Here is a 69393-nt window from a genome sequence, read left to right on the forward strand (position 1 = left end):
ACTTCAAGCCCGTAAGGGAAAACTTTATCCAGCTGAGTTATTTAAACAAGAATTATCATTTTCGTTGAGTCTTGGATAAAAAGAAGAGTCTGCGTTGGCGGTAAGATGAATCAATAAACCTAACCTTTAAAGATGCAAATCCATGTAAAGTTTAGGATGATTGATTTGAAATTTGACATCTTAACATTATAACATGCAGTGCAATAGATAAGCATGCACCTCGCGCAGCACGAAATTATGCGCTCTGTGGGGTAAGTTTCTGTTAGGCACGCAAGTAGGCTGGACTTTATAACTGAACAAATTCACCTGTTAACTTTTGATGTCACTTCTTCTCTCAATGCAAATCGACTGGAGCTCCGCGGTTGGAAAAAAAAATGGATTTACCACCTGACATACTTAAAAGACAAGAAAAAACAATTTTTATCATTGCACCACCTAAAATCGACATTTAGTTGGCTTTCCCAAAGATTCGACATAAAAGGTCATAGGCGCTTCTGTTATTAATTAATAAGTTAAGAACATGAAGCACAATCATAGTATACAAGTCGTTGAATCTCACTGTTCATGGATCATGCCTTATAGGTATCAACGTTTGCAATTGAGTGGGTACATTTGCACACGCTCATACATTGTGCTGACGCAGCGCTATTTTTCAAAACGACAAGCCCCCGCTAAGATTTGGGCTTAAAACCTAATCACTTCTTGTGACCTCAAGTGTCCGGTTGACCGTCAACTATGCGTACTAAGTGTTTGAACACGCTTACTAAGTATATACAACAGTTTCTTTCAGGTAACCCTTTCTTTTCGACTAGCTGCTTCTTTCCAAAGCGATGGTAACAAGAATTGATTAATAGGAGGGCCTGTTCAGTTCTTCCAATTGAACACCTCGAGTATTTTTGTCGTTATTTCTCGTCATTACATTATGAAAAGATAAGTTGATAATAGACAAACCCATCAGAAATTCAAACATCCTCAGTGATGTCTGAACGGCAAACCAAGGCCAGCTTTTAACGTAAACGATATCTGCAAAAACGCCATACTCCCCGATAGCAGTGTATAGCGACAGCGAGAACTTTATCATTCCACAAAAAGATGCCCAACACATTAGAAAAAATAATTGATTTAGGCGTTTGGAATCCAGCGCTGAATTGCAGCAGCAAGCATTCTCACCCAACGATGATTTTAAATTGCGCCACATTCTGATTCCGGCAACTGAATACCCAACTGACACCGCTAGTCCCCAGGCCGCAAATGTAACATGACAAGTAAAGATCATCACTTTCGCTTCAGGATGGAACCAAACCACTAAGTCAGACACCAGTAAGTAAAAGATGTTTACCAGAGTTATTGAAAGCAGGCACGGTAAGTTTTTAAGGCGGGCGGGACCCAGTGAGGTCATAGTAGTTTCCAAAAAGATCAGAAGCATGATGCTAAAACTTGATGTGATACAAGCTGTGGATATTCCCCAAGAAATAATGCAGAAGAGGAGCTGCAAGTCTGTTGTGTCGCTACTGGAGGCATAAGGATCCCAAAAGAGGATCAAAGATCGAAGAAATCCCGCAACAAGCAAAGCGAGGTTCATCACTACGCGATGAACTCTTTGTCGGGTAAAAATCGTTTTGTGTGAGGCTATGAGGCAAACTGCCGAGTAAAATGCGACTGCTACAAAAAGCATTGCAAAGCCATAAACGTGAAGCTCCCAAAGCCATTTTAGTTTCTTGAGAGCTTTGATCCAGTTCGGTGAAGGTTCAACCCAAGGTCGCTGGAAAGGATCACTCGGTGAAAAATTCGAATAAATGTGAATGGTATTATTCTTTGTGAGAGAATTGATCCTATCAGAATGAATGGTAGAGTTCATTTCTCTGTCCTTGATTTAGATTGAAGATTGTAATGTTTAACTAGGAAGATTTCAAAGTGTTTTTTGTAGAACTCATCACATAAACATGGCAATATCACCACGCGAAACCCATCAAAAATGCAAATAGCGTGGGTAGATACTTCTGTTTATTTGAACATTTCATAAAGATGGGTATTCATTGTGGGGAATTCGTGAAGAAAAGTGCAACAATTAATTTATTTATTGGATCACGACACAGCTCTGTGTGCAGGTTTTTTCTTGTTGTTTTGAAAAATGCGAGGACTTTGAAAGCCACAACTTTGGGAGGATTTTCCTTAAAATTTGCACAATGATCACGGCAATATTCAGCTGAAAATAAGTAAAAATTACGATGCATGCATTCTGTTGATGGCAGACCACCATCACCAAGAGCGTTTTGAAAAAAAAACTGAGGACTCCATAATGTCTCTATCATTTACATCCCACCAAATGAAGAAAAGCTTTCACTATCGATTCTTGCTCATGTCAAATCTGAAGGAGGTGCACTCTGTGAACCACTTGTCCTGGTTACTATTTTTGGGAGAACATGTGGGTGGTTAGCTTCCTGAGCAACCATATCAACTTGAATTCGTGAAGGATTTAATGGATTTAAGGTGAGATTTTGGGTGGCTTGATTGAATTCTCTATGATGATGACGATATCGAACTGGTAAATATGGTGAACAAACCACATCAAAATTACTGAGGTTCGTTGTAACTCAGACTTTTAATGGAAGTCCGATTGCATAAATTTTTTGTCGTCCAAACAAAAATGTCAGATAAGAAAGGAAGTTGAAGGTAATGCCTATTTAGAAGCGAAAATCTCCCAATAAGTCAGCACCTGTCGCGCGATCTACTGTGTCAAATTCGTAACTTAATTCCACTTCATAGACCTATCGAATATGAAAATCCGTAGAGCATTTCAAAATATCGAAATCTTCTTGGTCTGTCAAAAGATATCCCATTGAAGCTTAAGGAGCTCAAGATAGGATGCTGTTCCCCTGGAAAGCTTGAATTGAAACCTCCAAACTTCGTAAAAAGCCGCATGAGGTAAAGAGGCCTTAGGAGCGTCACGAAATATGAGCACATGATTTATTTGACCTTCCGATAAATTAAAGAATTCCGCCCTCATTCGAATCATAGGGTAAAAATTCGGTATTGTGTTTTTTAGTATTACTTTTTACTGTCTTCAAGTAACTTGACCCCTTGTAAATACAATTTTGAGACCATGAGAGGCCCATTGAATTTGTTAAAATTCGAAATCGAATGTCGAAGGAGCTGGTGTTAGGCGTGTTTGTTTTCGGTTTTTTTCCTTTAGCACATTTTTTTGTATGTAGTAACACACCGAAACTCTTTAAATGATAGCGTCAAGAGAATAAATGCTGATTTACGATGAGATGCAATAATTGTTTTTGGGCTCTGCACCAGTTCAAGGTAGAAAGCTGTTAAAAAATCACTGGTACATCACAACATTAAGATTTTGATATGCCTTTGGTTTGGGTCCTCGGCACTACGGAAAACGCTCTGTAAGCTTTTCGTAATCTCGTATCACTTGTATATGAAGTATAGTCGTCTTTCTCACGACTAAAATCAGATTTAAATTGCAACGGTTTGGCTGTATACTGCGAGTCTAATTTCGTACCCAGATCCTACCGTTTAACTGTAACCAAAACTTACAACCGCTTGGCCGTCGAATGTCTGGGTACGAGACGACTGCGAGTCCTCTTCAGGCAACATGGTTGACTAAATACGCGTCACCTTATATAAACCGTTCTGCTCAGCTGTGATTGACGCATTTCGACGGAATGTTCCCTTAGCAGTTCGTTGTGGTCCGGCTCTTCAGCTCTTAAGTTTTTATGATTGTCAGTACCATGCTTCTGGGATTTCTATTCCATTGTTCTTCTTGGTGTTCTTAGGGTGCATTCTTATTTATATAATAAGCTCAGTTATGCACGCATTCTGATTGGTTCTCACTTATGATCTATTAGAGGACAGAAGTATAGATGACGTCATTATTAAAACTTTTTTTTCCGTATATTTTAATTCTTTATTATATAAAACAAATAGATTCCAAGTTGCCGTGCGTCTGTTCAGTAATAGATCACAGAGGACGTCAAAATATGGTAAGAACATCAGCTGCGCCTCGTGTGCCACTTTTTTGTTCTTACCACATTTTGACGTCATCTTTGATCTGTTACTGAACAGACGCACGGCAACTTGGAATCTATTTGTTAAGTGGATTGCCTCTTTCACCCTACTTGTCTTAAAAAAAGGACTCACGATCAATAAACTTAACTTCGCTCTAAAGCGAGCGGTGTTCTGTGTTGTAGGCGTGCTCTGAAACGGCGGAAGTCCGTGCATCAGCGAGTCGGATACCCCTGTCATGCTCCCTGATCCTCTCCTGCGTCTTTCTGTCATCTCTAAGGAGAGGAAGCATTGGCCATTTGTTGTTGCCTCTATTGATTATCCTTCGTCTTTCCTGCAGAGGGTAACTGAACCCCATATACTTCAAATCTACCGCAGTTTTGTTCCATGTCAAAGCACTTCCCTTAAAACTTTGCCGCTACTTTCGCTACTTTTTTCTTGTCTCGGTTTTGTTTGTTTTTTTATTTTTTGCAATGAACTGTCAATAACATAGCATCAAAGCGGAAAAAAAGCCATTCATCAATGATGAAATGTAAAAGTGGAAATGAAATATTTGTTTAGTAAGTCTACAGTCTTGTTAAGGTAATCACTGGAAATAAAATAAAATTTTATCACTTTTTTTTACGATTATCATTTGAGTGATTTTCTCATAAAATATCTCCGCGTTGGTCAATAATGAAATCAAGTTGAAAATAATGCTTATAAATTTCAAGAAACAGGTCACAAGCAACTTTACCCTGATGATTTGAATAACAATGGAGCTCTTTCATAGATGGATATCTCGAAATTAATAAAACTGCAAGTCAAATATTTGCAAAAGGCTGTTAGTCGGCCGCTGTTTTGATGCAGTTTCATTGCAGCTTTGGATGTTTGAAAGACAAAACAAACTAACTTTGACAAGTTCTTTGTCTTACTGATCAAGCTTTTCTTCGCCTTAATGGCAGAATCTGAGTTTCAATGACAGTATCAGGCAATTTCAAGACAGTATCAAATAAAGGAAACAATTGCCAAAGAAACAGAATCGGAAACAATGTCGTACTGAATTCTAATTTTACCACCCCGAAAGTCAAGAGGATAAAAATGGCCAACTGGTGTTGTTCTCAAAGAGAGCTATTAACACTTTCAGCTCGCTAAAGCAATGTGTTTACTTGAAAAGCATATGGTCTTTCCCCTTCTTTTCAAACTAACAATGAAAATTAAAGTTTAATTCACAACTACACTCATAATTAAAGGTGTATATAGTCCTTCATTTATATTTAAAAACGGTTTTGTGTGCCTGTAGTCAACTGAAGTGATTGATTGAGAGTCAGCTTGGTTCTTGGCGTTTGAAATATTGGGAAAAAAACTAGAATTCGAACAAGTTTCGATCCTCACTCCTCTCCGACGTAGAACATATTCTTGTTCATTAGTCTTGAAGATCCCCTGACCAGATGAAATTATCGCGGTGGCTTTCCTGAATTCCTCCTCTCATACTCGTTATATTCATTTTTTTCCTCGTCTTAAACTGCATACGCAATGTCTGTTCACAGCTTTAGTCATGATTAAAGGTGTCTATATTGAGTCCTTCATTTACTTTTAAAAACGGTTTTGTGTGCTTGAAGTCAACTGAGGTGATTTGTTGAGAATCGAGCTGGTTCACCTTTCTCCACCGTAACATATTCTTGTTCAGTTTTGAAGACTCCCTTTTAAAAAAAGATTCTGCGTTTCAAACAGCGTGACATCTTGAATGACGGTTTGTCTACGCCGAAACCCTTTAAATTTCTCTTCTCAAGTGTTTCCATATCCAATATCAAAATATTTCACCACGACCCCTTTTGCCCTTCATCTACTCTTCATTTTCGTCCACTCTCCTTTTAGCACAACAGCATATTCGTCTAAGAAGCCTTTTAAAAGCTCTTCTGAAGTCCCTTCTGAAGAGGCTGTAGGCCAAAGGATTGGCGGCTGTGCTAAACAAAGACAGCACAGTTGCAAATGTATCCGCGACAGCGGGAATATATTCATGGTCCCACGTTACCGTTTTAATAAAGCGAGTTGCACTGAAGGGAGTCCACGAAATAATAAACAAAATTATGACCGCAGTTATTGTTCGAAAACCTTTAAATCTGTAACAGCTTGTCCATGCTTGGCGCCGCGAGTTATTAGAATTCGTCATCTCTCTCGAAGTTATGGTGTCCACTCGTCTTCCTTGATGTCGCACTACGGAGATTATTCGAAAATAGCAGAAGAGTATCACAGCCGATGGAATCATGATACAGAGTGTAATTGTTAGAACGCTGTAAATTACGACTCGTATTTTCCACTTATTGCCTGTACCGGTGAAGTTATAAGTACACATCGATTCGTACTCTCCATACCTAAACCAACCCATGGCTGCGCAGGGGATTGTAAAAATAAACGCCCATATCCAACTGAAAGCAATAGCCACGTAGATTCTCCTGGGTGTTACTTTTGCCCTGTACTTAAGTGGATAGATAATGGCGTAAAAACGATCCCAACTTATGAACGCTAAATTTTCAAGGCCAACGATGGCCAAGCTGTAGTAAACAAAAGCTGTTGCTTGACACCACGCGTTGCCATAATTCCAATTCCCCTGAATCAACGCCGCAGCACAAAATGGGATCACGAAGATCACTGTAAGAAGATCAGTCACGGCGAGGTTAAAAAGAAAATAGTTTGAGTGTTGCTGGCGAAGGTCTTTGTCAAAATAAATCGCCAAACAGACAAGAAAGTTACCCACGAGACCACACACGAAAATGGCCAATAAAATACCGACGAAAGAAAAGGCTTCCTCAGTGGACAATATCATTTCGCATTGGGTTCAAGAAACTTTCCAGCGCTGGGAAACTCCTACAAAAAGGCTTACCTTAGAAAGTGTACACGTAGGAACATGCAACATATTCCCTGTAGACACTAACTGCGACCTATCGGAAACTTTGTCATGAATAACAAATAAAATGTGTCAATAAATAATTACTCACGTTCCGTCCCGAGTTAATGAAAAAAAATTTATTTTCTGACTTGAGTCGATGACGAGGACCAAATATTTGATGAATGATTACACGATCCTTTTGTTTTCAATTTGGAAACATTATGTGAACATGAATCTTCCAAAACTTTTCAACGTCCAGCCTGAATCTCAGGCATACCCATTCAATGGATTTTTAATACAAAAAAACTTTCTAGATGAGTATTTCGCACCTGCACTTTAAAAAACATTCGGCATAAAAGGTACCCGAACGCAATTAATTATTAAAATGTGAAAAGAAGTTTTAGATCGAAGCAACTTTCAGTTTTCCTAATTTTCATGGTTACTCAATCGCAATTGCCCGAAATAAATCTGAGTTTATTTCTCATTTCGGTTTTTTTTAATCCTAAATTCGAACGAAACGCCCAATTCTAATACAGTGAAATCCAGATTCCCACTTTATCGCCAAAACATAATTAAAAAATGGTCGTTAAATTTTACAAAATATGCATTGCAGATAACACCTGAGTTACGGGTAAATTAATGGGAAATTTTTCTTTCATAATTATTAATAATTAAGCGCCATTGCGTTTGTTATTGTCGTTTTAAAAGACTCTTTGTTGCGTTAGTGATACTCGGATAAACCATCAAACGCCTGCTATCGAACAAAGTTACCACAAGTTGATTGGAACAGTGCAAGCTCACTTTTATAGAAGGTAATCGAGAATGCCCTGAAAATAATTTGGGCAGCTGAAAGACAATTTAATGATATTTCAAGGAAGGGAGAAGCCAATCTTGTATAGAAGGCCAATCTACAGATTTAAAATGCGTTAACGCGGCAGCAAATGCTTAATGCATGCTCTTGCAAATTTTAGTTTTGTATGGCTTGGAGGATTCTCGGTGTTGTGCAACCTTGCGGGAAAACAGTAAATTTCCAAAAAGTTGTCAAACAAAGAGAAAAAAAAAACCCAACGGCTATCAACAAGAGCAAAAAACAATTACCATTCTCCATCACCAATTACTAACACCTATAATAAACACGAAAAATATCATCGGATATATAAGTAAAGAAATTAAGTAAGGGACATTTCTGTTTTATTTTCATGAACTATATACATATTCAATACACAGACACAATTTGTCTAGAAGTGAGCTTAACTCAAGTTTCAGTCAACAATGTGACTGATCTCTGGTTACCTAGAGGCGCCAGGGAGTATTATTATGCCATAATGTCTTAAAAACGTTTTCCTCCAATAAGCAGCGATAAGCGTGTAGGGAAATCATTACCAGTACCAGCTTGAGGCGAATTCTACTGACGTCATTGTCTCAATTTCACTCGTCATGAGTTTACAAAGCGACTTAGGTCCAGTTCAGGCGTCGTACTTCTGCTGTGCCGAACTTTCTTGTAATTATGTTCGACCGTAGCACAGCAGAAGCACGACTCTAATTTAGACATCTGGCTTGAGTCGTACGAAATTCAGGATTTACTGAAGCTACGTGACAATCCTACCAAAATGCATTAAATATAATATATGAATGTTGTTTGGCTAGGCAGAGGCATGATGTTTGAGTCGCTTTCCTGTCAGGATCGTGTAGCACGGAGAAGCTTGTCGAACTTGATTGCTTCGCCGAACTTAATTAAAAAGTTTCATTCAGACACTGTGCTTCTACCGCGCTTTTATCGAACTTAATTGCTGAATTAAGTTCGACACGAAGGGGGCACGACATCTGAACTGGAACTTAAAAACGGAATCATTTTTAGAATAGAATGACTTTACAGGAAACGTTTTACTTACTTAGCAGTCGTAAAATTCAGCTCTAGGTTCATAATACTTATGGATATCAGTCATTCTGGTTGTTACCAGTGTTAATGGGTCTATATATTCTTAAAATTATAATTTTAACCTCATAGCATCGCTCTGAACAAAAAACAAATTATGCAGGTGGTATCTGTTTTATGGCTTTTAAAAGATTCGGAACTGACTTTGTCATTCTCTCAGGGAAAGAAACGTGTATGGAAATATGGAGATACTTGTCAACAGAGATTCACTTATCGTGTTAAATGAGTTGGAAAACTTTTCTCCTCTCGCCGTTTCTCCTTCCGTAAAGTTTGTTCGGTAAAAAGACAAGACAAAGCGGAGGAAATAATAAATAACAAGTTTATGGTTAGTTTTTCCGAGACAAAGAAGCCATTCCGTAGCTGAGCGGTTGATATCCTTTTCTCTCCGATAAAAGGAATAAATGGTAAGACAAGTTGCCCTCTCTAGCGAAACCAAGGCTCTGTCGATTCCATTTCCAGCTGTAATAAGAGCCCGTGTTCCAAGAAAACCGCAGTCTAAACACGGCTGGCCCGGCCAGAAGATATCAAGTCGTAGACTTGAGGCGCCTCGGGAGTTAAATTGCGGTGGATGACTAAGTTCTTTATTTAAAAACTAAAATTATAATCTCATTTTATCTACAAAATTGATCGATATCTGACAGCGAACATGATCCATACTGCGCAAGCGCCTTCAGGGTAGGTGAACACTCGGACTCGAACTGCCAATCTCACGTGATCACCGCGGCAGCAAATGATCTCTTCACATACCGGTGACCTGGGAAAGACATAATTTTTACCCTTTTTTACAGTTGTTCGAAAAAAAGTTCAAATCAGGCCGAAGAAGTATACCGCAGGAATAATATTCGAGCCACAAGGTTCGCGAACGGTTAGGTTAGGTTAGGATTTGAGGATTCTGAAAAAAGTTTATGAGGAAGGCAAAACAGCAAGATATGATCTTTTGCCTACTGTCTCTCAGCCGTTTACATAACGAAGGGAAAACGTTTGCATTTGTTGGGTTCAATGGGATATTTTTTACTGTTGGGTCTTTTCAACATGGGACGAAAAACAAAGGACATCAGAGATAAATTTTGAGATCTTAGTAAAACATGCAAACAACCTGTTTGTCTGTTTTTCGCAGGAAGAAATTGAGTTAAATGCCATTTGGCCTGGCCTGTATTCACGGAAAAAGCCAGACTTCTAGGGGCCTCACAAACATATGAGTTATAAATTAAACGCAATTTACCTCAGACACGTGGCAAATGCCCGTCTTGCGTTACGATGCACAAACTGGATGGGAAACCCTTTGAAAGTGTGACCGTCAGGAATTGCTCGTCTTATGGCTTGTTGAAACTCTTCGTTTCCGGCGGAAACACCCGTGCTGTGCTCCAATTCATAAGCAGCGAGAGCCGGTGTGAGAATGTAACTCAACTCGTCATCCCATGCAGTGTTTAAGCCCAAATCCTAAAGCATTATGAGAAATTCACCAAATATCAGACTCATGCGTTGTTTCCGTCACAGCCGATCTTTGAATGTCACGCAACGCCCCTCTTATACCCAACGCTTATATACGGAGTGGGAGTGGGGAAGCATTGTGCGACATCTCAAAGAACTACTGCGAAAGAAAGTAGCTGGTGCGTCCATTTCACAAGTATAAAGAGTGATCGATACCCATATTAGACAGAACAGTGCAAATAAGACCAGCATCCAAAATTAATCCAAGAGAAAAGCCCGTGTATTCAAAGTGACCGTTACGATATTTAAATCTAAATCATAATTTTACCCTTCTATGATCCGTTACCAAGCTCCTTAGCTCGTGCTCCATGTCATTACTAACCAGGGATGAGTCAACACCAGAAGGATACAGGGGAGGGAAGACTGGGCCGCTGGGCTGCGATAAGAAAGACCATATACCTTTTAGTCCAGCCTATATTTAGAGCCAGTTTTGGGATGTGGGTAAAACTTAACAATGTTAGTTTGTTACGCTAGAAAAACACCAAACGATTAGATGAGAGGAAAAAAGAAGCAAGAATGACTAACGACTGAGAAAAACAACAGGGACGGCAAATCGCGTATGAGGAAAACGTAGAAGATTATTTACCAATATTTTAGGCCCACACACGGATCGTAACGCCTCTTCGCTCATACACTTCCACCGAGCTTCATTCTGAAGTTCAAATTGACAAACTTCAACAGAATCGGTTGGCTGAAAATAATTTTGCAATGATCATTATTCAATATTACATCACGATATGCATACTGCATTCTGAAAAGAATGTTTAAAAATCACATTAGCGGCAGTGTTATATTCTGGGCATATTTCTTTATGAAAGAAAGATTTGCAGTATTGCAGAAGTTCATTCAATGTCATGTAACTCTTTTCAAGGCAAACCAGTTTTCTACAAAGTGGTACTGCAACTTCTTCTCCAAGACCCAAACTTTCCTGTGTATGCGAATTCACAAAACATGTCGACACAGCAGTTGAAATGCGCAAAAGAAAAAGGTCTGGTGCGCTGGTGACCTGAAGAAAGGAAAAAGTTGGCTCGTGTGTGCAACCCAAAATAATCTCAACACTCAACAGCCAATACCAAGGAAGGCAAATATTACAACGTGCCTACGGCGCAATTTCATTCAAATGTCGAAAGTAATCCGATATTGCATTGGCATCGCTTTCCTTCGCTCTGTGATTGGCCCAGAAAACTTGCACCACGCTATCAACCCATCAGAACCAATCACAAAGTAGTCGCCAGCACTTTTCCCGCGCTATAGGCAGTTCGGTTGTTTTACTTTTAAAGGTACTTTCCTCTCTTCCGATTGGCAGTCCTGGATACATTTAATTGGTTTTTGGTTTTACAACACGTAATCACACGTAATCGCATCTGATTGGTTGAGATGGTGGCGGGACTTTTTCTAGACAATTGACAATAGTCAGATGAGTTACTCCCAAGCTGTGATTTGATTTCTAACCTGACTATTTGCGTAAAAGGTGCGATGATTAAAAACACACCCGACAGTTCTGTAAGGATGATCAGGGCGGGACTGTTTGAGAGCTGGGGGGTCATCAGGGTTCACTGGGCGGTGAGCGTATCTGTCCAATAAAATGCCAGATAAAAAGATTAAGTGAGATGGTACGTTTCACTAAAATCAAAGCCACAATAATCAGATTAGTAAATCTCTCGCCACCTCGGACCTCGCGCAAACCTGATTCAAAATATGTTCCCTTGAATTTCAATTAACATGTACTCCGATATTTTGAAACAGTTATTGAACTAGGTGGAGTGCAACTTTTTCTAAGAAATCATATAGCTGCGAAAAATATGTCATTAAGAGAAAAAAATCGTACGATTCGTGAATAGATTGCACTGCTGAGAGCCAGTCAGATTTCCTGAAATCACCGGTGATTTCCAAATGGATGGTATGAACCCCCCAATAACTCACAATGACCTGATTCAAATTTAATTTCCCATGGATTTCCTTCATACATCTACTGCAATTTTATCTTCAAGAACTCGAAATTTCGAAACTCTGGTGAGCTCCAAGTAAGTATTGTATCCCTTCAGGTCATCCACAACATAATTTTTGGGGATTTAAATAACTTTTTCCACAGAGAGCTGTGCCTAGAAAAGAGGCCTTACACAATAACTCAAACCTTTGTCCATTTTCCTGTAAAGTTCAGGTAATCTGAGTTGACTTAATCACAAAGAGAAAGTTTGCTGGCACCTCCCTACTTTTCTGGTAGGAGGAAGGCACCATGAGTGTCATTACCAATCAAGAAATTCTTAATATTCAAATGAAACAATACCTGTGAGCTGTCAAACTCTCCCAAAAGGTGACTTCTCCCTCAGGGCTGATTGTCATAACCCAGGTATGGGCAGCACCTTTTCCCTTGGTGCCCACACAGACAAATGCATTCAGGCCAAAACCCAGAAGAAGACTGCACAATAGAACTGCATGATCCTCACAATCCTTGAAGTAGTAATATCATCACAATCATGATGTTTCACCACATTTTAGAAGCAAACATTACAGCAAAATACATTCTTTCTGATGAAAATCAAATCAAAACAAAGCAGACAAAAAAATTGAAATTGATACACTTCTGGTATTGTTGGTTGATAAATAGCAGCATTTTTTATTCCTAAACCTGTTCATTAAAATTCCATTTCTTTGAACTTATTAATCCATTACTTACCCCTTTTCCTTTGCAGAGAAATGCAAGCAAACTGCTCCACATCTCTGCCCTTCCACCACCAACAGATGGCGTATGCTCATACCCTAATAGACTGACAAACCTGGCAGCCTGCCGAGGGCTATCAAGTAATCTCCCTGCACGGAGAGGACACACAAATGAGCAGACAGGACGATTGGTACCACACTCATCTTGAGCAAAAATCTTCACAAGTCTGTTACTATGAGAGGCACGTATCTGTAGAAATTCCTTCCACCACTGTTTTGCATATACCAAGAAAAGTCTCTCTCTTTCTGCTATTCTGGAGTGTTCCAAGTTTACTTGTGCTGAGATTACCTCTTTTGTTAAGATCTGAAATTTTGAAACCAAAGTATTTTCTTTATAGCATGTTTTATGGAGACAAAACAGTCCTTGCATGTGAAACTGTAATTAAAGAACTCAGAGACAAAGAGGTCTGACAAAAATCAGGCTTTCATGGGATGCACTGTACTTCTCAGATACCATCAAGGCACTTCTACCAGCTATGTACCAAGCCACATGTTTTGAGAGAGACCAATTTTAGAGCTTTGTTTGCTCCTGTAAAAGAATGTTCTGACCATTAACTAAAACAACTCATGTTTTGACCTGCTGATGATATGCAAGTAAAAGAAATGAAAACAGCTGTTCATGCACATACATGTCTAACCTCACCTGACTCAACCTTGGAATTATTTCAAACTTAATCTCTAGTATTCCCATCGGCACTTTAGCCTCTGCCCCTACACCATTTATTTCCACGGCAGATGTCAACCTTCCATTTGCTGCAGACAGAATGTCTCTCCAAGGAAGGAAATGCGAACCAATCAATGTTGTGTCACCTGAGGGATCTGTTTTAATAAGGACTAAGTGAATGTAATCTGAGACTGATAGAAGAGTTGCTGCATCAGCCATTTTGCCACCATCCTTTTGTAGTTCCAGCAAAAATCCTACGGAAAACATATTGAGTGAGAAATAAAAAGGAAGCCATAGTAGCCAAAAGGACAGGATTTTGATAAGTAAAGCAAAGTCTGTTCTCAAGCCAAGTTGCCCCTTAAGACAGAGCTTATTCCTGTTTCCTGAAGTGACTAGGAGTATGACTATTTGCCCCTCGATAGAATGGAATGGTCCATAGCAAGGTTGCCCCCCCCAGTATTTCATCAAGCTTCCTTGAAAATTTACCGGTACCAATTTTTACTCCTAGGTAGAGAGAAGCACAGTGAAAGTAGACTGTTTTGCCCAAGAACACAACACAATGACTCAGCCAAGATTCAAACCTGGACCCCTCAACCTGGAGTCCAAGGCACTAACCAATATGTCACTACATCTCTCACTTGATAAGACCAACAGTACATTAAATCATAAGTAAAACTGAATACCTTTGTTTGTTTGTCACAGTAAAGAGTTTCAAAGCTGATTTTTCGAGCATTAGCCTTTCATCCTAAAGTGTCAGCTTTGAAACTCTTTTTGGTGACCAATTTACATTATCCAGTCAGTTGATAATGCTAAATTACTCTGTTATACTCTCCCACTGACACAGCACCACAGTTTCTTCAGAAACTTTCCCCCTTTATTCATTTACCTTCATTTATGTCTGGTTCACATGCACAAGGAACAGGTCTGGACTTAAATCGTTGTCCTTTAAAGTGAACATACAAAGTAAATGTGGATGTGACTTTTCCTGGCAATGGTTCAGGATCCTGCAGATGTTCTAAAAATGCTTTGCCTCCTAACACTTGCAGGTATAGGTAACGCCTGGTGGGATCCACACCAACTGAAAAGTACATAAAAAATCAGCAATAACAGGAAGCAATAACTCGCTGGAATTGGTCAGTTTTGCCATGATGTTATTGAAAGACTCAGGTAGTTATAAACAGTGGAGATTGCCCAGTTTTGATCCATCTTGAAGTTAGGTGCCTCTGTTCTGTCAACAGGACTATTACATCAATCAAATTTACAACTCTGACTTAACAAACAAGTCATCACTTGACTGTGATAATAACTTCTGCTAGGGTTATAAAAAAATCAGTCACCACAACCAACAGCAGTCCTTCTCAGGAGCACCACTCTGACCTGGATGATCAAACTACAGGATCAAATGTTGCTCCTGGATTCAAACCAACTACTGAATCGGCAATGCCTTACTACAGGGTGTATCTGTTAAAACTATCATAATTGGTAGGGTAGATGCTTAAAGTAGGGACATGAATGATAAGCTTTTAGTTCTACAATATTAATCAAAGGGTGTAGAACAAAAATTTTCGTTTGCAATTTCATAAACTTAACTAATCTAGCACATTTGTTTCCTCATATGGAACATTCAATTGCAGAGTTAAGCCATTTTTAAAACCGAAATGATAAGAGTAACTCAAATTTCATCAAAACTTCTATGAAACACACGTGCAAAACGTTTTAAAGGGACTCTGATTCGTTAAAAGATATACACGAATGTACATGTAGATACGCATGCTGCCATCGCGTTTCAAAAAATCGGAAACAGTTGTTTGTTTACAAACGTTTTGCATCGTTTACACATACATTCTAAAGCTCGGCCATAGCTACCTAGAGTAACATGTTATTACCCCTTGCTGGGACTTCCTCTAAGGCATTCACCCTCCTTTTATCCTTTGATCGTCCAGGATCTCTTTCAAGACCTTCGAACTTAAGCGTATTCATCACATCATCAACGATGCCTCGTTCTTTCAATGCGTTCAATAGTCCTGCTTCGTCGATTCCTGCACTTTCAGTCTCTTCCCCGCGGAACGATTCATCCACGCAGTCCCTGATCCTAGAATGCACGTTCATTTGGGATACATGACTGTGAATGATCTGCTTGAGTTCATGAACTTTTTCTGAAGGAAGAGCCATATTTGCTAAATTTCACTGTAAACTATGCCGTTCAAATGTGGCGCGGGACTTCCGGAAACGGAAACTGCGCATATCCCGGAGCGCTTATGTTTTTGTTCTCATCCGCTGTTTAGAACTGTCTCCTACTATGAACGCATGTACATATTATAAGAGCCCGCTGGGACGTAGTGCATGCTCATTTTTTCTTGGCGCAAAAATTTGAACGAGATCTTTCTTCCGCAATGAGTATCTTTGAAAATTAAGGATGTTTGAAGGATTAAGAACAGTAAAAAACTGGTAAGATCAGATTAACGCCTATTATGGAGCAAGTCCATGATCTCTCAGAGGCTCTACCTCTTCAAGCTCCTCTAACCTACCATGCTGAAGTCCTGCAAGATCCATGCAGGTAAGTTTAGTCGATGGTCGAAATGATAGTAAAAAATTAAATTATTATTAAAGATCCAAGATTCTCGTAAATTTTATAGACTGACGGCGGATTACCTAGTTTGTATTTCAAAAAGTTAACACTTAGGATGCAAGAATTCCCGAAAGACTTACATTTATAAGTTGAAGACATTACAGCCGAGTGCAAAGTTTGACATGCTTCAAGAAAAGACAGTGTTAAGTTAAACCCAACATGTGTCTGTATTTATCTATTTAAGAGAATACTTTGAATTAAAATAACTTTTTTTAGTAATGTGAATAAAACCTTGTTTTCAATCTTTGCACACATAGCACAGCTCGCTCTGCTGTTATAAAAGAGCATGTGAGGAAATTTTTGATGTGTGAAGCAACTGTTTATGGTGACACTACCTTCACGGAATTCACAGATGGATTTTTGACAGAACATGTGAAATCTGTGAGTGTCTGTGACACAGATTTGGTGTCTAAAGAGAGACAGGTAAACAGATAATGCTTATTACTTCATATAAAGTCTTTCAATCAATTAATCTTGTATTTTAAAGAAGTTTTTAAGTTGCATGTCGAAACCAAATTAATCACAACTGAACATTACCGATCAAAACAAAGGTAAACATTATTGTCACCTGCAAACAAGTTAAGATAATGTCTTTAAGACAATAATAGGCTTGTATTTTAGAGAAGTTTTCAATGAGTGTCAAAACCAAAACAAAATTAATCAGAACTGAACATTACCAATTAGAAGGAAGGTTCACATTATCATTAAACAATGTGATCTCAAAGTAAAAACAGGCAACCTGCTTTAAAAGAACAGGGATTGTTTTTAGTTTTGCACTTGATTGGTTGAGATGGTAGCTTAATTTTTCTAGACCAATCACAGAGTGAAGTAAAGCAAAGCCAAAGAACTCTAGGATTACTTTTGATAATCAAATGAAAACTGCTCTTCTGGAATAAAAAAAATCACATATTCCAGACAAAGAGACCTAAGTGAATCCCTGTTTCAGACTACAGCCTTTAAGAAGTTGTGCATTGATTGCAGTTTGGACCTCAGGAGCCATGATTCTATACTTGCCTAAAGACATGACCAAAAGTATGGCTTTCCACATATATACTTACAGTCATATCAATACATCAATGTCACCATTCTTTTTTTCTATTTTAAACAGAGTAATCTCAAGAATTGCAAACTTGCAATCCATGTTTTCCAATTGCATGATGATGGACCAGCAACGGAAGAGCTGGAAGAAGACATAGCAGCAGCAAATCATTGGCTTCTGCCCTCTGGTATGAGCCTCAGTCAGTCCATTTCCAGTTGATAAAATATAAATATTATCTAAGATAATTTTTATGATTATCATAATCTCTATTCAATCTTAGCAATGTCGTATGTAGTCCAAAGGCTGTGGGGTTAAAATGCCAACTCATAGGAAGCCAACCAGTTGGCTATTTGCAAACTTTGAAACTATTAGCCTCTGGACCCCTGAATGTGAGTTTAGTCGTGTAAGCAGTAACCCTCTTACCAGAAGAAAGATCTTTGCTGAAATGGTAGTAACTGATTTATTTGATGAAGGACTCTATGTCACCTCAATATTTGACAAAAAAAACATTATTTTTTCAGATGATTTTCATGGAATTTGGGAAAGTCTGATCTTTGATTCAGATGTCAAAGCCCAGGTGAGAAAACACTTTAATTATTTTCTTAACTTGTGTTGTTTTTGATATTGAGATCACGATTGTGATATTTTCTTCTCTTTCTTTTCTTTTACAGCTGATAAACTATGCAATGACAACATTACTCTTCTCAGACAGGCATGGAATAACCGTTATTCCTATGTTTTTTATACCTTAGATAGGGCAAAAATTGTTATTTAACTCAGAAATTATTATTACTTGATATGCACCATTGAATAACTTTAAGATGAAGGATTAGAAGAGATACTGTTGATGAATATCAAATTAAAGAGGAATCCATAAAAGAAAGCATTGTGAATGTATATAAAGATCCAGACTCAGGGTCAGACATTGAAAGAAATTACTTCTCTACAACCCTATCAATTTTTGACCAAGGGAAAAGAAAAGATTGAGCAAGAGATTTCACTTGAAATTTCACTGGGACAAGAGAATTTCCCATTTCTCTGTTAATTTTCAGTTTTTTTGTAGAATCTGCATTTCTGACAATGCAATGATCTTTGTTTTGTGTAGGGGTGTGAACAGTAACATAATATCATGGAATAGAGTGATTCTCCTTCATGGTAAGGGTAGAGAGAGATTGCAGTGTTCTCTCAGTTTAGGGATAAAAATTTTTCCTTTAACAGATTAAGGGTAAGCAAGAACAAGATTATTTGGTGATAGCAATAGAGTGAACTTAAGAATTTAAGAGTTTCTAAAGCTGATGTTCCAAGAAGTATCCGTTTGTGAGAGCAAATATTGCAGGCTAAGTTCAAGGCTAATGTTCTGACGAAGGGCCAAAAACTTACCATCTACCTCAAAGAAATTTGTAGGTAAGAATTTTGATAATTTTTGCTCCAAATGGCAGGGTTTGGCTGGATTAGTGACTGTCATGGAATTTAGGATTTTCCAGGCCTGAAAAGTCTTGGACTACAGTCTGGGTTATGATGAGTCTGATGAAAAATTTTGGGAATAGTTTTAGGGTGGAACCAAAAGCAAGAAATTTCATGATTGACTGAGTAGAGTAAAATTTTTTTTTCACACCAGGTCCGCCAGGAACTGGGAAGACATCCCTTTGCAAGGCTCTGGCTCAAAAACTGAGCATTAGATTGTCAGATCGGTGAGGCAGTATGATAGTGTAGTTATGATCACTACTCCTGGGCTAATTAAAACAAAAATTGGAAAAAGTATTTCAAAACAATAGATTGAAGTAAATCATCCAAAACCATGAATGACTGGGGACAGAGTAGCTGGCTGATTCTAGAAAAAGTGCAGCCAGAGAGTTAAACTGGTAACAACTAAGTTCAAGTGTGCTGAGTACAGCAAGGTGGAAAGTTAGGGATTTCATTTCAGGCTGGATGCAAGACGCAATGTTTAGTTGTTTGACATGTAACATCTGGTACTTCACACACGAAATAATAATTTTTTTAAATATGAAAATCGTTTTCCCATTTATTAACCAAAGAAAGACTTGACTCTTATTTTACTCACTTAGTTATGTAATGCATACATTTGAAAAAAAGAGATAATTCTTATCATACACATGTATGATAAAATGATTATTCATCATTCCCCATCCCTTCCCCCCTCCCTGCCAGCTATAACTGACCAGACAAGTTCACCAACAACTGACCCTGACCTTTGATCAGAGAGCATCTGCCCAAATCAGTCTTTCTCACATTTCATTTGTACATCATCTCAGGGAGTGCAGGAAATTCTATTTTAGAGAGTCCAATTTTACAAATTTCCCAAGGGGGCATGCCCCCGGATCCCTAAGGAGTTTGTGCCTCCGGCACTCAACGTTCACACCAGCAGCACAAATGGTGTACATCCACCAGCTGAACCACTGCATCTGGCACTTTCAGACGCTACCGAAAACCCTGGAAAAATTGAACTTGCAACAACAAGTTCAGCACCCAAACAACTCTGCCATGCTGCTACCTGTTTCGTTAAATATTATTAGTCTTTAAATAGAAAATATGTATCATTTTTAGAAATATTAATTACTGTGTTCAATTTGATTCTTTGAATGTTCTTTTACCATAGTATTATTTCTTTTGTTTGTTTTCCTAGGTATTCATATGGGCAGCTGATTGAGATCAACAGCCATAGCTTATTTTCAAAGTGGTTTTCAGAGGAAAGTTCTAGTGTCATACTTTTACAATTTCTTTTTGTCTTTTTCAAGTGTTTAAGCATTGTACAGTTTTCTATTTTGTTTTGCTTTCATTTAATTATACTGCACTCTTGATCAAAACAGAGTGGCAAGCTTGTGATGAAGATGTTCCAGAAAATCCAAGAACTAATTGATGACAAAGATGCACTGGTTTGTGTCTTGATCGATGAGGTACATATCTTCTGAAGTTCACTTTAAAACCCTTTTTCTTTTCTTTGGCTCTGTTGAATTGTCATTCTTGTTAATGCAATTAAGGGTAATACCATGGATGAGGGGGGGAGGGGGTTACTTCTTAGTAATTGGTTAATGGTGATGTACCACTGGGTGAGTTGCATTTTCTCAACTGGATTGACTATAATGGGGTTGTATTTTCTAAACTATTACCTAAAGGGGTTGCACATTTTCGGGATTTTAGAGGTAGGAAAATCCTGGTAAGAAAGGATTTGAAAGTAAGGAAGAATACAAATACAGGAAGTGACGAAGGCGAGGTCTTTAATTGGCCACAGAATAGACTATAACGGGAAAGAGGTTCTGAGAGGCTAGCTGCACATACCCAACAAAAATTTACCGTGACTTAATGTTTAATTTAATGTACTTCCCCTCGGGGGTTACACACCCGTTTTAAGACATTCAGTTATGCTACATTATGTGAACTGGCAGGTTGAGAGTTTGACTGCAGCTCGGAAGTCTGCGATGCAGGGCCAGGAGCCCTCAGATGCAATAAGAGTAGTGAATGCTCTGCTTACACAAATTGATCACATTAAAAGGTAATCACTCTATAATCCACCAAGGTCTTTATTGACAATTTTCTCCATGGAATTCAACCAGTCGGTCAACCGAGGCTAGTGAGACGGGCTCACTATAAGCTTATACAGGCGACCGAGTTACTCGAGTAAAATTGAAGATTCTCTTAAAAATCTTTGATTCTGATGTGCCTGGAGGGAATCTAGACAAAGGACCTGTAGACATACAGTTCCTCTTTGTCCAGACGAAGGAACATGTCCTTTTAAAATATCATTAGAGACACTTCTCCACAAAAGCTGGAGACTTGTGAGTCCTTGATTCATTCGTCTACATACACAACATCTTTTGCACGGCAACAACAGCGAGAAACATCAGGAATTTCTCATGCTCCCTATCCTCGCCACGGGCACATGTACGCGACTGTTTCTCTCAATGCATCAAAGGTGTGACTACGATTCGGGTTTCTATCCTGATTGAAAAGCTCTGTGGATGACAAAACTCAGCCTTTGTCTTACTCTTAATGTACTCGTCAATTAGTCTCTAATTTGATCGACGAAACAACCTCCGTAATAGACACGAGAAGTTGCTCGGAATTCTAAGTGTTATCATATATTTTTTTTCTTGTTCCGATCTTGTTGCCTTATCATCATCCACTTTCGTTGTATGCTTTTCACTCGACTTCCCCTCACTTTTTCTCTTTGTTATATGTACTCATTCTTTTTAATCTCGATTCTTTTGTTCCATCGCTTCTTATACTCTCGCCCTTTCTCCGTGTAAGATTTCTCTCACTCTGTCCGCTCTCGTTTCTTATCCTGCCTATTTTTAAGCTGTCCTTCTACCTTTCCGTATTACGTTTTCAATGCTCTTACTCTTTCCCTCAATTTCTTGTCCACGATGATGATACGAACGACAGTCTAATAGAGCAGTTATTATTAACGTATTACGTCTTCGAAAATGATGGCACCACCTGCCTAATAAAAGACGCACTACTGCCTTTTCAGGTTTCCTAATGTAATTATCCTCACCACCTCTAATGTAACTGGAGCCATAGACTTGGCATTTGTGGACAGGTATGTTTGGTGGAGATTTAATGCAATTTTTTTCGGATGTGCGTCTCAATAAAACAGGCCGCTTACACTGCAGTGTAATGAATAACCTTCACAAGGTCTTCCACCTTGGAAACGCGAGTTTGCGATTTATTCAATGATTTAGCTTTCTTTTATCAACGTAAATGAAGATGGTTTCGGAGGTCCAGTGGTAAAACGGATGGAACCCTTCATTTTTAGTCATCTACAATGCGATATGATGAATTTGTTTGTTATTTTTGTGTTGTTGTTGTTATTGTTATTGTTGATTTTATTCTGGCGTCATTTCTTTCTCTCAATCAACAGGGCAGATATCAAACAGTACATCGGACCTCCGTCTGTAAATGCAATATTTTCCATATATCATTCCTGCATCGCTGAGCTTATGAGGGTAAGAGTATAACGGATTTGTCATCGAGAAGGTGTCATTCATTTATTGTTGATGTTATACGTTTGTTGTTCTTTTTCCAGGCAGGGATAATTTCTCCTGTGCAACAGATACTTGGCATAAGGTTTGCTCTATCATTTTTGTGCTTTTCCAGTGAATTGTTATCCTCTTGTTGTTTTACTCAAGGGAAGATTAACCAGAGACTGACCCCCCCCCCTTCCCCCCCTCCCCACCCATAGAGGGCTCGCTCCAAGCGGAATCTCTTTAGAAAATTAGAGAATTTTCTTTAGAATCAAGGTAACCGGTATCCCTAGTATAAGGCAATTTCCAATTGTGTTTTGGAAGTAATCCGGGATTGCATTGGGTTGCCTTACTACGATCTGTGATTGGTCTAGAAAACTGGCCCCCGATACTTCAACCAATCAGATGCAAAAGTGCTTGGCTTCAGGCAGTTTGCTTGTTTTCGCTTTGAGTTCTCACTTGCTCCTGAGGATATTTTCGTTTGTGTTGATTGATAGTTGTGGTAACTTTGTTTGTTGGTTTTACGAAACCTAATGTAACATCTATCGCCCGAGCATCCTGAATGTTTCGGTGAAGAACGCGTTGCATGGGATGGCCTCGTAAGCAAAATTCACGACACAGGATTGGTTGTCTGCTGGGATCTCCGATTATGGGAGTGATTTAAAAATGACATATCATCGTGGGAGTAAGGGTCACGTGAAGATTCAGTCTCTTAGCCTGATAATCTCTTAATTTACCCTGTTACTGGTGGGTAATCTTTAAACATAATAACAATATGCTAACAGAATATATTCTTTCCTTTTTCCAACGGAATTTCCGAACAGGGACTTGGAAGTGTTACGGTGAGTTGTTGTTTTAACGAACGTCTTCCGCTATCACAGAATCTGCATTTAGAAAGTGGGTGTCTTCTTATAAATCGTAAAAAATTAGAAAGCTCAATGGACGCATTGTAGAACCCCGCCAATTCGGACTACCAATGACAACGGAAACAATCCGAGGTATTATTGGAGGAGTCCGTTTTTGCTGTTAAAAGCTATTCCATTCCTTTATGATGACCCTCAGCGAGGGTCTTCTATGTTCGGATGAACTGTTAGAACGCAAAGACGATAATATAACTCCTGACTGTACTGTAATGAGTTCTAATGGCTCGTAGCTAATTCCCTTTCGGTGAAATGATTTTAAATTCTAATTTTGTTCTTTCTTTCTCAGTTTTGTCCATAATGATGCTACAAACTTAAGCCTGGAGCTTTTAGAAATAGCGAGGTTGGTCTCATAGAGTTTGTCCACTGTCTATATTGTTAACGTTTAAAGTTGACAAAGTGTCGTTCCCTATTTCTACACAGGACACCTTTGATACTACTGATCGTAGCAGCATGTACTGCGCTGGTCAGCTCTGTACCTAGTGTATGGCCTTAAAAGCAGTCTTTTAAGCTTCTGGTGTAACTTGCTTTAAGGTTTTGTGGCAGTTTCTCGCAAAGTATATCCGAAATCAGAAATTGGTTAAGAATCCTCATGAGAACTTCGTTTACAAGTAAAGTCCTTGAAAGATGAACATCTTTCTGTTCACATTTACCTGTGTCTTCTTGAAGAACAATAAATTGTGTTGGCCTGTATTTGATATTCTACATTAATTTGCTACAGGAAGAGTCATGGACTGAGTGGCAGGACCCTCAGAAAGATTCCATTTTTGGCACATGCTAGACACGTTCAGGTCTGTTCAAGCTGTAAATTAGGGGGATTTTGTGCTGTTCAAGTTGTTTGTTTGTGTTCTCCCGAGTCAAATACGTGTTGCTAGAGTTTCCATCTTTGATACAAGGATGAGTTCATTACCTCTCACTAGAGTTGAAAATGTATTCCTAAATTTTGCTGGTATGTCGTTTACAATGTGCGTCAAGCTCTCCATTCTTAACTATGCTTTTACCGTCTTGTTTTACCTTCGGTTTTGTTCTTGTTTTCTGACACGTTTTCAGGTGCGACCTGAGGTGTAACGCATCTCAGCGTAGTCTCTAGGTTTTCTTCGAAGCTGAACTCAGGAAGATCCTAAGAATCATTACGTATTAGAGTAGGGCTGGAGAAGAAACGGTTTCAAAGAAAAAAAAGAAACTGAATTTGTTTTCCAAGCTAGATTTCATTCATGAACGTCGCGGGCCCTTGAGGCGGGGTATCATCATTCTGTACAAACTTCGTATTTTTTATCTTCTACCCAGACTCCTGCTGTCGCGTTGGCAGCCTTTCTGAGTGCACTTTCATGGACGGTGGATAAACAGTTTGAAGACCGAGAGAATCTGAAGAATGACGACTGATAGCCACACTTCTGTTCAAAAATGATCAAGAATAGCCCGTATAAACTAGTATCAGAGACAGGATTGGATTGCACGACTGTTGCACCTCTGATGAATTTTTCTTTATGCTATTCCGCCTTTAAATTATTGCAGTTGCACTATGCTTAAATTAAAAGATATTTAATGCGCAAATGATATTACTCACGATTGGTGACAGTGTTAAATTCTCTCATCATCTTAAGATTCGCGTTTTGATGCAAGATTCTGAATTCCACGGCATATTGCTGCGTCGTTGGACGCTTTTTCATGCGCTATCCCAATGTTAGGATCAGGCGCGAGCATGAACTCGTCACCAGTGTCGCGCTAGTGTGGGAAACGGTAGAAGAAGAGCTGAAAAAGTCTGCACTAAACCTTCGCCAACATGTTATTTTTAGGGTCTGTTAGGGAGAGATAATATGCAGATTATAGACCTTTCTGAACCAAACATGTAGTGTCTAATGGCTTTTGCGCTATTTGTAGTGAGCGCTGGAAACTGTCGCGCATTTACGGTTGGATTTCGCTCTCGATTGGTTAAAAGCCAGTATCCGTGTTCTGATCGGCTACACTCTAAGAAAGTGTTAAGATTTGTATAAATACGCAAACTTTCTTCGTTGACGAAGTTGCTTGCCGTATTGGCGAATACTAGAAACGCAAGTTTTCCGCTCAGAATCGTTCTAAAGCATATCGTTCTTGTCTCTTTGAAGCGTTTGGAAAATTTTTTCCCAAGAAACTATAATTGCGGCAGGAATGAGTAACTATTCCTGTTCTGTCGTGGGACGGAAGAGGATCTAAACATGTTCAACTCCGCCAACAAAGTGTTCGAACTCGAGAGCAAATCAAGCAAAGATTAAATTTTTAGAGCAGGTGAAATTTTCAGATCATATAATAATTACAAAGTCCAGCAACACACTAAAAGTGGGTTGAGCTATGTCTTGCTCTAGGCCTGAAAATCTTACTTTAGTCTCATTCTACTTCTACTAGGGCTCGAGTTTAGCAGCCCTACGTAAATGCAATATCAGCACCAGATTGATTGTAAATAAAACAATAACACAGAAGACTTTGATGTCATCATTTACGTCACACATTGCGACTGTAAGACAGGGCATAAAATCAACAAGGGCTGGGAACTGCTAAGAACCCAACTAAAGTCAACACACACTGTTTACTTCTGCGCAGTTAGTGGCAAGAATCTCAAGAAGACAATCACATGCAATTTGTCCTCTATGAAAAAGAGCTGTTGACCCGAGAGTAGCATGGTGCGTATTATTAACTGAAGCCTTCTTTCCCTCCTAAGTGTTAGCCCTCCACCAAAAAAAAAATCTTTTGTCTAGATTTTCTAAGATTTTGTCTATGAAGTCCACGCTGGTTCACCGGCCTCAGTGCCACAGCTTTTGTTTGGAATTAATCTGTGCAACTGAGACATTCTCGGCCGAGAATTCTCTCAGTAGCAGCGTGGAATAACTTTTCATCCTTATCTGAAAGATTCACTGCGGAGCTAAAACGTTTTATTTCACAATCGATCAATGATAAAAAACTTAAAAATAAATATACTATTTAAATTACTATTTATGGTCACTTGGGAGCTTAGCATAATATTGCTTTCTATAAAAATGTTCTTCAGTTGAGTTGGCACTTCCCTTCACCGGCAGCTTCTGGCACTAAGATGACTTCTTTGATCTACCATAGTCTGACACTGTAGATCAGAAGAAAATACAAAATGAGCTGCCATCAAATAGATGAAAACTCAAACCTGCCAAAAAGCATGCAACACTTTCAACATGATGTCGAAGTGTAAAAAGAGATATAGAAAAACCGGATCAATATCAGTATCTGGGCAACTGCCCACCTACCCCTCTCCTAACTCAACAGCAGTCAATTGACAACAAGTTAAGGTTACTGTTGGTTTAGGGGAGAGGTAGGTGGGAAGTTGCCCAGATACTGATATTGATCCGAAAAGCTAGTGTCCCACAGGGTGACGATTTGGCTGATCTCGGGTGTTTGTAGAAAAGTACGCTTTGGCAAAGTCGGAGCAGGGTGAGCGAAATTGTAGTTCAAAATTGGTTACAATTAATCTACAATTGTCAGCTGCAGGATTTTGTTTCATTATAGCAATCACTGTTAACATCAAAAAGTACTTACCCGACTTGTAAGGCTACTATTGGTGAGTGATATAATAATCATGGACATAAGTCAGAATTGCCAACGGCTGGCCAAGAATGATTGAAAGCCATACCACCATGTTACCATAGTTTGGATAATCGCCAAGAAATTTTTTCACGAGCAAATGGAGAGGTACCTGGTGACGAAACGAAAGAATAAAAATAACAGTGCCTTAAAACAACTTTGGAAATAAATTGTCAAGTTGTTTCACAGATTCACGACTGAAAAAAAAAACAATGCAAAGACTTTCGTCTTCACAACCAGCCTGGTCCAAATAATACATGTTCGAAATTCTTCAGTCAAAGACAATTCCCATTATTGACTTCAGGTTACATAAACTGAATTCACTGTGTATGATTTGCATTTTCTTTGTGGTTATGTATTTGGAACAAGGGGGATACTTTGCGATCATTTTGACCTGAAATTCCTGTGAAATTCATTTTTAACTACAAAATATATGCTCTTTACTACACCCCCAATTGGTTCGCGTGCTATCAGAATTGAAGGGAAATCTTCCCCCTCTATTTGAACCCAGAGATATAATAAATATCTTACTCACCCTGTTTTCTTGGTCCTTACTGCAAGTTATGAAACCTCGTTTTTCCTGCTCTTTGTGTTGTTGATGTTTTTGCTTTCTTTTCGTTTTTTCCCGATTTTAAGCAAAACTAAATCCGAGCAGAAAAAACTTAGATCGTAACTTACAGAATGGACCGCTTTGAACTCGTTTAGAAAGAGGTATGAATTACACGAAGCCCTACTAACATTATGCTTGTTTTACAGTTAACGTTAAGTTTTCCACTAAAAATTTAAGACTGAAAAGTAACCGAATTAGACTAACCTGAGCTAGCATAGCTAGGAACGCCCAGAATCTGAACAGTCGTAAGGGGACACTGACTAAAAACTAAAAAAGAATGCAACATAAAAAACTGCTACCAAGAGAACTATTTGTTCATAAAAACCTTCTTAGGTTGAAGATGGACTTCAAAACAATTCAGTTAGAATTCACGTGAAAGGAATAGCTTGGGTGGAAGCTAAGAAGTTTCCAACTCAGAGGTTACCTGGAATAGACAGCTTTTAAGCTGTCTTCTCCTCATAACCCTCAATTGAAAACAAATATTTGCTGGAAAAGAAACAATTTAAATTGTGGTCCATGCTTGGTGCTTGTGAGGGACATCTAGGGAGTAAATGTACCATGTACATGTACGTTGCAGTCGATCTCCGTTTTTTCAGCTCCGCTTTCACACTTCATCAGTACTACAACATGCATTTTCCTCAGAATGTGTCGATTCGCCTGCACGAACGTATCCTCTCAAACTGTAAACTCGGCGAAGAAACCTCCCCTCCAACCTCAATTAACAAGTATCAAAAAAACTGAACAATGTAGAAAAACACTTCTAGAAATGTTACAAATTTGGCCACAATTAACATCAGTGAAAACTGCTCCTGCCTTGTAAGGACCCTGAAAAGGATAGTTACCTCGTGGAAAAATGCAGACAGTAAAAACACAGCAACTTGCGCTTGAAGAGATGAATAACCTGACCTTAACATGGGAATATAGAGATGTCTGCCACGGACATAAGAAAAAGGGAAAAAAAAGGAAATGTAAGTATCATTTAAGCTTTTTTAGAAAGCCAAGTCTGCAAGTTCCCGCAGAAAAAATATTAAAACCGTTTTTTGATAGGCCGTACGTCTTAGGTGCCTATTTTTAAACCAAAAGAAAAAAATAGAAAGTTTTCAAGACAGTTTTGAAAGCAGTAAGAAAAGAACACCAAACGAGTTTTGTGAACTGAGTTTGCAGAAGGGTAAAATACTTTGATATAATCACTTGGCCGGGTGAAATAAGTAAGTAATGATCGATCTCGAGGGAATCAGTGAGTTTAATTTCCTCGAGACTCTACATGTTCCCCGAGATGGAGCCAAGAGGAACATATAAGGTCCAGTTTCTGTCCGTTTTTTTTTTTTCAGCATTTATGGACCTTCACTTTGTTTCGCTCCATAAAGACGCATAAAAAAGACTTGGTAAATAACCCGCCACATCTCACACTTCAAGCGTGGTTAATTAACCATATGGAATACGACTTGACCAGTTTTCCCCCATTTCCCCCAATCTTTGTCAAGTGGCCTAGCTTCCACTGAACAATCATCGCTTTGAGCATGGGAGTATGCACTTACCTTCTCGCCCAGCGATGAACAGGTATATTCCAGTTTTGCCAGAAGTATGCCACATTTGGAGAATTCCTGGAAACAGAGGGGGAAAAGAACAAAGACTACAGATTTAATAATATACATGGAAAAATTACTTAGTTCTGATTGGCTAAGATAAATGCAGTTTTCAGGTAATTCAGGGCAGAAGAGAGTTAATTCAGTGCAGAAGAGGGTTAATTCAGTACAAAGAAAGAAACAAATAAGACATTCTGATTGGTCAATAATCAAAGAAACTCACAGATAGCCAATCAAATGCGAGCCTTGGATATCGCAACAAAGTTTGAAAATTTGAAAATTTGCGAGCGAAACAACGGCCGGTGTTTTAGGCTTTCTTTCGCCACCGCAGCCGAAAAACAGCTTAAACAACGAAAACACTGTAAAAAGCACTGCTTTTTGGCTGTCGGTTTGGAAAAAGTGGTGTTTAGAGAAGGGAATTGCCGAGGAAATCGAAAATTACGAGCCGACCCAGCTTAACACTTTGCTCGAGCGATCACACGCCGAAATTGAAAACAAACATGGTTAAACCTCGGAAACGACGATTCCATTTCATCGAAGGTGATTCGGACATAGACTGAACAATTCCTTCAACTGTTTAGCCGGATTTTGTACTTTAAAAATGCGAAGATAACATTGCATAATTTAGAAAACGAGGACTGCATATGGTCCAATCGTTCACAGGTCTCCAGATTAGGATGGAACTCTAATACTTACCACCAGTCTCGATAGAAAGTCCTGTCACCAAACCTTAATAGTTCTGCTAAAATGTTAAGGCCACTGTGGAAGAAGGCGTAGAAGAACAGCAGCCATAACAAGTGGTTGGGAACCTGGAAAAATAAATCCAAATTACATTTCACTTTCTCAAAATAATATTTTTCTTGGCGATAATTCACTTTAAACGATCTTAAATGTCAAGCAGTGGGGTATTATTATTTCAGTTATCCTCCATCAGGGAAATTAAATTGAACAGGTAAGGAGTTGTTTAAGATGGAAATCATTGGAATTTCAATCTAATCAGGGAGCAAATATCTATGGGGGCAACAAACGGTAGTCTAAAAGGGGGTGTGATGAGACTATAAAAGTCAAGCCCTGTTTAATAGAGAATATTTTATTTTCATTTTATATTTTGTTGGGGGAAAGAACAAAAATGTGGCTGTAATGATGAGGTGACGACAGATCAAACACTTTTCATGACAAAGGTACATACATGCATACATATGTATTTGTCTAGGTTACAACATCATTTCAAGAGCAGGCACCATTAAAATTTTTTGATCAGTGCTTGTTACACCGAATTGCAAGAGAAATCATGTTGTTACTTGTAAATGATTTACATGAAAAAAAAGCCTCACAAAAAGTCAAGACAGATTAAATTTTGGCTGCATGCACATGCCATCTGTAATTTGCACTTATTTTACATGAAAAATTCACTTGTTTCTGCCAATCAGACGAAAGTAATTTTTTCATGTATATTGTAATAATTGATGTAGCAGGTTGTTGAAAGGCAACTGATAAAGCTGATGTAGACCTGCACCCCGGTCACATCTTATAGAGCCCTTTTTCACTCCAGAAAGACGTAAATTAAAAGACTCCTGAAATAAGACTAATGGAAACATCTTTGACATCCTTCTGTGTTTGAATAAGGTTTTAAGGTCCTCAGAGTAGCTTTCACACTTACTGCAAGTTTCATTATTCTCTCAAGGCCTCTGCCTACATCCATCTCCTGTCAGACAATAAATTTTCACCATCAGACTGTCATGTTAAACCTTTTAACTCTCAACTTTTCAAGATCTTGTTCGTAATGCTCCCTTCCATCTGTTATACATTTTCTTTTACATCAGCCATAAAAAACTGACTTTCTTGTCATTTCTTATCTCCTATTGCTAGATAAGGTGCTGACATTGCACGGAGAGGTTCCATTGTACATGAAAATTATTTCTGAGAGTAAGAGAGGAGAGAAAAAAAGCTGCATCACCTTGACCCTTTAACCCCTAGGAATGATTAGCATCTAAATTCTCCTTACAATATCACCCCTGAATCAAACATTATGGTCAGGAGAATAAAGGATATGATCACCAACTGAAGAGTTCTTGATTGCTAGACTAATTCTCCTTGTCAATACCATAGGAATTGTACGGAGAACAGTGGGGAGAATATGCACACTGATATTAAGGTTTTAAGGGTTCAATACATTGTGTATGTACATTGTACTTGGATAAGAAGTCACATTCCTACCTGTATTGGTTTCATAGAGTTTTTTACTGTAGGTACAATCCACTAAAAACAAAACAAAAGTAAAATGTGCATACTGATATTAAAGGTTCTCTTGCATAGCCTTTACAGCACTCAGTGCAGCATACAGATATTACCCCTAAATATGGATCTATGATCACCAAAAATAGTAACTGGTAGATTGAAGCCAACAACCCTATCTTTTTTCACATGACATTTAACAGCAAGAACACTTAGCATGATTACCTGCTGAAATGCTCCAATTACAATTCCAATAATGAAAAACTGAAAGTAAATAAAAAATCTTGAATTAAACATAACTCAAGAAATAAAGGTAGCAAAGACAACAAAATCAACCCTAGTTTGGTTCGAGCATTTCATTCTCATTGCTAATTCTCTAGTTGTGCATGAAATCAAAGGAACATATTTGCCTAATTTCAACTTAACACATTCATCCAAGTTAATATAAGTGTTAATCAAACAGATAAGTGGACATACAAATTCAGCTAGTCTTCTCAAAAGAAAACGCTTCCGTATCCTTTCACTTCTGGGATAATTGAGCTCATAACACAAAGTTGGTGCAAAAATGAAGTAATATAAATCTGAAATTCAATTGATAATGATAAAGGAGTTAGACATAAAATGTGTCACCTGACAAAATGTGATCTAACACATGACAAGCCTACAGTACCACTCATGTATACGTTAACTGAAAATGTAGTTTGAGCATGGCAGAGGGTTGAAATGTGATGCAAGATTAAGGTCTTAGTTTGGTGAATTTAAGAACCGTGATTTGCCTCCTAAAGTATATGTGAAAGAATAATTTTTTCCCTTTAATTTCATGAAAAGGTTCCCCTGCAACCTTGTACACAAGAAGATAGATTTGAAGGTTTCCCTTTTAAAAATTGTGACACCTGAAATGCTGTTTAAAATACACATGACGCGATCATTTTTCTAAAAATTCAGGTGTGAAACAAGATCTGGAACCCTCCTTTGCTACCCTCTTGCTTAAGAATGAAAGGGAAGAAAGGGTATAAATAGACAGTGAAGTAGGAAGACAAAACTAAACAAACACAAAGAAGAAGACAAAACACAAAACTGTGTATTTTACATCATAAATAAACCCAAGTCATACAATGAGATACAAGAATTTTGAACAGTGCACAAAGCATTTGCATGACAAATAGATTTACCAGTACCAATCAAGTTGCCTAACCTTTCTGAGTGAGATTTTCAGGATACTTCACCAAAGGAAGAGTTTCGGGTTTCCCATTTGCAACATGACCTGCCAAAATTGGATCAAGTTATTCAGTGAACAACTCATAAAGAACATTAATTTAATCTTAACAATTCTATATGAGAACAATGAACAGTATTTTCATTGAAAACTGTACTTGGCTTGAAAAGTTGTGGGGCAATAAATCGCCCCACACCTGATTAACCAGTCATAAAAATTCAATGAAAATGTCACCTAGGCGCAACTCTTGAAAAAAGAGAGTCAATTTAACAGTATCAGAATAGGTAAGTCTATATGCCCTTATCCCTATTCTGTTCTCCATACTGTTCTTTGTACATTTCCTTAATTCTCATGATCTTTATGCTTGACTCAGCAGTGACATTGTAAGGAGAAATTAAATTCTTGTCACTCTTGGGCTCAAAGGGTTAAGACCTCTAAACTTTACAAGGGTTAAAAGTAAAACATAGGAAGGTGGACAGTTAAGCTTATTTCTGGAGATCTAACGGCAAACCAGTGGAACATTGTGATAACCAGATTTCTAATGCTCATGCATTTGTCTCACCTTCCTTTTCATGTTTCATTAATCCCAACCTATACCAGAGGTTAACACTGACATAGCTGATGAGCTTCAACCAGACAATGGTATACCAAAAGACAGCAATGTTAGCTGCCCCTATGAAATATAAAAAATTATAACATACATGAATACTGAAAAAACAATCAAACTCAAATTTCAGTTCACTTAATGACTAATCATCAAAATCCTTAACAATAACTAAATTATGATACAGAGAAAGGCACCCATGCATTGCAGAGAAGTGAATGTTATAAAGAAGAAGGGCTGCAATATCACCACTCACATTTCAAAGGGGTAGACTGTTTTTATATAAATTTTGAACAAAATCCTTCTTGTTAGATTAGGATAAACAGCACACTGTAAACAATTGTGTCTGCTCAATTAAGAGAAACCATTCATTTGTGCATGTGTAAAATACATGGATATTTTCTCAATACATACATGGTGGTGGAAGATAAACCAAAATCACTGTACATGGCACAAATAACATTAACAGCAGCAAAAACATATGGGATATCCGCCCAATCCTCTCAGAAATTTTGCCCTGTGTAAAAAAAAAAAATAGAAGAGTACCAAATCAATGATTTCAGCCACAGAAAATATTTAAATTTTATAATAAAAAAAGAGATAATTATACTGCATCAAACATTAGGGCTAGTTTTTCTCTCTCTGACACTGAAGTGTTTTAATAGCCATTTTTTACCAAGTACCTACTTACAAGCCCCTAAAAATAGCCTCAAAAATTCTTGGAACAAACCAAAAACACATCTACGTAAAACTAACAAAATGCAGCTCTCCCTTTAACACTGCAAATAACACACAATTGTTTGCACCACTTTCTCTAGCAAGTGGTGGAAGTGATACTTACTGCAGCCAAAAGCTTCTCAATGACAAACGTCAACTGAATAAGCACATTTGAAACTGAAAAACAATAAAACAACAAAAATGTTGCTGTTAATAAAGCCAAGCAACAACCAAAACAACAGATCTTCCACCCTCCATTCCCTCAACAAGTTACCTGTAATTAGAGTAAACCTCGATGTTTAATCACCCACCCTCCTCTCCCACAGTCCCAGATGAAGGGGCCAGTATACTAAATCAAATAGATTAAAGATAAATTTTGCAGATAATTTAAGAAATTCACGTACAGATCACAAGTGATGCTGATGGCCAGTGGTATGGATCCTCCAAGAAGATAGTTATTACTTGAAGAGGATCTATCAGCAAGCCATACCTATAAAGGAAATACATTACATGTAAGGATAAACATTAGCTCCTCAATATCAGATAACTGTATAATAGAGTACTGGTTTATATGGGCCCTTACAATGAACATATCACATGAGCAAACTCATCATCAGACCAACAAAACTCAAAATACACCAATTGTAACTTTTAAAAACAACCAAGTGCTGTACAGGACCATACTTGATAGGTGGAGACCAAGACTAGCAGTATATAGCCAAAATACTGCAATCAACATTGGAAAAGACTACATCATGAAACATATAAATACCATTTACACATGAAAGAAGTTCTGTGAGAAATCAAACTTACTTCAGTAAATTATCAAGTGCTACCCTGAAATTGGAGAGCACCTGCAACAAAATAAATTAACTTTTAGTGTACACCAGGACAGCGATGACTATGAGGCTGCCAGGAAAGAAAGGGAGGGGGAAGGGGGCAGCTTAGAGTTGACTATGTTTACCTCTTTACATCCTAAGGTCAAGATGCATATTTCCTATACTGTTGTCCTTACATTAACTAAGACACTGAAAACAAGAATTTTCGAACAATCAAGAGCTCCTGTGGTTGGTGGACATTACCTTATTCTTGTGACTTTGAAGTGTGAAAACAGGGATGATATTGTACTGAGAAATTAGATGCTAGTCAATCAGAAAGGGGTCAAAGAGTAAAGTTGAGGAAAAAATTTTCTGTGTTGGCTTTGTCTGAGAAAATATTGCAGTTTTGCCTCAGCAATATTCATACTCTAGAACTCAAACCACCTCCATTTAAATGGAGTTGGAAAAGTTTTCACTTTAAAAATTTCATATAATTTTGGGTGGAGAAGTCTAGAAAGACAGTTGGTTATTTTTCCAGGACAATTTGCCAAGTAATGAAAGTACTGTGCAGTTATTGCACATTAATTACATCTACTTGCGAGTATTTTTATGAAATTCATTATTTGCAATCCCATGTTACTTTCTCGGAAAATAACTGTCAGACATAACACAGTTTGTATACAGCTGTTTAAAGAAAAACTGCCAAAAAAAGTGCAGAAAAAGCATGTAACAACCCCAGAAAGCATTGTGGGTAGTTTTCAGGTCACAGTTTTTCTTGACCTCAGAATTTAAGGAAAATCTGTAAAACATCACTATAAGGATGAGGTGTAGGGGTTTGGATGACAGTTTTTTTTTGTTGTTGTTTTTATTTGCAAGACTGACTTTTAATTTTCACCTTAATGAAAAATGAAAAAAGAACGCACTGACTCTAGTGAACAATGAAAATGATGTCAACTAAACAAGAGCAAATACAAAGTGACCATGTAATATTCTATTGTTACGTTCCTCTTGTATTCACATGGATTTTTTAATCCATTCCCTGCTCAAAAGTCCTTTTCTCTCCAGTTTCACTCACTTAAATTCATTGACCACAGGATACCCAGATTATCTTTCAGGATTGTTACTAGCACTTTGTCCCTTTTTCTGACTACCTTCCTGTAATGTTTCTTAGCCTCTTTTTTTTGTTTGTGATTTACTGTTTTAATCCTTCAAAAGTTGATGAAGAAAGTACTCCATACCCTCTTTGACTCCCCAGTTGGCATTTGGTCAATACTCATAACGATCTCAACATTCAGTCAGGCAGACAGATTATGCGAATTAAAAATATGTATATTTCTTGCATGTCTTCATGTGTCTATGTGATTATCATGCAAAACTGACAAATAAAATACGTGGCCAATATTCTATTAAAATAATTAATTTAAAGATCTTTGAGGTAAAACGGATCAATTATTCCGGGAGATCACTCTAAAATAGCACTTCCTTTTCGTAAGTTTATCAAATTCAAAACAGATGTCAGAGAAAAGTTATTTTAACCGATCAGCCACAATCTGAATCTTGCTGCCTGAATAAAAAATGGCTTTTCGCGAAGTCCACGAAACATTTCATTTCCTTTACTTCCATGAACAAACGAAGTAAGTAAATAAAGACCTGTTACTCCTGGCAAAAGTTCCAATGATCTTATCAATAAAAGGACTTTGTGAGAAGTTATGAGAACAAAATGAACGGCAAATATTGAATGATTTGTCAAAAAACCGAGACTTTAGCCCAGGATATGATAGAAACCAGTTAGGTGATCTGACCTCAATCAACCTGCAGCATGCGAAAATAATTTGGATGGAAAAGAAATCGGGAAGTGTATACATGTGTATTCCAAGGAAATAAGCATATAATTCTTTTTCCCTTCGTTGCACATTATTCCACCATTCTTTTTTATCTACTTCTCGTTATTGCTGATGCAATTGCTGTCTGAAGGAGTAAATACCGCAAATAAATGAATAGACTTTATTCCTCGAAATGTGATCCCTTACCAAGAGAATAAGACATAAGTTTATTAGTCCTCTGTAGTTGTCAAACCCACTGGTCGATGTTAAAAGAGATTCTTCCTTCTCGTGAACCCTGGAAAGTGATAGAAGAGCAGCTCTGAAAGCGTCCATTTTAAAAGAAGGAATTATTCGTCCCGAAAGACTCGACTTAATCGGGGAACGACGAGTAGACACTTACCGTTTTCCATAATCCGATTCTTTTGCTTGAGATTTCGTTGATGCCTTCGCCTCTGTGGTGTTTTCGGCCCTTTTGGGCGTTGATCGCTTCCTCGTTGTGGAAGATGTCATCGAGACTTAAAAATAACTTCTTTCTACTTCGCTTTCGGTCTCCAAACTAACATGACGAACGGCCTTTGAACATATAATCGTGATGTCAACAATCGTGCACGTGACACGTTGCACGATCAACCCGACTGTTTGTCCTCTAGGGGTAGGGATGGTACGACTTTTGCTATTATCAAAAATCACAAGTAGTGGTCGGTGAAGTTTTGTTTTTACGTAAATTTTTGTCAATTTTGGTACGAATCTTTTAATTTTAAATTCCTCTGTCGATAAAAAATGTTTGCCTGATGACACAACCAGGGTTAGGACGTTCCTTCTCCACACAGAACTCCAGTACCAACCGCTGGTCAAATGAGAGTGGGGGTATGACCCTTTGGACGGCCGGATCGACAAGTCCAAACGAATAAGTAATATAAATAGCAACTGTATCAACCCCTGGAAATATTACATCTGAAAGACTAAGTAATTCATCGTGGGTCTCTTCCCCATTCCCCTCGATCAAAGCTAGTTGTTATTTAAGTGCTTCGTCCCAGTCCCTCTCCACGAAACTGAAGGCGCTCTTAGGTACGCTTGCGCCGTAATGCAAAATAGCGTCCCCACAATCTTTTTAACAAAAGCGCTCTTTGTCGGTTTGTGCATTAACTGGACTGTCACTACCTTCGAGTAATATATACCACGCAGGTGAATAGTGCTTTCCGTGCGCTGTTTGACAAGTTCGGAAGTGTGTAGCAAGTATTATTCGCCTCCGAGCAGTCGATGAGACGTAAAGAGTTTCATTTCAACAATTTTTCGGTATATTGAAATAAATAAGCCATTTTTTTTATATCTGTGTGTTATATACTAAAAAAATTATTCGCCTCAGTGACGGTGACGGTTACGGCGGCTCTGTTACCAAGCCGGAAAGCGCACAACTATTTACCTTCACTTCGGTGAAAAATTGTCAATACAAGAGGAACATGACATAAACGATCATATTAGAATCACCAGCTTATGGGAGGCTCTTACAGCTCTTAGCCAGTAGAAACACACGAAAGATCAGAACGGTGGAGTGACAAACTAAAGGTGGTAGGCTAACCGAAAGCCTGAATTAGTTACGATACCAACACAACTTGCGAACTTGTTCACTATCCAATCGGAATATCAACTTCATGGATAACTACCGGTAAATGAAATTTAGACTTTATCATCTTCGCACCTAAAATAATTGAGGACTCGAGCTCTTTGTCTGATATTGCCATGAGTTTACCTGCTTTATCGTCAAAAAATAATACTGCAATTTCATAACACTTTCACGGGTCGCGTAGGAAACTCAGAAATATCTTTAAAAGTGGGAGCCACGGTTATTAATTTCCGAGCGCCTTAAGTGAGGTGGCCTATATCCCCGCGCCACCCTGTCTATCAGCGGGCTCAAGTTTATTCCACGAGAAGTTCGGGCTGAATATAGTATCTAGCCCTGGAAAAAGACTTCAGCAGGTTCTTCAAAATCGCTTTTTTTCGCAACCCGAATCACAAGCTTTGTTTGTTGTTGACTTGAAAGAAAAATCATCAGTTTACAATACCGGAATTGCCACAAAGAATTAGCCGCTAATGAACTTGTATTGTAGATGTTGAATGTCGCCAAAACTAATTATCCTGTGGTATTCGAGCATGATGATTAAGTTTCTTGCATTCGGAGTAAAGTGTAATTCGGAGTAAGTTCAGTTTCGTTTAATTAAGTTTGATCCTTTAAAAAAAAAATGCATTGCAGAGCAACATGAAAAAACACACCACGCACGGCGGAAGGTAAGGGGCACCCCTAGTAACGCTCTTGCTGAAGGTAAAAAACTCAACCGGTGCCCCTTGCCGTGCTAAACTTAAAAATGTTGTAAGATGCTTTATGAGTAATTTTTCAGATTTTTTGTGAAAAATAGGTCTCTATCTAGCTTATCTCGATGATTACTTCTTCTTTGTAGCAGATTTGACAGCTTTATCTTTTCTTTTTGTACCAGCATCGGTTTCCGAATTTCTTCTCAGCTTTGGAGGCTGAATAACTGATGGTTGTTCGGGTCGTCTTTCGAAGAGAGGAGTTCGAGGAGGATGTAGGGAAACCGTTGGACATCCGCCGGCGATAAAATATCATGTTACTACGGATGACCGTGAAGTAGTCGCTTAGAGTGCCTTTTGACGTTAAGAGTGTCTCATTACAAGGTGTGCGGATTTGCTTTTTGCATTGAAAACCCTGAAACATTACGTTGCATAACCTTACGGCAAAAATCTTACGATCCCACGAAATAAGAAATCAACGTAACACAATTCCGTGTCAAATTTCCTACGTAATTCTTTTTAAATTACTCACCAACAGCAAAAGTGCTAAGTTTAAGAATCCCCTGAAACCGTTAAAACCACTTGTCGCGGCAATCAAAGAGTCCGAAGAAAAGTGCACTCTATAAGGCGATGGAAAATTCATGATTACGAGATGAGCTGAAAAAAAGTCGAATCAAGATAGATAAGAATTTACCTCGCTCTGAAAGTTGTGTCACCTCTCTTAGAAGGACTTCGCTGAGTCAAAGGCGCAAAATTCATGGCTGTTTTTGTTTTTAAATTTTTTTTCACGCACACAGTAAGACACGAACCACAATCTCGTTTTGATTTTATCTGTGCTTTATGAAGTCATTAATCGAGCTTCTGACGACAACACTAGCTCGCGGAATAAAATTTACAAGCTGGGACGGGTAGGTGTGGTTTTGTTAAACAGCAGATTATTGTAAACAATAGATTATAATTTCTTGCTATAAATCAATAGCAGTCGGAGGTTATGATTTTACCGAGGCAGCTGATGTTCAAATCAAATTTCTGGTTTTGATTGTATTATTCTCTATTTTTTTTTTTCTAATTTGATATGCTAGCTATTAAGAGACATGGTAAAAATGTGCGCGCGCTGGTCGTGAGTGAAATTTTGCACAAAGAGGATGCGAAATGCGGAATCAAGAATGACAGTGTTCTGTTCCATGAGTGATCAGGACAGAATTTCTCTTTATATAATACAATATCAAACAAACAATTCAAAAGATGAGATGAAGGAAAATATCAATAAGTGGATTATTAGTTGATCCAATACCAAATTCTCCGATCTTACATCTTAAGAAATGTATGGTAGATAGTAAGGAGAATTACCAATGACATATTTGGAGTGAAAGGGTAAAATAGGAATAATTATGTTCTAGTCACTAAGTAGTAGATTTCCAGCTTCATACTGAAAAAAAATACATGGAAGGTTATGACAATAAGTTATATCGTATCACGAGTCAAGTTCGAGCCCGACTGAGTTCGAGTCACGAGTCGAGTTCGAGTCACGAGTCGAGTTCGAGCCCGACCGAGTTCGAGTCACGAGTCAAGTTCGAACCCGACCGAGTTCGAGTCACGAGTCAAGTTCGAGCCCGACCGAGTTCGAGTCACGTGTCAAGTTCGAGTCAACTGATTTTTCCCCTCATTTCGATTTTAGCTTTCTTTTTCCTGTACTATACACCAGAGATACGAGAACACCGAGTTTTAAGCTAAAAATATTAATTTTTTTTACAGCCGTTGACTAAGGGTTGATCTTGGACTGGTTCATAGCTCCATCAAAGAGGTAAATTTTCCAAGGCATCTATGAGTTTTCCTTACAGATTACACCTCTTATAGTTACACACACCTGAGGCAGAGGTCCCACTTCAATGAAAAACTGTTTAAACTGACTCTGAGTATAAAACAAAATCTTAGCATTTCTCGTACTCAACCGCCATGTTGCATCTACAGAGATCTCATTATAAAACAGCACTACAAGCTCACTGATTCTCTTCCTCCCCGGCCAAGAAAGTGGAGAAAAGATATCATTTTCCTCTAAAACGTTTGTTTCACCAGAATTATCCTGTCCTACTTTTCTTTTTATCTCCTGATAAACAGGTTTCACTTTTCAAGATTCTCAAAGTATCATAACTGAAGTTGTCGCGACATCGTTACATAAAGTGTGGAGTACCCGATGCATGAAATATGCTGTGTCTTATGCATGAAAATGACCTTGAAAAAAAAAAATACGATTCCATTGCAGTACAAATAAAGGATTCCTTGTGAAATATTATGAGCCAGCGCGTAGTAACCACAAATTCCAGATCAAAAGCTTTTGTTGTTGAGGAGTGACAATCAGTTGCGGTTTTCAATGGAGTTCCAACGTGTCTTAACGGACAGTGACAGCCTTTGAAACGTTTTGTAAACTTTGCAAAAGTTCTACAACAAATGAACAGCACTAAAGTAGTAATTTATAATGCGGGAATTCAGACAACTTGCGAGTAAGCTATTCCACCGTAGGTAAAAGGTAAACAACTTACGTAAATGAACGGCTTTGATGTTTGTTTCGTTTAGCTTTTTTTTTTTTGTTTAAAGCTACAATAATAGTGTATTTCTATCGATATAATTTTAAGAAGAAGGAAACAAATTAAGTTGACTGTGATCAGACTCGTGATACGGTATAAGAAAATTATAAAGTATTAGTAATCAAAGATTGGTGAACTGAGTGCGTTCAATTCTTGTTTTCTAATCTATCAGAGATGTCAAAATTAGATAGTCGTGTGCATTTCGTGGCTAAGATCGCCTTGAATCGTTTAGTTGCCTATTCATTTGATAGCATCTTTAGAAAACTTAAGCGTACATTTTTTTTATAAATTAATATTATATTGTAGCATCCTTTTCGTTTTTTTGTCGTGAAACAAGTTGAACAACGTTAGAAAATTAATGAATTTTTTTATTGTTTGAAAGTCAAATGGTAGCATTATTAACAAATATGGCTTGATATTGATGATTTGCTTCTGTTGATTGACGAGTCAATGAACGGTTTGATTTATGACTGGTCAAAGGTTTGGAAATATAGGACCTCTAAAAACAAGTTCATCTGAATATTTTAGGAGTTAGCGATCGAAGTGACTTCGTTTGAAATCGTTTGTAAGCTAGCATTGGCAAGTACATTATCACGTTTTATGCAACGAAAAAATAGTAATCGTCAGATCGCATCTTGGCTTACTGCTCACCATTCAAATTCGAATCTGATATTGGTGAGTGCAAGGTAGGAAATTTCTAAAGTAGAACATATTAACCAAATGAAATCGCGCAAACTACGATAAAACTGCCGTGAAAAAAGGGAAAAGATAGAGGTTCCTGTCTTTTTTCCCCCCTCGCTTCAGAATTATTTTGCCCGCAAATAACTGAGTTTAAACATAAGAAAAAGGTATTAAATTTTAGTTATATTCATATCCAGCAATAAAATTAGGGTCTATTTCCACCTGCTGCTCTGAAAACTTGTTTAGAACAAATCTACAATGAAAGTCAATAGTTTTTTCAATCAACAATTCTCGATTATTATAAAAAGGTAAACATTTATTTAAATTTCACGAATGGTAATGCAATACGAAATAAACACGAAAGATTAATACAATAGCAAAAACTGCTGGCAAAAAACACTTTGTTTGGAAACCTGTAATATTTAAAAGTGAAAAATCGTATTTCTGAAAAAAATTGTTAATAGAAAATGAATTAATATTCTTTAAGATTTAAGCCTCTTAATACACAGCCATCGACGATGGAATGCGATATTTATACGTTTTCAACTCCGAGAAAGTTTGGTATAATGGTTACGACTCAGCAATAATTTGTGTTTACACACGTTTACTTTGCGTGGGATTTAAGCCTGAACACTTTCATGTCACATGTACAATATGAATAAATAAGTGGAAATTTTCAAACGACGTGATCCATGAAGCAGAGAGTTAAATAAAACATCCTTTGATTCAAACAATCTATTTTAAACACCAACCTGCCGTTAAACTCTGAAACAAATTTCCTCCCAGTGGATAAGGAGGCGGAATAGTAAAGCGCAGCGGTTTTTGTTTTTTTATGATTTTTCCGGAGAAAACTTTTGTAAATCTTTCTGATAACTTGCTAAGATTTACTATCGCCTTGGTTCGATTGCGTGCTCCCTGAGGCATCATCGTCCAAGGAAACTTTTTCAACATTATGAATGATTTCTTGTAGTTTATCACGCGCAATATCTGTATCCAAGCATGCTCCACGTCTTCCTGTCCTTCCACAACTTTTAAACGCTTCTTTGTTGTTAACACTTCCTTCAGTTACTGATGCTTCCATTTTAACGATTATTTTGTCCGCAATCTCAACAGTTACTCATTGATATCTCACGATTCCACTGTTGTCTTTTATTCCCTCGATGACGGGGTTTATATCTTCGGATACGTCGTTCTTTGACAGCGGAGAATTACGCTGGCATCTAGACTATAACAGTACAAATAAATAACATATTGTGAAATATTATGTGCCAGTTCGTAGTGACCACAAATTTCAGATCGAAGGCTTTCGTTGCTCAGGAATAGACAGTATCTGTAGAGCAGAGAATGATGTCCAACTATAGCTCCTCTGTAACTGATGTCTCTGCGCGCGGAAAACAAATCGGTTTTCGAAGCAAAACACTTTTGCTACCGGATGTTTTTTATTCGCTATTTCAAGAGTTTTATCCCAGTGTAGATTGGAAGTGGAAGTAGCCTTGTAATGATTTAGCGTGCGCTCCAAGTTTCACCTGCCACAAGATTCCATTCTTGACCGAAGTGAATCATAAAATTGCGGAAAATCGTGACTCTTACTACTTCCCTCGATACGAAGACCATAATTAGAATTCACAAACTTCAAAAACGAGTTCAAAGCATATTAATTCCGCTCTGAAATGTAATTTGTCTACGTTGGCAAATATTGTTTTGAGGCGCATTTCAATATGAAAAGCGAAACACCTATCATTTGCGTTAATGAAAGTCGTCGCTAATTTAAGCTCTCTGTCCGATTATCGTAATTTAAGGAGCAGTAATGAAGTCTCTTGATTGGAATTACTTTCATTTGGGACATTAAATGATGAAATCTCGATCCTTACATAAAGAAAACCGCGATAAATCAGCCGCGTGTACACGCTAAAACTTCGGCTTAATCCCTCGAAGACCGCAAGGAAAATAGACGCACAATACTGAATATTGCATCGTCGAAAACGGTTTCCTTTGTTGCTCTGACGCTCTGTTGTTGGGCTAGTATATTTATTGTCTTCGTTTTTTGGATGATCAATTGAAAGATGTTATTAATCCAGGGCTTGACAGTGAAAGGAAACAACTCATTGGTAAATTACCACTAGTCATGTCAAACGATGAATACGTAATGAAAATATTGTAATAAAACAAATATCAATACTTGTCATCAAGAGTTTATTAAGTATTACGTGGTGGACGTTTACAGACGATTCAATATATATTGTTCTAACAAACTAAAATAACTGCAGTGAAATTTCGGGACCGAACGAAATAAACTACAAATTTATCAAATGTAGTATTCTAAATCACACCTCCCTAGCGAATAAGACTCGTTCCTTGGTCGATTGAGTCCGAATATTTATGAAATATTAACGTGGAAGTTGTAACAGAAGGTTATGGCTAATTCCGCGAGATTGATGTAGAGAAGATTCGTCCACCAGTAACTGTCGCAAGTATTGCCTGCCTGCAATGTATACCACATCGGACCCTCGCCCAAGAATGAGAGAGATTAAAAGTTACTTTTGTGTTCTGATTGGCTGAAAGAAAGGCGTAAAACACGACACGACGCAGAAGATTCAATTCTATTTATTCTGTGGCCTTCCGGCCATGGAATAAATCCCTGATTTTCAAAGATTGTTCCCTCAAGGTAGCTCTATATTACCTCTTATTTTATTTCTTATAACTGTTATTTATTTATGTATTTATTTTTCTTTTTGAGTTCTCATGGCCGGAAAATGGAATTTATTGGACATGACTTGATAATAGTAACTAAAGCGCTCAAAATCAGTTGGGAAGTTTCTTTAGAACAGCATCTTTGATGTTCTACCGCCCTAATCTCGTATCCAGATCCCACGGTGTAACTGTAACTTGGCCACTAAAGGTCTGGATACGAGACTACGTTTACTCCCCCCTCCCCCCTGCTTCCGATTTGCCCGCCCTAATCTCGTACCTAGATCCTACGTTGTAACTATTAGTTGCCATGAAAGGTCTGAGTACGAGGCTACTTTCGCTCTCTTCCCCCCCCCCTACCGCTTCCAATTTGTTTATTGCCAATGTGCTGATGTTATCTTACAGTCCAACATTGCAAGGGGTAGGAGGGACAAGAGAGACACAAAGGTGTCTGGGAGTGAAGTTTTAAATATTTGAAAGTGAAAGCTTTACAAAAGTTGAAAGCCAGAAAACAAGTGTTCTGATTAACAAAATCGAGCAATGATTCAGAGATATAAGGATACTAGAAAATTAACTGTGTGTTGCCGGCAGTCTTTTGGACTCTTGCCTATCGCTAATTCGGGAGAATATTTCAAGAAAACGGAATACATTTTGAAGCATTCCTAACACCCACCAACCTCACTGAAGTTGAGCAGCCGTAACATGGCTACGAAGTTCGTAGCACCTGTTATCGCTTAAGCCCTCCTTGCCATCGTCTCCTCAGTAGGCAAACCCCTGGAGAAAAAGTTTGTTGTCTCAGCGGAAAAACCTATGTCAGCTTATATTTGCAGAAGAAAATTCGTGGCCCTGAACGCTCAAATGGATCGAAAGGTGGAGCATGTGCACTCATTGTGCCGCTTCTAACCAAGGTGGGAAGGTACACAAAAAATTTATTTTTTCCCCTTGAGAACATGGAGAATTTTAAAAGGCTTTGCACCAACTTTAGGTAAATCTGAGGCTAATCCTGTACCCAGATCCTACAGTGTAATTTTAATCGCTTATCCGTGAAAGTTCTGGGTACGAAACTAATCTGAGGCCTCGATTTGGTTTTTAGACCTCTCAGAGGTCTTAAAAAAACCAAATCGAGGCCTCAGGAAAACTGGGCCTTCGATGTGCAGCAAGTACTACTTGATGAGCGACCGCGACTTACTGCACATGGAAGGCCCAGTTTTCCTGGATCGGGCACAGACATATCGAACGTAAGCCACAATTTCGAATTCCCCGTGATTCCCGTGATGCGTATATCGCATCGTATATCGCATTGCATATCGTATATCGTATATCGTATATCGTATATCGTGATGCGTATATCGCAATTATAGCACGAAAATAAAAGCTACACTTGAAATGCCTTTGACCCGAAAAATATTTTTTTCCTGTCAAACTAGCTCTTGGTCGAGCAGCTGCCAAATTCCGAGTGATGTTTGATACTTTTGAAATGTCGGAAATCATAATTTATTAATGGAAATGGAAGAATCTTCCGGATAGAGTAAAGATGTTTCCAGATATATCTCTTTTTCTTCTCTTTCGAACCTGCACAAATTAACACGAAACCATGTAATTGCCCCTGGAGCTGTTATTTATAAGTTTGTCGTTGATTAATTCCCTCAAGCTAAATCTAAAATGCAGAGTCTTTTAAGAAAAATGAATATGTTTGTGTGTATCGGAGAAATATAGAAACAGAGCCAGGAATACAAATGACGTACATTATTTATGCAGATAAGGCCAATCAGGAAACATTTTATCTTCTTCCGACGTTTTTCTCGTGTTAGTGTTTCAGTAAAATAACACATCTTGGCCTACATTATTCATAAAAAAAGTTTAAAAAAACGTGTAAAACAGTGAATTCATTTGTCCTAACAGAAGATCACCTTGGATATTCACAATTTCAAAGAGGAAATTTTATCCTTTTATAAACAAAAAAACTGTCCTATTTAAAGTAAGAAACTTATCTTTTATTATGCAAATGAAAGCTGGATTTACTTTAAACAAATTTTGAATTGTCTTTTAGATCTTAATAGAATTTTTTAAAAAAAAAAATTGAAATCCCTGCTCTCAAAATGGACGATTTGTGTTTATTTGTCCTTAAATTCGTGTTACTGTATTGATTCAGAACCTTTAGGACGCATCCTGTATAAACGACTCGGTTTTTTCTGTAATTACCTACATATCGTGAGGCTAAGATTAAGAACTATTGAAATGTTTGGCGAGAGTTAGCCAATAAAAAACGTTTTTCCATCGGCAGCTGGGTAAGAATCGAAACGATTTCTGTCTTGGTTCAAAAGTGTAGGCACTTCGTGGTAAGTGTCAGATGCAAGCACGGTATTAACGTAGTCAAGATCAAAGGGATTATACTATCTCCTCGAGTTGTTGAGTATGTCTAAAGAAGAAAAACTATGGCCTGAACCTGCTCCAAATTGGCCTGAAGCGAAAAACGTTTGGAAGTGGGGCTGGCCATTTCACGTTTATCTCTTTACCACCTTAAATTTTCTGGTGGTTCTTCGCAGCTTATACGTAATGATTGAACAAAGAAAATCACATGTTTTGACGAAAGACCACCGCTTCTTTATGAACCTGTTTCTTCTAGTGTTCGGCACGACTCGTGCAGTATTTTTGCTTTCAAATCCATACGGATCAGATCCTGATGCTACCAAAACAGAGCTGGTTATCTGCATCGTCACGTTTGGTATCGGAACTGCATGTATTACGTCAGCATTCAGTTTCGTGCTGTTGATCGTTCTCGAAAGCACTCGTCTTTCGCTTGCGCCGAGCAAGTTTCAAAACAGAGGCTTTCTTCTCGGGGTATGTATTGTCAATATTCTTTACGTGATCATATCCGACGTAATCGTTGCGCATTTTCCCGTGGCCAAAGCAATGATTTTAGTTTGTCAAGTATTGTTCGCCATCTGGGGATTTCTGATTGCATTGGGCTTCGCTTTGGCTGGCGCACGACTTTGGCGTAACTTAAAGGCTTCGCGCCAAACCGCTCAGTTCGACCCTGAACTGGCAGCCGAGAGCAAGAAGATCACAAGATTGGTGTTTTTGCTTTATGCAGCATCGTTCTGTGGGGTGGCGATGTTCTCCACGATTGTTTACCAAGCTTTTGGCGACACAGGAGTATACAATGAGTCTGGACTAGTAAGCAATTGGCCGTGGATTGCTGTCCAGACATTGTTGAGAACATCCGAGTCATTGATGTGCTTACTGGTATTTTTAGTTGCTCTGAGGACAAGAATTGCTAAGCGCGCACAAAACAATCAAGTCGACAGTTACTCGAAGTCTTAGGGCTAATGAAGCAACAGGGTTAGCTTTCATTACCACCACGAAAACGACTAAAAGAGACAGAAACACCAAGTCGGTCGCAAAGGTTCCGCAATTAATGATAAATTTTCTTTAAAAAAAAAGTCAACGAGGATTACAAAACTTTCACTCTCTTGAAATCTTTTTGTTAATTTTTTATCGCTCAAATAGATTTCGTAAACTTCTTCGCCGGAATAATTAATTATTTAGTTTCCTTAGCTTGAATTAAATGCGATTACTCTACTACCGACGTAATTATAAATAAAAGATAAGGAAAGCTTTTCCTATTTCAAGAACTTTTTCTCACTATTGACCACTATTTCTTGTTTTGCAAGCTTGCTTTTCTTAACGTCCAAAGATATGACTTCAATAGAGCTGATTTAAGGTTTAAATTAGTTTAGAGGTACTTAGAGGTAAATTGACAACTCCAGATTCTAACTTACTCACTGTGACGGATAAAAACGTTCCGATCAGCAAAATGTTTTTATTTAATGTGTTTGAAAAGAAAAATACGCCATCTTGGATATTAAGCTCTTACGTGACAAATCAACCATGTTAAAGTGTATGGTAAAAAAACAACCGGCCTCTTTTCCGGTGACGGAGAAATTCATTCATCACCAAGAATAACTCGCTTGCGCCGTTTGCTGTTATGAATAATGTTCAAATGGTTGGAAAAAGTTAGCGCGGTCAGATCAAGATCAATTTCCCCCCTGATGTATTTCGGTTCCCCCCTCTCTCCCTCGCAGAGGCTTTTTGGAACATATCTGCTAAATGTAATGACTCTGCAGGCGCACGAATAGAACAAGCGTTTAGGGTTTAGCGTGTGGGAGCGATCTAACTAGGCTTCCGCTCATCAACTGCTCAGATCTTCTATTTTTCACCAGGCACGTGAAACGATTCAAAAATTACTGAGGTAAAAAGCAATTTCTTCAAAATTTCTACAATTTCTTTCATGGTTTCGTTGATAAATGAAGTGTTGAAACTTCCCAACTGTCGATCGATTCTCTATACTTTCAATCTGATTCCTAGGGCTTTTCCCTAAGGCGGGAAATTTTAACTATATGAAGTTTCGAAGAAAATTCCTAAAACCCGTGACATAGATACATGCAATCTGTTTTCCCTTCACAAGCGTAAACGGAAATCGAATTCATATATGTGTTGTGAACAAGAAGGGAATGAGCCAAACTCATCTTGATTCGTTCCAGTCTCTTCTCGCCTCTTGCTCTACTCACCGCCTCATACATTGTTCATCATTACGTAAGATTAATAATAAATATGATCAATAAGCTAAAAAGCCTAATTGATTTTTGTCAATCCGCAACTTGAATGGTTCAGCGTGTTGGCTCCGGATTGAATATTGAATGCGTTATTTTAAGACAGACAGATTTATTGTCTCATACTCTCTGGCAAGACGCAATGCAAATGCCTTTCTCCAACTCCAACCGGGAACGAAATCAAATACCCGCCGACTGAAAAGAAATTACAGAGATCAGCTGTTCTCCTTTGATAATTCCATTGCGGCATTACGGTGGCAGTATTCGACTATTCTTAAAGAAACCGCTTTAACAACCCTTTTATTTATTATCTCTATTAAACATTTCATCTCACACCAAAATACACTTTATCCGCAGGTGTTAAAGTTTACAATTTTATCCATTACAATTCAGTGATATTTAATGTTCACGTTCCCTTTATCTTTCTAAGTAGGCGGAGAAATCAAAGCAAGATATGTTCAAGTATATGGTTAAATTGAACGCTTTTCAGTGCCTTTCATATGAATCGGTAAATAGAAAATAATAGCTGAAAGTGAATAGACAAAAGAGCGGCCTTCGGTTAAGAAAAGTTGCTCTTTACACATATTTCGCTAATTGATGTGGCAAATTGTGTCGAAGTAAAAAAAAAAACGACACCAATTGAAAATTAAGCTTTGTGATTAGACCAGTTCCGGCGTAATTTGTAAATCAAGCCTGGAATAAAAAAATTAGCAGCGAAAAACATGAATATACGACTATATAATTGTGGTCATAAAGAATTAAATGGGTGAATAACCTAAGGTTATTTCTTTCCAAACGCAGTGCTATTAAATCATTTCCTCCCTGTATGAATGAATGTCATGTCCCGTGTGAAGTGGTCAAAGTGTTAACTTTGAGAAAGGAGCTGTTCGAACTCACGGTCTCGGGTGCTTCAGTCAAAATGTTTGCGTCGAGCAGTTGACCCTCTCTAGCGTCGAGTCATTGCTGATCTGATTATTTTTTGTGGGCTTAGAAGTTCTCGTTTTTAAAGCGACTAGGTATATCAGCAAGCACATCAGTACCTCTAATGTTCTCATTAATGTCTTCACTGCAATCCAAGGCCAACTCCTCACTAAACCAGACTCGTTATTCACTCCTGTTGCGCCAAAGGCTGAATAAACAATGGTTGAGAACGTTAAAACTCCGCAAAACGACGATGAATAAAGCAAACTGACCAATCTTCTGACCTTCTTACTCTCGGCAGCCAGAACAGGGTCGTACTGAGAGGTTTGACGCGAAGCTTTCAAGTTGCGCCAAAGTCGTGCGGCAGCTGTAATAAACCCTATCGCAATCAGAAATCCCCAGGCAGCAAAACTGACTTGACAAACTATTATCATAGCTTTAGCTTCGTGAAAATTGGCAACGATTAAATCAGACACGATCACGTACAGAACGTTGACGATGGAAAGTCCAAGAAGAAATCCTCTGTTTTGAAACTTGCTGGGAGCGAGCGAAATGCGTGTGCTTTCTAGAACGATCAACAGCACAAAACTAAATGCTGATACAATACATGCAGTTCCGATACCAAACGTGACGATACAGATTACCAGAACTGTTTTGGCAACATCAGGATCCGATTCGTACGGATTCCAAAGCAGGTACATTGTACGACTGAAGCCGAACAATATAAGAAGTAAATTCATCAAGAAGCGATGATCCTTCCTCCTTAAATGCGTTTTTCCTCGTTTGACTAAGTCGTACGTGCCGCGAATCACCACCAAAACGTTTAGGGCTGTAAAAAGATAAATGTGGAAAGGCCAGGCCAACTTCCAAGTTTTTCTCGCTGAAGGCCAATCTGGAGCAGGTTCGGGCCAAGGTTTCTCGTTTTCGACCATACTGAGAAACTTAAACAAATTAAGGAACTCTCCACTGTCGTCAACCTTCACATGGATTTTTACCTGTCACTTTCCGTTCGTGGCGCGAAAGATAATCTATTTTAAAGACTTATTTGACAGGAATTGTTTCGATTCTGACGCAGGTGATACTGAAACAAGACTGTCATTGGCTGATTAATGTACAGCTACATGCTTCGGTCACGTTTTAACCTAAACTAGATATTTCTGAAAACTTGTTTTGCAAATGATGCCTGCCGCCTAAGGTCTGACTCTATCTCAAAAACAATAGCTTGTATATTTAAAACGTCGTTAAACAATATAGATGCATATACATATTTTAATGAATGACTAGCTCCAACGTCAAATTCATTCGCATGTTGAATTTTTGTTTATATAGAGAGCACCGACGCCAATTGATTTGCATAATATTTATGAACGTCTCTTTTTGAAAAGACGAATACTTTTTTCTTCTCCTAGAAATAAACATCTGAATAAACAAACTTACATGCAACCAACACAAATAAAGAATTTTTATTTTTTCATTCTGAAATTTCGAAGAAAATATATCACAACAAAAATTGGTAATTTTGTTTTGAGACAATGTGTAAATCAGTATATTTATTATTTATCAAACTTAAGTCACCTGACTTGCGACAATGTCAATACTCTGTCTAATAATTTTCTTTATTAACAATTTCGAGAAAAAAAATTGCCCGTAATTTCTGGCCCTAAGGTCAAAATGCAGTTCAAAGTGTTTTGCAACTTAATACTTAATAACGAATTGCTACGGAGAGTGAAACTTTATCATATAAGAACCAGCAAACATGCCTAGCTTTAATGAGGAAAGTTTGTTTACACATTATCAGTGTGTCAGCGAAATTTGAGTCATGGTTTTCTCAAAGAGGAATAATTTACGAAATAGCATGTATTCGTTTTTTAAGACACGGCACAGCGTGGAATGTTTCACTGTACGTTGGTACTTAAAATATTAGATCCGGGACATTTGGTCAGCGCTTCGAACAGCAATGTCTAAGTGCTCTAAAAGTGATGTTATCATCATCATTATTGTTATTATTATTATTATTATTATTATTATTATTGTGGTTATTATTATTGGTTTTGTATGTACCTCAGTCTTGATTTCCCAAGAAAAGTTTTGTAATTGATCCATTTCTAACAAAATTTATGGCTGAGTTTAGTGTACGAGGTTTAGATATTGGTCGATTGCGCTGGCTTAAGATGCATTCATTTCATTTTCAAATTTGATTTCCCACTCCATGAGTAAGAAAGTGTTTTTTTTTAGATTTTCATCGGTTCTGGTATCATCGCACAGTGCATACTGGTCAAAACTGGGTCTGTAAAAAGACTTCAGCAAGTCATTAGGCATTTAATACGAGATCAGGAAGAATAACACTGAGCTTAACTCAATTCTCCCTTGTGTGAGATAACTGGCTCTTGTAGCTTAGATTCGGTGTACTGATGAAACGCATCTTTTAAAAGGTTTCCCGTTGCAATCAGGCAGTCAGCGTCATCTCCAAAGATTTTCGTTCTCCTAGCTTTCTAAATAATGTCGCCATTCCGATCTGAGAGTGATCATAACTACCACTTGGCTATCCTTTGTTCAAAGAATTACATGAGAATAAACCCCAGTCTCGTACCAAGGCCCTCCACGGCCAAACGGCTCCTACAACTCAATTACTCGGTAGAATCTGGGTACGAGATTAGGTAAAAGATGGTTGATGGAGCCTCTTCCAACGCATGAACACTAATCAATTGACGTATGATTGATTGATTGATTGATTACTTCATGATCACTCATTGACTATTATGGTTATTGACCGTATAACACTTCATTTTCGAGGTGATTTTCTAACCAACTCTTCTAATTTTAGAAGCCAAGCCTGGTTTTGGACGCAGACTCCTTTACGTGTTTAGAACCTTTATTTCTGCCTGGGGCTGCCACGCGCAGCTCGCTTTTGTAAAACAACCCGGGGGGCAATTGGACAAAGAACTGACCTCACGGGCGATACCACGAGAAGTTAGAAGACAATGAAATAATAATGATTCAGTTTCCCGGTATATTGGCTTTACATTATTTTGAGAGATGAATAGAACTGCCAAACTAAATTGGAAATGCCTTACAGAAAAGGGCGGTAAAGAAGCAGCCCATTAGGAAGGCGTGCTTCGTGGAAATTGAAAAAAAAACCATGCAAAATGAGGACAGAAATATCATTCAACGCCAAAATAAAGTAACAAAAGAGCTTTTAGAATGGAAGCTCTGTGGTGTACCCTAACTAAAATTTCGCAAATCATCCCCTGTTATAAAAAAATCCAAACAGTCTTGAAGCATGGTCTGAAGCGGGTCTGATTTAACCTCATTTCAAAATTAACCATTTTAGTGTCCGTAATGACTTACTCTGAATGGCTCATTTGTTTCAGTGGTTATTAATTTGCTCGTGGGAGGTACTATTAATCTGTAGGGAAAAACTTTGCCAACATTTTTATCCGCATTCTTATCAATTATTACGATAATTTTTGGCCAATATTCTATGTAGAACGTGACAGGTCTAAATCGCTCATTTTGCATCTAGCAGGGGTTTCAAAAACTCTTTTTTCCAAAAGCAGCCGCCGCTGCTGTAATAGGCGGCCGTACCGTAAGGCGACATCCAAAGACGAGAGCCTGCAGGCTAGGCAATCAGCAGTTAGAGGTTTTACATGTGGTGGTAGACCGTTGGTCATCGGCATTTTAAAACTCCTGCTCTAGAGCCTTAACCCTTTAATTCTCAAGATCCAAGTAGCAACTCTCCCCTATCATCACTATACACAAGATAATTCATGGCTATTCTAATGTGGACTTTACTAGATATGTGGATTTTGACGGGCCCGACAAGATTTAAAAATAACCATGATTTTAAATGAAGGCCTAGAGCAGCCAGGACTGACTATTCTAAGTTTTTTTATTTTTTAACCGTTTCGCCAATTATTGGAACTCTTTACTTAATTTTGTCATGTCAGCTTCCAGTTTGGATTCTTTTAGAACTCGTTTACTGAATTATCTTTGCACATGGTTTTATTTTGTTATCTCGAAATGAGATTTATTCAGACTTTACTTTTTGTTTATTGTTTAGTTGTTTCTCAAGTTTCCTCTTTCTTATACAACGTATAGTAATTTATATTAGCCTTGGAGAACAGTTTTTATATGGGAATTCAGTTTCCCCCTATTACTTTCCTTTACCTACTGTACTTTTATATGGTTATTATTAGATATTAATTATTGTTGTAATTTTTATTAGTAGGTTATTTTATTAGTAGGATTTTGAACAGTGGTAAAAAAAAAATGAAAGAAAAAGAAGAGGGGAGAGTTAGGTGTTATATCATTATGACATTCTCTGGCTGATAACCTTGTCTCCTCTCATAACATAATCACGTCTGGGAGTTAAAGAGTTAACCCGATCCTTTATACATGCGACAGTGGATAGAAAAATTAAGGTCATTAGGCGCAATTCAGTGATCTCGTAAGACTGATTTTTAGGCATGATTGTAGACAACTTTAAACACGTCATCTCCGCAAACCTAGACTAGGATCACTTTCTGCAAAAAAAAGACTCGAGTACAACATTTTTTTTTTATCAAATAACCCATCAAAATTCCTCTAGAGGAAAGTAAAAGAACCCTCCGGAATTCTTCTCGCGCTAAAAACAGCATAAGGCCTGAGAAGCTCAGATGAAAGTAGCGTCCATCTCGCCCCCGGAAAGGGGAGGGGGTTGGGCGGCCAATATCTACTCTATTTACTCATTCATCTCTACTTTATTTCATTAACTTAATGGTTAACAAAGGAGACAATAAAATCTGACTTGCTCCTATCGTGCGGCCTTGAAGCTCAGTTGGTAGTAGCGCTTAAATGGTATCTAAGGTCATCTAAGAGACAAGATTTGGAACCCCAACTCGAACGGGCCTGTATTCCTGCGGTTTCTCTATCTTTTTTTTTTCTTTTTTCTTTCTGTCCACATGTCAAAATATGATTTATTTCAATTGAATACACTTCCAGAAAGCAACATTTTTATCCTGCATTCTTCGAGCGGAAATTTTCAACGGATCTCGAACTTTCGGTTCTCTTGTACTTTGTCATCGTTATCCTCATCACACCATGGTTAAAACCGATTTATTTCTCATCTTGTTTCTGACTCGGATAAACTGTGAAGCAGACTCAATTTCCTACCGATTATTACCTTAGTTCATGGCTCAGCGTGGCACTTGGCGTCAGCTGCACTTTTAAGAAGTTTGCTTGGTGTCTGACTTAGAAAAAATGTTTCCTTCGTGCGATGTCGTTGCTAACCCTTCCTCGAGTTTATAATCCAAACGTGTATACAGGTTCGCGAAAACACTTGACCGTGATCGATTTGAGGGCCTCTATCCAAGAGTTCCACTTATCGCTAATGATTCCCAGATGATTTAGAACTAACAAAGGTCGTGATATTTTAGTCTAATACCTCTCCATTACAACGAATTAACCACGCATGAAGCACTTTGAATAGCTCAGGATCTGTCAAAGCGTGCATCTCTCGTGAATGACAGCAGACTGCATTATTCGACACCACACGAAGATAACCATCAACAATCTACGTGTTAACTTTGAAGCACAGCACCGTTTGGTGAAATGTACTCTTTATTGCGAGCCTTGTGGAAAGTTCCCCATTAAGGCTATGAGTGGAAGGTTATTTGTTGAGTTAGAAATGGAAAAAAAAAATTGTGCAGAAAAATGCAGCTAAATCTTTTTATTGAACTCAGAAGAGGCCGACGTCAAATTAATTAATTTTTGATACTGTTCCCCGTCTAGTTGTGATAAAAAACGAAATTTTCTACATGGTGGATATAAATACCCCTCTTGTCTCCTTAGCTGTTTTAGAAATGCGACGGTAAAATTCATACCAAAGACTCCCGAACAGATTCGTCTTTCATCAAAGAACTAAATCGCTTTACGAATTGTCTGAGTAGTTTATCGCTGCCCATTTCGATGGCCATCTGAAATGGCGTTAAACCATCGAGTGTCTCAGCAAAAGGGTCACAGCTCGCTTTTAACAACAAATCAACGCATTTCCTTTTCTTTCCACAAACTGCCGCATGCAGCGGTGTCCAGCCATCATCGTCCGAAAGGTTCACGTTGGCACCTTTTTCTAGAAGGTACCGGACACACTCGAGGCTTCCTTCGTATGAGGCCCCGTGTAAAGCCGTAGCACCCTCGGCCGGATTACTCGCGTTTACATCAGCCATTCCTGACTCGATCAACATCTTCACTTCGTCTAAATCGTTCGTAGTCGCGGCGTAATACAGTCGTATGTTTGGGTGGAAGCTGACACTCCGTGGGCGGCTGTATTTTCTTTTGCATGAGTCTTTCTCCTTAGTGGAGTTTTCTCGAATGAAGTTGCGGTTTTCCAGAGATATTTCCGGCGTAGAAGCTGCTCTTGAAATAACAGCAGTTTTCGGATACAAAGACGATCCTGGTGGAGAAACAATAGCATCAGTCTCTGAAAGAAGTTGTCTTCTTTTTCCCTGCTGTGTTATCATATTATCTGCCATGCCTCTGTGTGTTTTGCAAATTCCGTCGATCTAATCGAAAAGTCTCCTTAATTCAAAATGCCCTCAATAGAGGTAAAAATTGTTCGATCGCAACTTTGGATGTCACCTTGAACAGTCGAGTAGCCTAACAATAACATAGGTATTGTGATGTTGAACGATTTGCGTGTGTGAGCGTTAAACGAACCGGAAAAAATATTCTTCTCTCCATGCGTGGAAAACCTCACAAATGCGTGAAAGTGACTCTTACAACAGCTTTCCTGTTGCTTTATACGGCAGGGATCCTAAATGGAAAAGCCAAGGGCTACGTCTAATTGTTTGTAGAACCGCTTAACTTATCTAAGATTGCTGCTTGAATAACAGTATTGTTTTGATAATCAACACCAGCCTTACCTCTGAAGGGATATTTCATCCTCCGTAGAAATATGTGCTTACTTATTTCGGCAAACTTGTAAAGAAGTTTTTAATACCTTGGTTCATTTTTAATCGCTGACCCCATAGTTAATACCTGACCTAAAACGTGATTCGACAGCTTATGTTTAATAGTTTTCCCACTAGCTTAAAAAGCGTAGTCCCATTTTCTGGCGTGACAACACGGTGCGGTTTTTTCCTCATGACCTCGTGGAAACTGTCAGAATAAAGCCTATCACAGCAAGCCGTGGTCTATGGCTTTTTGAATATAAAAGAAAAACAAAACAAAACAAAACGAGCAAAGGCTCTTTCCACGTAGTGCGAATTTGCTTTGGCACCCTTACGATCTTCGTAAGGGATCTTTAAGCTCTTGGCGTGATCTTGTCCTTCTTTAGGGTTTGACCTCACCAGAACGAAGTAATAGTCTATCACATCAACATGGATTTCCGGCGATCGTTAAATCAACGATGCGTCTTGACGCGTCTGAACAACCGGGAAAAAAGTCTGTTATACTTCGTAACTTTATATAAAGAAAAAAAAAACTAGGGAAAAATATGAAAAAACACTTGAGGAGTTTTTGAACACGATCGTGAATTAATATTCCCTCTTAACGTGGTTAATACCCCCCAGGCTGTTGAAGTCGTCATGCGATACTTTCCGCCGGCACCTTTTGCTTGTTGTGCGAGGGGACTGGAACATCAAGATCGCGCGCCCGCGTGAATAAGCTTTCCCTTTTAGCACTCTTCACCAATTCCGCCGCTTAATCAATATAGGAACCATTCAAAGATAATATTTAACTGTGGATTGGATTTTGTATTTAGTTCAAACAATTGCTCTATATAAATCGAGATCGTGCTCCAGACAGCCTTCCAGAATTGATGGTTTAAAAGTCTATTTTGAAAACTTTTCCTATTGTCTTCTTTTGTTTGTGAGAGCTCAACATTAGACACTTTCATGGACCAAACCGTCTAATTCGCTCGTCATAAAGGTTTCTGCTTTTTCTTTGTCGGCTCAATTACCTGGTTTTTTTTCTTGTTTGTAAGAATTTGAAGGGCTATATTAATCGAGCGTCACAGAGCTTTCATGACCTTTGATGTCTACCTGCAAAGCTGAATCACTGTCGTCTTAGATGGTTCTAGTTTCCCTATACTCCTATTTTGAAGGTCAATAGAGCCTTATGGTTATGCACAGACGCAGGAGGTACCATCTCATACGAAAGTGTGATTACCTTACACGTTAGTTGCAGGACGTAAATCATAAATCGTTGTAAATGTGATCGCTTTACTTGAAAATGTGACTTGAGTCACAACAGTTCTACTAGTCTAGTTGAGGACGAGTGCTTGTATAGTTCCGCTTGTCCTGGTTTCCAAGTTTCATGAAGCCAACTAGGAGTATTACTACTCCTCACTGGATGGGATGCTTATCCATCGTTACCCCACACCCCCCCCCCCTCCCCCAGCTCTTCATCATGCTTACCTGACAATCAGCTGATACCCATCTATACTTCTGGGTGCGGAGAGGAACTGTGAGGGTACAGAGTTTTGCACAAGAACACAACTCAATGACCTGGCCAAGGTCTTGAACCCAGGCCTCTCGACCCTGTGTCCAGTGCACTGACCATTAGGTCACTGGAAGGGGGTGGGGGTGGGGGTGGGGAAATCGCAGATTATGGTATTACCTTTGGTGCTCATTGTCGAAATTCCCATGTTTTAGCTGCATGTTTTCCTCTCTGTTGGGATTTGCAAGAAGAGGTATAAAATCTCTAACCACTCATAGTTAGGTTTCCTTTTGGGCATAAGATAAATTATTTTGCGTGTCGAAAGGAAAAGAACTTGTATTTAACACCATATAAAGAAAACTAGGGAATTATGCAATAAGTCACGAAATACAAGAAACAATTTTTAAAAAAAAACCCTCGTGATTGGAAAATCAAAATGAAATCGAAAGCGCAAGTTCATGGCCTATGGTCAAAATTTCAGGTTTTTTTGTTTACGACGATGGATCACATCCTACGCGGTTTTTAACGAATATAACATTCTTAAACAAATAATCGTAACTAGAATAAATAATTTTTTGAAAATAAAATTTTTTTTTTTAAAGTACATCTTAGTTTAAATTTGGAATCCTGAAAAAGTATGGCCAGAATAATATTTCTTTTTCAAAAGAAAGTGAGTGGGAAACTGTTGAATAAGCTCGTTTCATTGTGATTTTTTTTGTTTTTTTTTTGTCTTCGGACAGACAGCATCCGGATAAGATATTTTCATTTTGGTCGTTAGAAGGTTTTTGTTTATTTAAATTTCCAAAAGGGTGTAATTTGCAGATTTTTTTCGTTCGTGATAATTAACGCCTCGAAGCTCGAACAAAAGAAGAATTAACTGACTTAGTTTTAGGCCGTTATTTATTAATACTCTGGAAAAGCATGCACGTTATGATGATTTCAGACAACATGTACAGACGTAATCAGAAAAGAAACAATCTCGTGACTTTTGGTTCTTGGGCAGTCCAAAATTATCACTGGTTTCAGACATCTTCCGGCGTCTCGAAGAGCAATCTTGTTGTTTGCCTTTAAAGTTGCATAAAATTTGCTTTTTTCCCAACAACCTGCTAATCTCTCCCATGAGAGGGCGTCATTGTCTATCACACGTCAAAAAACCCCAGTTTTCATTAAAAACTTGCCGAGCCAAACGTTGACAGGGGAAGGACAAGAATCAACGCCAGGGAATAATAGTAAACAAATTTTACTTTCATATCCGCACGACAGCATGGAAAATGGGTTCTACGCTTTTTGGCCAAAAGGCATATGATTCTTGGTACGATTTTGGCGAAACATCATTCTCTGCTTAATCAATCGAAGCAATACTGAAATCAGTTGCTCAAATGGCGGCAAAGCCTCAAACGCCCACGATAAAAATCGATTTCTGGGAGCCAGACGCCGCAAGCACTAACAGCGGAGCAGTCAAAAAGATCTCGGTGGAAAAACCTTCTGTGAACAAACTGAAACTCAAGTACAAAACCGAGCGACTTAGAAGCTACAGCAATAGTCTCAGGGATGCTGTTATGACTAACAATCCCGAGGCGATTCCTAGAATTGTCAAAGAGGAAGGAGTCAAAGTTAATGAAATGAGCAAGAATGGCGTTCCATTGATTCACGAGGCAGCATTTGATGGAAAACTGGAATGTGTGAAAGCGTTGCTGGATTGTGGAGCGCAAGTAAACACGCAGGATAGCGAGGACTGGACTGCACTGCATGCAGCCGTCTTGGGCGGCCATGTGGAACTTGTGCGTTTGTTGATCCACAAAGGCGCCGATGTGTACGCTGAAACAATCGAGAGGTACATTCCCTTTCACATCGCGATAGAGAAAGGTGACGAAGACATGATCGCCATATTGGTGGAGGAGATGGCTAAACTGTCGTCGTTTAAGGGAAGCTAAGTAACTAAGAGCAATAAAGGAAATCACTCTATTTGCGAGATTGTATCAAGCAATGAAAAAGCTCTCTTTTTAGATTCATGTAATATCTAGTGACTTAATTTTTGTTGAGCTGTGTTGTAGAGTTTAAATACGCGTTAGAATTTAACTTCGACTAATCTTATCTACCTCGCTTCCGCTATTCTCACTTTCCAAGCATTTCTAAGCTTTAAATGGAGGTGTAAGGCACACGATACTACTGAAGGCTGAATGGGGTATCATGTTGCGCCTCAAGTATGTACAGCGTTATGTTTCAGTTGTAAACGCGAGCCATGAAAATCAGTAATTTTCAGAATTGGTTACGCACCTCATTCAGGCCTACATGATAAAAAAAGCGCTGACGAAGGGCTAACGCTCGAAACGTCTGCTTCGAAACTCTTTACGGTGGCCAATTTACGTTATCTAGTCAGTTGGTAATACTAATGCCCCATTCACACCAAAGCTTAAACATGTTTAAAAGTTGTTTTGTTAAACACAGTTTAATTTTTTTTTTCTTCATAGAAACTATTTAACCGAATATTTTTGACTTGAATGTAGCACATTGGAAATGCAAGTTAGCAAGTACTTGAATCCAATGGAAAATCAAGTTTTTCAGTTCTCTGTTTATAATTTTCATTCAATGAAAACCAGTTTAACAAAACATGTTTTGCTGGTGTGAATGGGGTATAAATTACCCTGTTATACTCTCCCACCAAGGCAGCGCCACAGTTTCTTTAGAAATTTACCCCATTTATTTGAGTGTCATTTAAAGGTCTTTTCAACGGAAATAACAGAATCTTCAAAGCCTGATTTCCACTGATTTCGTTATCTGGAGCGGCCCAACAGTCTCGAAAAAATTCAAAGAGGTCGACGTCGAGTCTGTGGATGAGTAGGACTGCTATGAGATAACCAAGCAAGACGCGGTTGCAGAAGTGAAATACATGGCTCATTGTGTAGTTATGTTGTTCCAATTTTTAAAAAGCTTAATCCTTCCCTTACCCGGACAACTGAAGCAACCACTATCGTCTGTATAAAATTAATTTTTACCAGAAGCCCATTACTATAAATGGGTTCCTGCTTTTACTTAAGCCTGTTTTCCATATGATCGCCCATAGAGTCCTAATCTCATCTGCGAGCAGGCTCCCGACGGCGCTGCTGATCGAGCATATCGCGGACTTGCCTCAAATTCTACGATAGTCGAAACATAGTCGAAACACAGCCGAACACAGCCGACAAATGTCGGTGTATTTGCAAACGTTATAGAGGCTAGGTGGCGTGCTTTTAGGGCGGTGTCAAAACCGCGTTGTCTAGTAAACAATCACACAAGCGAGCAAGTCACGGTGTTTGAAAACCGTATAACTTTTTTGATAAAGCCAACAACAAAACGGTAAATCAGCAGGTAACTCCTAATCAAATAAGCATTGTTTACGAAAAGTCTCGAGATTCCATTTTCTTACCTTTTTTTTCCTTTTTCAGTTAACATGAGCGTATCAAGGGGTTTTTCGCATACTTGGCGTGACAGCGGTTGTTTCAATTGTTTCCCCTTAAAAATTTTGCGTGGAAAACTGTTGCATTGTTGACCAAAATTGATTCCACTGCGCAGGGCCTACGTTTGACCACTGTGTTCGAGAGCTGATTTGGTGCTGGAGAAGCCCGCGGGATGCTCGTGAGTCTCGTGAAGCAGCACAAATGAGAGCCACCCCGTTTGTTAGTCTAAATCTTCTCGAATATTTGTAAGTATGTATGAAAAATTGAGTAAACGGGAACGACACGAGCGATCAATTGTAAGCCTGCCCTAAGTCAAGAAGCTTAAACTGAAAAACTACTGATGCCGTCATTGGCTTTATTCGAAATATTCTTGTTGAAGTCCCCATTGCTGATTGAAAGAGAATATATTTTCTTTCAACGAAAATTCTCAGTCTTCTTGATCCGTAGTAGTTAACAGATTGCCTCTTTTTCTTTTATTTTGAACCTGAGAAACCGGAATTTTTGTCCAGGAAATCGAAAAATTTGATCACTTCTTGTCATTTCCATTTAGCTTCAATGTTTCGCTATCTTGTGCCCAGAAGGTTCGATTGAAATCCACAGTGATGTCGATCGAAGCCGAGTGGGACAAACGCATCAACATGATCGAATCGGGCGCACCGCCATTTTGTTTGCGCCCGCATACTTAGAAAGACCCAGCCGAAAAGTCAAATACGTCAGTTGTCCTACTTTTGGCGCATGGTGTTGTGGTGTTAGGAAAGTGGAAAACGGCGAGAGGCCGGGATAGTAAAAAGGTGCTCTCTAATTAAAATTAGCACCATCTGATGATTTCCCTAACTAAATTTACGGGGAAGTCTGAGTGTCCAAAATTACCGTTCCTGTGAAATGTCGTTTCATGAGGACACCGGGTAGGCACATGATGGTAGGTGAACTCTCTTAGTGCTGGGATTCTGAATGCGATAAACCTACCGCTTACTTTATTTTTTCATTTGATCGTTCAGTCTGGGTGAGGGTAGTCCTGAAAAGGACTGTTGTTAGTCGTGGTGACTTCCTTATCGGAAGTCATCATCAGATTCAAGTGACTTTGATGGTGACTCTAGTGACTGTCTCGACTCCAAAGACGACTTCCGGTTAGGTTCTCCACTACCGACAACAGTCCATCTCAGAACTACCTCACCCGGACGATTAGACTATTCGATCGAATTATTTCCCCAGATTCAAACCATTGTATATTCTTTCAAAAAATCCCTTTTTCAAAACAATCTATAAGAAACTAGCAAAGTAAACAACGCATTATCTTCTCGAGACAATCAACACTTTAATCCTAAGGACCGCTGAGCGCCTCGCGCACAGCAAGGATGATTTTGAAGGAAAAAAAATCCACTGTGAAGACAGACCGATTGAATGAAAATGAAGGTATGAGTCTAGGACACTGCAATTACAAACTTTTCGCTCATTACTTTAAGGCAGGTGTTTATCAGGACAGAGCAGAATCAACTTAAGCTAACAATTTATTAATTCATGCAAGCGAAGAAACTTCGAGGCCTCTGGGAACATCGAACCCTACGTTTATGACGCAAATAGTTTCTATTCATTACTCCCCTCATGGTATTCAACGCCTGGCTGGATATAGTCACAGCTGTGTAGCGACAAGATCTCCTTCATCAACAAAACAAACTGAGCCAAAACAAACTCTCATCAGCGAAATTATGCCCAAAATAGGTTAATAATTAACATGCTCTGTTGAACCTTACCTTGGGCGCTAGCAGAACACTGGGACGCATTGAGATCCTTACAAAAGGCATCTATTTAGAAAGTTTTGTTAGATTGGCTTACGAATCATAAAATATTTGTTGAGGAAATTTCTAATTGAGCTCTCAACAGAAATTTACAATAGTTTGTGCTTAAATATCGAAGCCCAATATTTGATACCCCCCATCGAGATGACGATGTTTTACGTCAACAAATGATTTATATTTAACAGGTATTATTACCCGGATTTAATTTATGGATACTAAGGTGAGAGCGGAAGCGAGTTTGCATGTTTCGGTGTCGCGCGTGACATAAACCGCTGGTGTAGCAGCTTATATTTCAGTGGATTAAAACTGATTATCCATTCAGAAGCCATCAACTGTACGTGTCAAAGTTGTCAAGTTATCGTTCTTTTGATCCAATAGTTTCCTTATTAATCGCGAGGGCAATCAGAGTTTTTGGAAGAGGCGAGAGCATAAATCAGCGAAGATGTCGCTGCCGGAGCTAACGGTCGGCCAGGTGAACTACAACAGCATTGAACTCAAATGGGGAGATTCGGAAAATGATACCGACAACAAGAAGCGAAAATTGTTTCATGTACAGTTGAACAAGGCTCGTGCACGAAGCGCTTGTCCTGGCGGACCGACGCTCGATCCTCTGACCAACTACCAGGGTTACAGTCAACAGTTTGTTTTCAAAGGCTTGGAGTCTATGACTCAGTACCAATGCCGTTTGCGGATCATGGAGAGCGACAGTGATCGGCATGGAGGCGGATGGAGCGAACCGATAACTGTCTGTACACCGAACGAACCTCCATCCGGAGCCGAGCTGCACAAGGCGGTTTCCAGGCAGGACTTGGAAACCGTTCGTAAAATTCTTAAAGAAAATAGCGCGGTAGTTGAGGTGATGGACAAGTTTGGATTGACTCCACTTATGGTAGCTGCTCAAAAGGGATATACAGGTGAGTCAGATTCAACCATCATCCGACATAAAAACTGGAATTTAGGTTACTCAGTGGGAATTTTTATTAATCTCGTTTTATGCAAATTTTTTTTGTATCTTACGTACATCGAACTACATATGTAAAGTTGGAGTAAATCCATCTCGCGCTTGAATTTTGTTTGCGTTTTAACGCCGGCTCTCGCGTCGAATCCATTTACACGGGATTACATGTTAAATTTGTTACGAAGTTTCCGCTTTGTGTTTTACGTCGATGCTTTCAAAGGTATTTGCAACCCGACAATGAAAGCTGTACTCTGTAGTACGCCGTGCTTAAACAAAACAATAAAGGTCGTAGATTGCTCTATTGATAAATTGGATCCTTAAATCTCCGAAGAGTCTAGTTAATTAGTTATTTCCATTTTTTTCTTGTGCAACACGAAAACGTTTCCTGGAGTGAAAATCCTTTGATAAGGAAATGAAACCTAAGATACAACAGGATGCTGGGCTTATATTCAAAAGTTTTTCTTGAAATGAAGTTTTGTTTAAAATAATTGATTAGTTTGCCAAGACTATTTTCTTGAAATCCAAACACTTCAAAGCGAATATCTGATTTTCTTAGAAGGGTTTGTATCTGTCAGCTATATCTGTTGTTTCCGGCGTTCAAACATACAAAAAATTCGGTAATTTTATATAAATAAGTTTCCATTCCAAAGATTATTTTTTGGGGGCGACAAAGCTAAATTAAACGCAAAGGAAACTCGTCTACACAACAAAGCTTCCAGCTGTCTTCCTCATTTCATGCAATATAATTTATTTTATTTTATCGCGCGTATTCTTGATATGAGATGGTACGTGTTGATTGTCGATTCAACAGCTACTGCAGAAAATGATTTGTCGTTACTGAAGCCAAGGGACAATTTTAATTCACATTTTTGCTGTCAAAGGACTTTGAAATAATTGAAAAGTAAAAGAAGCATTGCCACAGGGCCCATTACTGACATTAATGCATCAGCTAAGTTGAAATGATTAATATTTGAAATAGTACAGCGGGTTTTCTATTCAGCATCCTCGATAATTATGAATGATAATTCTATATAATTTTCATTTGTAAAGCGAAGACTACGAGCGAGCGAAGCATATCTCGTTATAACAAAAAGGTGACCGATTTGTTGATCTTAAGAGTTAGTTACCATGGCTTAAGTTTAATACTATCTGATATGCTATTGTGAAATTTTGCTCTGCAAATCAAATCGTGTCAATTTTATTTACTCTAAACTGTACCTATTCATAATTACAGCAACGCACAAGAAACAAAAAAAGATCTTTTTATGATATTATGAGCCTTTCGTTTCTTGTTAGCTTTTGCTTTTAAATTAGCTTTACGTAGTCATGTAAAACACAATTATCCCTGTTACTCTGTATTTGACGGGTTGCTTTCCGCGTTCGGCCCGTTTTGAATTACAAAAAAAAGCGAACTCGAAAATGATGCGATTAAGCCATACAGCGCATACAAGCTGATTAGCATGCCGATGCATAATTAAATCGACTAAACACCGTTAACACTTGTGATCAGAGACTATTTGGGTAAGGAATTCTAACTGTTATACTAGCGATTTCTGGCATGAAGCGATCGGTAAAGCCAAATAAACTTTTCGGGAGGCAATAGATTTTAAATTCCTTTGTCGAAAAGCTAAAAACAAACAAACAAATTTGCACTTGCTCCACATAAAATCCTTTGATTCGTTTTTAAAACGGTGTTTGATGATAAATGCAGATATAAGGATGTGTTCTGAAGCAGATAACTGGCCTACATAACCTTGCAGTTATACATTTCCTGGTAGCCAAGAATGCACTCCGAGATATCTCTGAATGAAGGAAATTGAGAGCAATGATAGGGAAACGTGATTGCCCCTTCTCTCGACTAGTATCCCTATTTAGCCTGAGCGCTGGGACTCTCACTTGGGTTTAAAAGCCTTAAAGACATGGTGAAAAATACAGAAAACAGCTAAGGAGCGGATTGAGGCAAGCCTAGACTCAGACAGGGGCGTGGGGGGAGGGGTTTGGTCGAGACATAGGGAATCCGCATTTGTTTTGTCAGTTTGGATCAACGACGGCTCTCCTTTCGTCGAAATCATGATTTATTCTTATCTTCACCCCAAACGGGAGCCACTCTATAAGTAATTTCTTGTTAATCAAACTTTAACTATATCCTTCGCAACTTTCCTGGCGGTGTCACGTAACACTTTCTCAAAGCTTTGCGTGACATCTCAGAGAGTAGCTTCGGGGGAGACTAACTAACGTTATCTATAATGTGGATGCGGCCTAACACGTTTCAGTTTTACAAAGAACTTATCCGTAAATCAAATTTTATCCTTCTCAGATGTGATGGAAATACTCCTCGAATTTAATGCCGATCCTGAATACCCAAACACCAGCGGCAAGACCTGTCTGATGATCGCCTGTTACGCCGGCCAAGAGGAAGCTGCTAGATTGCTACGTCAGCACGGTGCCTTGTGGGAAACACGTGACAAGAATGGATTAACCGCTGTACACTGGGCGGCAGACGGAGGCCATGATGATCTTCTTTTATGGCTTGTGCGTGATGGAGGCCCGGTTGACATACAAGACAATGTCAATGGCTGGACACCCTTGATGCGAGTTGCGTGCCTCACCGGAAATGATGAAGTCGCAGAAGTTCTCATTGCAAAGGGTGCCGACATCAACAAGATTGACAAATCTGGAAAGACAGTTTTGATGGCGGCCTCTATGAACGGGCATTTTAACCTGGTGCGTTTGCTTGTCGATAAGGGCGCAGATGTGTTTGAAAAGAACAGAGAAGGGAAAACAGCTTTGGAATTCGCCAGATCGATGGACAGGCACAGGATTATTAAATATCTTGAATTCCAGGTGGCAAAGGAAGAAAAACAACGAAAAGCGAAACTCCTGGAAGAGAGACTCAAAGAGAGTCAACAGAAATTGGGCCAAATGCAAATAAACTCTTGAACATAAAGTTTTGGAAACCTCCAATCAGGGCTACTCTTAGGATTATGAGAAGAGTCCCTTGAATAGAAAGGTTTCCTTAGTAAAAGGAAGCGGAAACAGTGAAACCTCCATTTAGGGGACATTCTTAGGACTAATAAAAGTGTCCCTTGAATTGAGGAATCCACTCAATGAAGATAGCAGGTTATAACAAGGTTTTTGCTTCCCTTGAATGGAACTCTCCTACGTTTAGGTGTTCCAAAGAAAGCTTTTACTTTCGTCTTAAATTATAAAAATTTTTGGAGCTACTGGAAGATAAATGAATGTCTCAGAACATCTTTTTATGTTACAAACCGCTAATATTTGTTTAGAAACGATATGTTCGTCGTCGTTAGCCCTTACATTCCCATGAGTGACAAAGAGAGAATTTTTTCTTTAAATATCAATACAGTGTCAAGCAGCCAAGTGATGCGAAGAAGAAAAAAATATGAATTTGGTATTTTTCTTTGATCCAATTCCAAGTTCTCCGAACAAACATCGTAAGGATTGTACGGCAGACAGCAAGGAGAATTACATGAGCTCTTGGGAGTGAAAGGATTAAGGTCGATTTTTATGGCTTTGCAAATTTGTTTTCACCAGCTCGATTTGAGCACTAATAAGACGGCAGGCTCAGCCTGATAAGGCAGTATATGCCTCATGCTTGTAATTGGACGGTGTAATAGGACAGTTAAAGGGACAGTTAACACGTCATGCCAGTGTAAGTGGACAGAACACGTCGCGTGAGCGCGCTGTTGTCTTGCATTTCGTTGAGTTAACCGTTGATTTTTTATGAAAACGTACAACCGATGTCTAGTTTCTTTCTCAAATTTTGTCATAGTTTGGTTTAATTGGTAACAGGAATTCGTGTCGTCCAATTCTGTCTGTAATCATACTCATGATTAATAAATCGGATTCCCGCTTTAGCGGTCGTCCGATTTTGTCAATCACTCGTATGATTACAGACCGAATTGGACTTCACTTAGTCCTATTACCATTATTAAGCGGTGGAAATTTAAAAATCACTTCATAACTGAAAGCAATCTTATTGGCGGTGTCTGATATTCTTCATTTTTGCGAGGTTGTGCATCAGCAAGTTGCTCAAAGGGGTTCGAGTTTACTTCGTTTAATTAATTCATTGGGTATGATTACATTATGTGCCGTTCACTGTGTCCAATTAGAGGTAAAATAATTAAAGCTTAATTAATGTCGTCAATAATTTATTGTTAATTTATTCTCATTCCCTGAAAAGGAATGAAAAATAAGAAAGGTGCCCATGAAATGAAAAATAATTGCTGCTTACTTTAAAGGCTTTTTAAAATATTTTTGCATTTTACATGTTCTTTCGTGGCGAGATATTAAATGCAGTTTTCATACCCCGGGCTTAAAAACAAGAACAAAAAAAATTGCAAAGGGAATTTAATTGGCTCAACAGCGTTCATTGAAGTGGTAAGGGGCGTATAAACGGGATTAAATCATGTTTGGAAGTTTGCCACAACAGATCCAGTTTACTGAAATACGTCTCGTTAACAGGTTTTATGTAAGCTTTCAAACATTATAATAGATCAAATTCAT

General features: G+C 38.5%; 10 protein-coding genes and 1 long non-coding RNA gene across 12 annotated transcripts; 5 read left to right on the plus strand and 6 right to left on the minus strand.

Annotated features, from left to right (window-relative positions):
• Positions 1 to 847: 847 nt before the first annotated feature.
• LOC131797676 (proline-rich transmembrane protein 3-like) lies at positions 848 to 1858 on the minus strand. The gene has a single exon (XM_059115341.2). It carries the CDS (start codon positions 1856 to 1858, stop codon positions 848 to 850), a length of 1011 nt encoding a protein of 336 aa, XP_058971324.2.
• Positions 1859 to 4481: 2623 nt separating this feature from the next.
• Positions 4482 to 6935, minus strand: LOC131797724 (histamine H2 receptor). Its single transcript, XM_059115391.2, has one exon. It carries the CDS (start codon positions 6824 to 6826, stop codon positions 5846 to 5848), a length of 981 nt encoding a protein of 326 aa, XP_058971374.2. The 5' UTR covers positions 6827 to 6935; the 3' UTR covers positions 4482 to 5845.
• Positions 6936 to 7587: 652 nt separating this feature from the next.
• On the plus strand, positions 7588 to 14564 carry LOC136279383 (uncharacterized). Its single transcript, XR_010716820.1, has 3 exons — positions 7588 to 7701; positions 13010 to 13223; positions 14214 to 14564. It is a non-coding gene; the product is annotated as an uncharacterized lncRNA (long non-coding RNA).
• LOC131797684 (centrosomal protein of 76 kDa) lies at positions 7828 to 16034 on the minus strand. Its single transcript, XM_059115349.2, has 10 exons — positions 15588 to 16034; positions 14588 to 14779; positions 13681 to 13955; positions 12994 to 13341; positions 12604 to 12767; positions 11769 to 11889; positions 10903 to 11007; positions 10585 to 10692; positions 10048 to 10265; positions 7828 to 9579 (listed from the first exon to the last, which is right to left on the minus strand). The coding sequence occupies exons 1-10, from the start codon at positions 15871 to 15873 to the stop codon at positions 9441 to 9443; spliced, it is 1956 nt and encodes a 651-aa protein (XP_058971332.2). The 5' UTR covers positions 15874 to 16034; the 3' UTR covers positions 7828 to 9440.
• A 4-nt stretch (positions 16035 to 16038) lies between these two features.
• Positions 16039 to 25387, plus strand: LOC131797660 (pachytene checkpoint protein 2 homolog). The gene is made up of 17 exons (XM_059115315.2): positions 16039 to 16258; positions 16588 to 16753; positions 17439 to 17556; positions 17891 to 17946; positions 18041 to 18081; positions 18475 to 18524; positions 18988 to 19060; positions 20014 to 20075; positions 20196 to 20284; positions 20774 to 20880; positions 21859 to 21927; positions 22249 to 22333; positions 22414 to 22454; positions 23176 to 23193; positions 23561 to 23614; positions 23993 to 24062; positions 24559 to 25387. Exons 1-17 carry the CDS (start codon positions 16173 to 16175, stop codon positions 24652 to 24654), a joined length of 1281 nt encoding a protein of 426 aa, XP_058971298.2. The 5' UTR covers positions 16039 to 16172; the 3' UTR covers positions 24655 to 25387.
• Positions 25388 to 25730: 343 nt separating this feature from the next.
• Positions 25731 to 37071, minus strand: LOC131797659 (diacylglycerol O-acyltransferase 1). The gene is made up of 18 exons (XM_059115314.2): positions 36866 to 37071; positions 36673 to 36760; positions 34638 to 34678; positions 34229 to 34314; positions 33949 to 34001; positions 33522 to 33624; positions 33066 to 33176; positions 32483 to 32551; positions 31765 to 31868; positions 31513 to 31551; positions 31270 to 31311; positions 30713 to 30757; positions 29749 to 29861; positions 29005 to 29070; positions 28309 to 28396; positions 27671 to 27733; positions 26812 to 26968; positions 25731 to 26365 (listed from the first exon to the last, which is right to left on the minus strand). Exons 1-17 carry the CDS (start codon positions 36973 to 36975, stop codon positions 26828 to 26830), a joined length of 1362 nt encoding a protein of 453 aa, XP_058971297.2. The 5' UTR covers positions 36976 to 37071; the 3' UTR covers positions 25731 to 26365; positions 26812 to 26827.
• Positions 37072 to 47031: 9960 nt separating this feature from the next.
• LOC131797733 (uncharacterized) lies at positions 47032 to 48334 on the plus strand. Its single transcript, XM_059115405.2, has one exon. It carries the CDS (start codon positions 47142 to 47144, stop codon positions 48048 to 48050), a length of 909 nt encoding a protein of 302 aa, XP_058971388.2. The 5' UTR covers positions 47032 to 47141; the 3' UTR covers positions 48051 to 48334.
• Positions 48335 to 49628: 1294 nt separating this feature from the next.
• LOC131797722 (uncharacterized) lies at positions 49629 to 51291 on the minus strand. Its single transcript, XM_059115387.2, has one exon. The coding sequence runs from the start codon at positions 51190 to 51192 to the stop codon at positions 50254 to 50256; it is 939 nt and encodes a 312-aa protein (XP_058971370.2). The 5' UTR covers positions 51193 to 51291; the 3' UTR covers positions 49629 to 50253.
• A 3671-nt stretch (positions 51292 to 54962) lies between these two features.
• On the minus strand, positions 54963 to 57356 carry LOC131797712 (protein phosphatase 1 regulatory subunit 16A-like). 2 transcript variants are annotated; one of them, XM_059115374.2, is made up of 2 exons: positions 57160 to 57356; positions 54963 to 56690 (listed from the first exon to the last, which is right to left on the minus strand). In XM_059115374.2, the coding sequence occupies exons 1-2, from the start codon at positions 57176 to 57178 to the stop codon at positions 56116 to 56118; spliced, it is 594 nt and encodes a 197-aa protein (XP_058971357.1). In that variant the 5' UTR covers positions 57179 to 57356; the 3' UTR covers positions 54963 to 56115. The 2 variants fall into 2 exon arrangements, with proteins under 2 accessions (XP_058971357.1, XP_058971356.1); XM_059115373.2 differs by lacking the exon at positions 57160 to 57356 and having other exon boundaries at positions 54963 to 56946.
• Positions 57357 to 59902: 2546 nt separating this feature from the next.
• On the plus strand, positions 59903 to 62214 carry LOC131797736 (uncharacterized). The gene has a single exon (XM_059115413.2). It carries the CDS (start codon positions 60055 to 60057, stop codon positions 60607 to 60609), a length of 555 nt encoding a protein of 184 aa, XP_058971396.1. The 5' UTR covers positions 59903 to 60054; the 3' UTR covers positions 60610 to 62214.
• A 1941-nt stretch (positions 62215 to 64155) lies between these two features.
• On the plus strand, positions 64156 to 68135 carry LOC131797691 (fibronectin type 3 and ankyrin repeat domains 1 protein). The gene is made up of 2 exons (XM_059115354.2): positions 64156 to 64822; positions 67184 to 68135. The coding sequence occupies exons 1-2, from the start codon at positions 64351 to 64353 to the stop codon at positions 67804 to 67806; spliced, it is 1095 nt and encodes a 364-aa protein (XP_058971337.1). The 5' UTR covers positions 64156 to 64350; the 3' UTR covers positions 67807 to 68135.
• Positions 68136 to 69393: the final 1258 nt, after the last annotated feature.

The sequence above is a fragment of the Pocillopora verrucosa genome, chromosome 3 (assembly GCF_036669915.1).
Source record: "Pocillopora verrucosa isolate sample1 chromosome 3, ASM3666991v2, whole genome shotgun sequence".
NCBI classification, from domain to species: Eukaryota; Metazoa; Cnidaria; class Anthozoa; order Scleractinia; family Pocilloporidae; genus Pocillopora; species Pocillopora verrucosa.

Coding starts and splice junctions, on each gene's coding strand:
- LOC131797676 (XM_059115341.2), bottom strand. CDS start 1,858: ATGAACTCTACCATTCATTCTGATAGGATCAATTCTCTCACAAAGAAT.
- LOC131797724 (XM_059115391.2), bottom strand. CDS start 6,826: ATGATATTGTCCACTGAGGAAGCCTTTTCTTTCGTCGGTATTTTATTG.
- LOC131797684 (XM_059115349.2), bottom strand. CDS start 15,873: ATGGCTCTTCCTTCAGAAAAAGTTCATGAACTCAAGCAGATCATTCAC. Junction 12,768..12,993: donor TTCTCTGCAAAGGAAAAGGG/GTAAGTAATGGA, acceptor TACTACTTCAAG/GATTGTGAGGATCATGCAGT. Junction 9,580..10,047: donor GCATTTGCCACGTGTCTGAG/GTAAATTGCGTT, acceptor TGTCTTTCCCAG/GTCACCGGTATGTGAAGAGA.
- LOC131797660 (XM_059115315.2), top strand. CDS start 16,173: ATGGAGCAAGTCCATGATCTCTCAGAGGCTCTACCTCTTCAAGCTCCT. Junction 16,259..16,587: donor GTCCTGCAAGATCCATGCAG/GTAAGTTTAGTC, acceptor TTGCACACATAG/CACAGCTCGCTCTGCTGTTA. Junction 18,525..18,987: donor TAGAGTGATTCTCCTTCATG/GTAAGGGTAGAG, acceptor TTTTCACACCAG/GTCCGCCAGGAACTGGGAAG.
- LOC131797659 (XM_059115314.2), bottom strand. CDS start 36,975: ATGACATCTTCCACAACGAGGAAGCGATCAACGCCCAAAAGGGCCGAA. Junction 36,761..36,865: donor GAATCGGATTATGGAAAACG/GTAAGTGTCTAC, acceptor ATCACTTTCCAG/GGTTCACGAGAAGGAAGAAT. Junction 33,177..33,521: donor GGTTTATCTTCCACCACCAT/GTATGTATTGAG, acceptor TATATTTCATAG/GGGCAGCTAACATTGCTGTC.
- LOC131797733 (XM_059115405.2), top strand. CDS start 47,142: ATGTCTAAAGAAGAAAAACTATGGCCTGAACCTGCTCCAAATTGGCCT.
- LOC131797722 (XM_059115387.2), bottom strand. CDS start 51,192: ATGGTCGAAAACGAGAAACCTTGGCCCGAACCTGCTCCAGATTGGCCT.
- LOC131797712 (XM_059115373.2), bottom strand. CDS start 56,769: ATGGCAGATAATATGATAACACAGCAGGGAAAAAGAAGACAACTTCTT.
- LOC131797736 (XM_059115413.2), top strand. CDS start 60,055: ATGGCGGCAAAGCCTCAAACGCCCACGATAAAAATCGATTTCTGGGAG.
- LOC131797691 (XM_059115354.2), top strand. CDS start 64,351: ATGTCGCTGCCGGAGCTAACGGTCGGCCAGGTGAACTACAACAGCATT. Junction 64,823..67,183: donor TGCTCAAAAGGGATATACAG/GTGAGTCAGATT, acceptor TATCCTTCTCAG/ATGTGATGGAAATACTCCTC.